Source organism: Aricia agestis, chromosome 21 (genome assembly GCF_905147365.1).
Source record: "Aricia agestis chromosome 21, ilAriAges1.1, whole genome shotgun sequence".
NCBI lineage: Eukaryota > Metazoa > Arthropoda > Insecta > Lepidoptera > Lycaenidae > Aricia > Aricia agestis.
The window spans coordinates 1675452-1736257 of record NC_056426.1 but is presented as its reverse complement, the minus strand read 5'-3'; the positions used below and the strand labels follow the sequence as shown (position 1 = coordinate 1736257).

At 37.6% G+C, this 60806-nt stretch overlaps 2 protein-coding genes across 2 annotated transcripts; one reads left to right on the top strand and one right to left on the bottom strand.

Annotated features, from left to right (window-relative positions):
- Positions 1–7286: 7286 nt before the first annotated feature.
- On the bottom strand, positions 7287–8018 carry LOC121737865. Its single transcript, XM_042129597.1, has one exon. The coding sequence runs from the start codon at positions 8016–8018 to the stop codon at positions 7287–7289; it is 732 nt and encodes a 243-aa protein (XP_041985531.1).
- Positions 8019–28928: 20910 nt separating this feature from the next.
- On the top strand, positions 28929–60466 carry LOC121737545. Its single transcript, XM_042129199.1, has 3 exons — positions 28929–29328; positions 49472–49599; positions 60088–60466. Exons 1-3 carry the CDS (start codon positions 28929–28931, stop codon positions 60256–60258), a joined length of 699 nt encoding a protein of 232 aa, XP_041985133.1. The 3' UTR covers positions 60259–60466.
- Positions 60467–60806: the final 340 nt, after the last annotated feature.

The window sequence follows — 60806 nt, the reverse complement described above, 5'->3', positions numbered from 1 at the left end:
TCTCTCTCCGTAGGGCTGCTGGAAGAGATTTCTATTAGAAATAAGCAGATCCTTTGTGTCGTCTTACTGTGTAAATCATTGTTTTGTTAATATTTCTTGTGCACAATAAATCATTAAATAAAATACAAGTTTTAGAAACATAATTTATAACACTAAGACCAATAAAAATAAAATATTTTACAATAGATGAGCAGCTTGTCGTATTCAAAAAAGGATTCCCGTTTCGACAATACATGCCATCAAAACCAACTAAATAATATGACATCTGTGGTTTAGGTGATTTTGCCACCAGCTGAGATTGGAGATTGGAATATTCAACTGTACACGGGCAAAGAATCAGGTGTTGACTAATACCTAGGCTTGTATGTAGTCCTTGATTTGACTCGCGGCCTGAGAGTTCCATCATACATATGGATAAGATTTTTTTTACATCAAATCGGCATGAACAAAAACCGGCTGAATCAGCTATACGTTAGAATAAATCTGGATTACCTTCAGAAATTGTAACAACAAATATACGACGAGTTAGTTGTAGATCTGACAAAAAACCTGTGATTATTAGTTTGACTAGGTCGAATATAAATATGGCCTAGATGCCCAGGATAAAGCTGCAAAAGAAAAATAAAACTTTGGCCTCAAGTGGCCTCAAGTAACATAGTTGCGGCTGAAGGCACCCTGCCTAGCAAAACGACTACTTGGAAAATTCCATCAACTTTCTCCTAACACCAGCTAAGAAGCTTCCCAAAAGAAGTCGTTGCCAACAATGTGCTGAAACTGTCAATAAAACTTTTGGTGTGAGATTGTAAGACATTCATACGTAAAAAAATCTAATACAGTTAAAGGTAACATATTATGACCTCTATAAGATATACCAAATTTACATATTATTTTCTTTTCTATTACTGCTTTGCCACATTTTATAAAAATATATTTCAAAATTGTCTATTTTTTTTTATATTAGACTAGAAATTTCGCGCGGCTCCGTCCACGTTAATCAGTAATTTCGCAGGAACTGGGAAACGGGAACCGTACATTTTCTAACAAAAAAATAGTTTATATTATCGTTCGACGTAGTCTACTTTATAGCTTTGCTAAATTATATAAAAATCCGTCAAGCGCTTCGTGAGATAACCGTGTCCAAACAAACATACTTTTCAGCTTTATAATATAAAGTCTAGATAATTATAATAAATTATATTTTTTACAAAATTTTAAAGTATTTCTATAGAAATATGTTCAATAATTCCTTTAAGTAATTTATATTTATTTTTGTTAATTTTATATAATAATTTTACTACTTGGGTCAAATCTGACCCAAGGCACGGCAAAGTTTGTAAAATTAAAGACCGTATGAAGGTTAAGAAGAGTTTTAATAATGACTACTATTAATATTCGAATCAAGTAAAAGAAAACAGATTACACATTAATTGGAGTTCTGGCAGAGGTCATAATGAAACAGCAGTATTATAACAAAAAATGTTTTAGTTTATGAGTTAGAGTTTCAGTTGCGTGTTAGTCGAAAAAATCATTATTCTGTCAGTACTGAGTTCCGGCATGGAAAATCGAACATTATTACTTGGTAATGCAATTAAAATCTACATCAATATCAGTATTGGCTGTATTAATACTTATTTGTATAATATTTATTTGTACTTAAATAAAATATGATTGTTTGAACATTTGAACAATGAACATGTTTGAACATTAATAATTGAGCCAAGTTCCAAAAATCTTGGTGGATAAAAACGACCTTGGATTGCAAACGCAATGAAAAATGCACTGAAGGAGTGTGTTCGTAAAAGGACCCAAATCAAAATATTAGAAGTGTGAGAGTTACGATTCCTTAATATTTATTATGAGCTAGATGCCGTGAAGCGATGAAATTTCGCTTACAGTGCAGGAACCTTACATTTTTCCTAATATTCTTTCTAGTTTCAATCTAAATCAATTCAACCGTTTGAGCGTGAAGAGATAACAGACAAACCACACTTAAGAGTCCATATGACCCTAACTTGACTACATACATTAACCTAGATCTCAAAATCTGTAAGGTCTAGAAAACTGATTTTTTGACACAAGTAACTTCAGTTCATAAAGATTAAATGCTCAAGACGAAAACACGATTACTCAAAAAATGCTCGATAGTTTCTTTTTTACAAAAAACCTTGTTTTAGACACATTTTTGCTTGGATCTTCGAAGTTTGCTGTCTTTTCTTTAATATTTTTTAATATCTAAAAAGGTATTGATAAAACCTAAATTTGCTCAAAACACTTTTTTCATAATCATTATAGTTCGTCTTTTATTCAAGTAAAACTAACTCGGCGATGATTCCGCGCCGTCCTTTTTCACCTGGCATATGAAAGACGGGCGTGAGTGTGAAGAGAGAAGGACGATGTTTGATTTTTAGAGTCAGGTGAGCTCTTAAGCATTTACGATTTTAACTAAAAATAAATAATGTGTATCTGCGATAAAAATTATAATATTGACCTTCTAAATTGTTCGAACGACGCAAATTTCTAGAATACATATTTTTTTTATAAAATAAGGGGGCAAACGAGCAAACGGGTCACCTGATGGAAAGCAACGTCGCCCATGGACACTCGCAGCATCAGAAGAGCTTCAGGTGTGTTGCCGGCCTTTTAAGAGGGAATAGGGTAATAGGGGAGGGTAGTGAAGGAAATAGGGGAGGGTAGGGAAGGGAAAAGGGTAGGGTAATTAGCCTCCGGTAAACTCACTCACTCGGCGAAACACAGCGCAAGCGCTGTTTCACGCCGGTTTTCTGTGAGAACGTGGTATTTAAACCTAAGAGTTGATTCAAACCGCAACGTGGCGCGTAGATACCTCGAGCTGCATTTCTAAATAACCCATTGAAATTTGAACTTTATTTACTACACAAAAAAGTTGACATTCAATTGACATACTCTAATGTAACTTCTGTGACTTTCCGATCGTTCACGCCGGTTTTCTGTGAGCCCGTGGTATTTTCCCGGTCGGGCCGGCCCATTCGTGCCGAAGCATGGCTCTCCCACGTCAAATAATATAGAAGTTCATACTATTTTCTCACAGATTTAGAAGACGTTTCCAACCGTTTTACCATAGCAATTATAGCGGGGCTAAAATGATCGCTTTGAAAAATCATGACATGAATCATATTATGATTCATTTTTCTAAAAACGCAAAATGCAACTCTGCTTGCAATTCATTTCTGTACCTTTGTACTGATTTGACATTTGTCAGTTTGACAGTTTCGACAATTAATTTGCTGAATTGATTGAGAGGAATTGCTAAATGTGACCATTTTAGCCCCGCAGATTATGATTACTGCAATCTCTACTGAATATACCAGACCTATATCTCTAGCTTATCCGGCATAACTGTTCTGTTTCTCCACGCACATATATACATATACCACCTCCATACAATTATCAACGCTTCAGCAGCCGCTTTCATCTTTTTTCAAGAAATAACTCGCTGGCATCAGGCATGCCAGCATGCGTGCGAGCTTGCTCCAATTGCTGACCATGAAAATAAAAGTTGAAAAAGATTTTAATGATTAATGGTTTTAGATAAGTTAATAATTGTGATGGGTAATAAAACATAATAATTAAAGTAATAATTAATTATGGTTTCTGATATGGTTAATGATAGCTAAAATGAAAATTAATTAAAATTAAACAAACAGTATAAAAAAATCTGGAGCAAGAAATAAGATTGAATAGAATTGAAATGCGACAAGAATATTGCCAGGAAATGTACCTCGCTATAGGCCCAGCCATCCTTGATAATTATTATGTTTTTTTTTTTTATGAAATAAGGGGACAAACGAGCAAACGGGTCACCTGATGGAAAGCAACTTCCGTCGCCCATGGACACTCGCAGCATCAGAAGAGCTGCAAGTGCGTTGCCGGCCTTTTAAGAGGGAATAGGGTAATAGGGGAGGGTAGGGAAGGGAAGGGAAGGGAATAGTTGAGGGTAGGGAAGGGAATAGGGTAGGGGTTAGGGGATTGGGCCTCCGGTAAACTCACTCACTCGGCGAAACACAGCGCAAGCGCTGTTTCACGCCGGTTTTCTGTGAGAACGTGGTATTTATCCGGTCGAGCCGGCCCATTCGTGCCGAAGCATGGCTCTCCCACGTAAGATGCTTTTATTATGTTTTTATTATTAAAGGAAAATTAATCAGTGGCTTATAAAAAGCCTGTTTTTGGCCATATATTTTTGGCACGCCCTAGACTGTTCATCCTTCCTCTCCCCTCAATAATAAAAGTATTACAGCGAATAAGGGTCAATTCAGACCGCAACGTGACGAGGCGAAGCGAGGCGCGGCGCGGTATATTGTATAGATTTGACAGGTGGACGGACATTTCCGTGGTCTAGTGGTATAGAGCGCGGCTCTTGACTCGGAGGTCGTGGGTTCGATTCCCGCGTTGGAAACATGTTATTTCCAAGTTTGGTTAGGACAATGCAGGCTGATCACCGGATTGTCTGACAAGTAAGATGATCCATGCGTCGGATGGGCATGTAAAAAGTCGGTCCTGCGCCTGATCTCTCGCCAGTCGTGTCGGTCGTCCGTCCCACTGGGTTATGAGAGTAAAGGAATAGAGAGTGCTCTTGTGTACTGCGCACACACTTGGGCACTATAAAGTTACTCCTGCGTAGCTGGCCTGGTTTCAATGAAACCGGCCACCGTCACCGAAACCGGTGTGGGAGCTATTATTATTATAGATTTGACAGATTTAAATTGCGTGAGACGTCTTGCGAATCTGTCAAATCCATACTAATTTAGAAATGCATCTGCGCGTCGCGTTGCGGTCTGAATCAACCCACTCTACAAGATCTAGGCTTGTCTTTTGCACATTTGAAGTATCATAATATTATGACAGTCAAAGAAAACGGACATTGACTTAAGGGGGCGACTTACCCTGAAGTGTCGATTTTATAATTCATTTTTATACTTGAAAATAAGCCCCGAATTGTTTTATTTTCTAAAATTAGACTACATTATATTTCCTAGAATTCGATCTGAGCAAAAACACGATATCTTAAAATTTTGATGATGCATCTAAGTTACACGAATTTTTCATTTATTGCCATAACAGTGAATTGAACTAAGTTAATATTTTAACACATTGTATAAAATTCTATCATTGAGAGATCGACCTAGCGGATTTTTAAAATGTTGTATATTTATCGACTTATTGAGAAAAAACTAATTTGGCGATGATTCCGAGTCGTTCTTTTTCACCTGGCATATGAAAGACGGGCGTGAGTGTGAAGAGAGAAGGACGATATTTGATTTTTGGGGTTAGTCGCCCTCTTAAGTTAATCAAAATACAAAACTTCTCATATAGTTCTTTGACTCCTTATTTTCATGTGTTAAAAGGGTTACATACAATACAATCTACAGTAGACAGCCATCAAAACCGGTTTAATTCTTAAGTGTTGTCTGAATTAAACAAGTTAATTATCATTTAAATTAATTAAGATAGCTTAAGATAAGTAGCAATTAGTAGAACTGAAAGCGAATTAGCATAGAAAGGTTTTTTTAAGAAAGTCGTGAATGTTTGAGATCATGGGAGGTTATATTATAGTCTTAGGGTGAAGCCAAACGAGCATAATTTTGTGAGTCGTGACTCGTGAGTCGCAGTATTTCTGCCGCGTAAATATCTTTTCATGACTCACAAAATTACGCTCGTGCGAATCAAACACCACTTTAGTATGAAACTGAATGCAGCAGAATTTCTGCCAGCCGAAATTCTGCGACTCACGACTCAAAAAATTACGCTCGTTTGGTTTCACCCTTAAACTGAAAGCCAAATATTCTTAAATCAATATTGGTTCAGTTTTCAGTCTATCCCGCTCAAACAGGATTATTAGTGTATAAAACTAGATACACATAAGAGGAAACTCTGAGCAGCTTCAAGTAAGTTAGCAAGAGAAGAAAAAAAGTACATAAGGTTGTTATGTATATACTAGTACGAAAGTATGTTTTTCTGTCTATCTGTCTGTCTGCCTGTTATCTCTTCACGCCCGAACCGTTGAACCGATTTTCGTGAATGGTTTTAACATACACTTTGAGTCCTGGGAAAGAACTTAGGATACTGTTTATCTCGGAAAAATGTACGGTTTCCGCGCGATAAACGAAATTTGGCGCAACGGGGTTGCAGGCGTCACCCAGCTTTCTCTAAAATTAAAATCGCGATTTTGTTAAACTCTCTAGCCTGTAACCTTCTCAAGATATAGTCTATCAAGGGAGAAGCAGATGGCCGGAATTTTGAGTAATAGAGATTATTACCCTCTGGGTACGGAAACCTAAAAAATATATATAAATAAAAGTATAAATATATTAAAAAATATAAATATATAGGTACAAAATAATCAACACGTGAGTGGAAGAATAAGGTAAGTAACATGAAAAAGCTTTCCGTTTTTTTGCTTAAATAGAGGCTTTAGGGCCGGAAAAATTATTTGAAATAGAAAAACTGTAGATTATAATATTATGTGTAGCCAGATATAATATTAGCTAGGTTATGGAGTAAGTAAGAAAAAATGAGTTATTATCAGTATGTTACGAAATGTTACTTGTTCGATTCTTCCACTCACGTCTTCAATTATTATTGTGATGTATTTTAATTTCTTTATTCGTCTAGAATGTATAGTACCTACATAAATTAAGAAAAAATAAAAAGGAGATATGAAGTGTTATATTTTATTTAGTTTTCATCTATACTATGATCCAAACCACGTCTAAATAAATCAATTTATTAATATAAAATTAAATATTGTGTCTCATGATTTTGAGGTTTGGATCATACTTTAAAAGTGTGTAAATAAAAATCTTTATCAAAATCCGAAAATTTTTAATTTATCTTTTCACGCTTACGAAAAAGTAAGCGGTATACCAATCCACATTTTGTCAACCAATTTCACAATGAAACGCCTTACAAACTTCAAATATTTATCGTTCCTTGTGTACCTTAATATCTAACACATACACACATAAACACATAAGCGATACATAAATATGTACTCTCATAACCTTAAAATATAGGAATCAATAAATAAATTAAAACTAAAGCACCGTAAGCTACTTATAATACAAAATTGGACCCTTGGAAAATGCTCCCGTCGACTAGCCTACCTAACCTAAACTATAAATATGGTGCACACATGTCATACATGTAATTCCGATCACTAAAATGAACCATAACACCGCAAATTTGTTAAATATGTGTCGTCAAGTCTGATCCTCTCGTTGTATTTTGTAAGAGTCGTCATCCACCAGGTTTTACTGTTTGTATGCGCTGTACGCTCGCTCCTGGGCTGCCGCTTCGTCCTCCACGCTTCTCCTGTAGTGACCACCCGGGCCGGTCGCGTCGAAATCGCTGCCGTAGTGCGACGATGAATACGTGTGGCTCTGTGAAACCTGAGGATGCTTGACAATCTCGTACGTCGTTTTCTCGTGGGCTTCCCCGTTGGACACCAGCTTCTTCAGTCCAATGATTGCGGATAGCAGCAGCGCAATCTTGCCGATGAGGAGAGCCTTGCCGGCGATTAACGCGATCGCCTGGAACGCCATCATGAGGAAGCCTCCTTTGAGGGCTACTCCGGCGAGAATCGGACCCATCATCTTCTTCATCTTCCCTCGTGATTCCTCAAACGACCTGCCCATTTCAGCGCTGACTCGCGCGGGGGATATCACCACGCGATGGTTGCTCAGCAGCTTTGAAGTCGACGCCGCGAGGAGTTTGTCGACCTCGTCCGACGACAGGGAGTTTAGGTCACCGTCCGGAAGCGTCGACGGGAAATTCCTCGCCTCATCCCGGACGAGGGTCACGCCGTCCAGGATCTGGAGGTTGGACATCCTGGCCGCCCGGTCCATGAGCTTCGCGGCCTGGATCTTGAAGCATTTCGTGATCTCCTGCGAGTGCGCGCAGCTGTCGTAGATCTTGCCCACCAGCTTCCCAGGGTCCGCGGAGGCCGAAGCCAGGATGAGGCATATCACGGTGGCCCGATGCATGTCGCCGATGCGCGTGCGCCGATCGCAATGTGCAGCGCGGCCACGTGTGGTGGAATTTATCTATTTTCACCGGGAACTGCATTTATCTATAAATCTTTTAGAGCGTGCAATCGCTGCATCGTTCTGCTCGCTGAGGCGTGCAGCGGCGCTGCTGTCGCGTGGTCACTTGATCTCACGGCCGATGTCGCAGCCCGATGTCGATGTCGACTTTTCATGGAACGTCTACCTTTAGTGCACATAAAGGTACAGTTCAAACCTTATCCTTACTAATATTATAAAAAAGCATCTATATGTCTGTTATCTCTTGACGCACGCACGCACGCACGCAGCTGAACTGATTTAGATGTTTGGTATGAATATGCTATTAGAGGATATGATATGCTATAAAGGACATAATATAATGGTTTTTGTTATTGAAAAATGTACTGTTCCTGCGTGACGTATCGCATGGCAAGCACCACTTAGCAGTGCGTTTTGTCAAGTCCCATACATTTTTATCATATCTCACTTCGCTAATTACTAGCGAATGTATTTCGACTAACGATGCAGTTCAGTTGCGATGCGATCCATTGCATATCGTGTGGCCTCTAGTTTCCGGACGATCAAAGTCGTTATGTTTTGGGTGATTAACCTTTTCTGTTGTCTTCGCGTGAATGACTCCATGTTTATATAATAATAGTGGCAGAACGTTAAACAATAAATACAGTTCAATAAATCATACATAGTCACGACGCCGGAACCGAAACCCAAATGCATGTTGAATTTCTTGTAATCTTCTTTTAAACTACGACGCATGCAAAACCGCTGCGGCAAAATTTGTTAATCGCGCGTGAATCGCACTTTTTCTGGGACAAAAAGTATCCTATGTCCTTTTCCGGGACTCAAAATATCTCCATACAAAATTTCAGCAAAATTGATTCAGTGGTTTGGGCGTGAAGAGGTAACAGACAGACAGACACACTCCCGCATTTTTAACCCGCAAACACTCGCGCTATTAGCATTTTACTAACAGTAAATTTAAAACACGTGCCATTTTGTCAGAATTATGTTTATGGCCATCGTTTCTTCAGTAGCTGAGTTTTGTTTCGTCCCCCACCCCTGGATACAGATAACTTCTCGCCAGGGTGAACTATTCGCTCGTACGAGGAGATTTGTTGCGCCGTATACCATCATGCGCCATTTTGCTCATCGCGGGGGTATCGATGTAAGTATTTTTTTCCTTATTAACAAATTATTTCTTAACATATCGACAGTTTTATTGCTACTTTTATGTAATTTAATGGTTATAAATTACTGTTAACGAAAACTGTAACGTATTTCTATTATGGGTCGGGATCGATAAGATGAATGCATTTTGGTGTGGTCATATCCAAAGTTGCACCTTGCAAACCTTGAATATACTCTACAGAAACATCTTATTTTAACGTGATTAAGTGTTTATTACCAGAATCTGAGTTACCGGGACAAGAAAAACCAAATAGAATATGAGTGGTTTGCCCAAGACGCAAAAACCGGAAGACCAAAAAAGGCCTGCATTCACTGCCAAGCATTTTTATGTACCAAATAAATCTTGTGATATGTGTAAAGCTCAGAAATATAATATTAATACTTCCCACATATTTAAATTTTCTTTTTGAAAACATCTTTATTTGTGATTTTTTTCCTTCATACCGCCTTAGGAGACTGAAAAAATTCTTGTCATGAATGTTAATGAAAATTTAAAAGATAAATGTTGATAAAGTTTTAAATATACTTACTTTTTATAGTAAACAAAGTGTACTTTATTTAATAGAATGAAAAAAGTAAAAATATTACTTTGTAAAACCTGCATTTAATGACATTTATAAACGTGAGCAAAATACTCTACGCGCGAGAGTTCGTGTGATTTTTAGGGGCGCGGGTGCTGGCGGGGTAATAATAGTAAGTGTGGACGAGTATAGGCCATTTTAATTATGTATAACTAGACACTTTGAGCTATGTCTAGTTGCCCAGTTTGCTAGTAACATTAACAATGTCTTCTGTTGACTATTTTTTATTCTCACAGCACATATAATATGTACATTGAAGTAATTGAGATACTAACATATGAGTTTTATGGCTGAAGAGCTCAGATATTGTGGTTATAAAGTGGCTGAGTTTTGGAATATTTTCTTAAAACATTGTGTAGTATTATGAAAATGTTTTATCTATGTGTCTAAATTCCGTGTATCTAGGTAGACACAGGTAAGTTATTATATTAACTACTTCTGTATAAAATTCTCGTGTCACAATGTTAGTTACCGTATTCCTCCGAAACGTCTTTACTGATTTTTACCAAATTTTACAATTTACATGCATTACATCCAGTAGGTCTGAGAATCGGCTACTGGCTACTTTTTAAATTGATAGGTGCATTTTTTGAATAAATGATAATAAATTATTACAACTCGAGACTGACGGCGACCATCGTTTGTACGACGGGATAGCGATGGACGTTGCCATGGTGCCATACTTATTTAGTCACTTCAATAAAATAATATGGGCGAAATACTTTATATGGCAAAACAACATTTGCCGGGTCAGCTAGTATTATCCATACTTCCATACTAATATTATAAATGCGAAAGTCTATCTGTCTGTCTGTCTGTCTGTTACTTCTTCACGCCCAAACCACTGGACCGGTTTTGCTGAAATTTGGCATGGAGATATTTTGAGTCCCGGGAAAGGACATAGGATACATTTTATCCCGAAAAAATGTACGGTTCCCACGCGATAAATTAGTTTTGGCGCAACGGAGTTGCGGGCGTCTTCTAGTATAAAATAACGCTCAATTTATATATACGTCCACCAAAACGCGCGGTTTGGACAAAAGTAGATGAACGCGCCTTCATCCAATAGTACCATCGAATAAATTGTTTCATAGACCGGTGGTGGACCTCTGTCATTTGATCGGGTTATATCAATTCAATGTAAAGCCCCCAGTACACAATGGCCCATGATGGCCCCACTACAGGCCATCGTGAACCGTGACCACGATCACTTGGTGTTAAGGCCAGTGCACAATGGCCCATGTTGGCCCACTATAGGCCATCGCCATTGTGGTAGCAAAGCGTGGCCTATCAAAGGTCATAATTGTGTACTGGGGTCTTTAAATATGGCGCATGGTACTACTGCCTGGCAATCCACTGGCCATCGTCCGCCATCATACACCATTACCCCGTCTACACGATGGTGATGGCTAGTAGTGGACCAGCATGGACCATTGTGAAGAGGCCTTTAGTCGTGATCTCTTGGATGAGTTTGAAATAATGTGACCAAATTACATAGGCCCATAATCTGCCTGTCAATCAACTTCTCTTTTATTACATTTGTATATCGCACAAGATTATAAAAAAAAAAAAAAATTATTAACTTTAATTGCGTGATACGTCATGCAAGTCTGACAATTCAATACAGCGTCAATTCAATGCAACTACGCGTCGCGGTCTGAATTGACCCTTTCATGATTGTTTGTGGAGGTTTGTCAAGTCGTACGTGTAAATGTACCATAAAGGTGGTCCCTCACCGGGAGCATTCGCTTGTAATGTAACGTTACAAAGTCGAGCATGACATCAATGAGGCAGGAGAACCGAGCATTACAATGCGCACCTTGTAATGAAACAATGTGTAATATCTCGATACAACTTGTAATGTCGGCACTACATATAGGCGAACGCGTTGGCCGACGCGTTGGCCGGTGCGCTGGCCCAATGTGTAGAACGGGGGTTCACGCGTTGGCGGTAGGTATTTCGCCCGTTCTACACATTGGGCCAGCACGCCGGCCATTGCGTCGGCCAACGCGTTCGCCTATATTATGTAGTGCTGACTTAACATCAATGCTACGTGACACTGAAGTCAGCTTGCTATGGAATGCTCAAAGTCAAATTTATAATGTTACATTACACGTGAATGCTGGTCAGTCAGCGAGGTAGAATAGAGGTAGTATTGTAATCTATACTAATATTATAAATGCGAAAGTATCTCTGTCTGTCTGTCTGTCTGTCTGTCTCGCTTTCACGCCAAAACTACCGAACCGATTGTAATGAAATTTTGTATACAAATAGTCTAAAGCCTGAGAAAGGACATAGGCTACTTTTTTACTGGAAAAAGGGTTGTAAGGGGGTGAAAATACGAAAATTTGTTCAAATTAAGTTAGTTCCAAAAATTCATACTAGATGGCGCCGTGCGTCTCTTACATCGCGCTAACGCTTGCCCAACATATTTCTATAAGAGGTGGTATCATCATGGTTTTCGTTTTTTTTTTGATTGTTATTTCTTTTTTACGTCATTTAATAAGTCAGTACTTTATATTATATACAGTGACGTAACCTTAAACCTATCAATGATAAATAGTTTATGGGTAAAGTTGTGTAAATGGGGGGCTAAATAAGCTTTAAAATTTGACATAATATATAAAGTTTAATTTTAAAAAATGAAATATTATGTGCAAACTGCACAACTGTTTTGATTTAAGGGGTACCAGGGTTTTTTTTATAAAAGCTTTTGACACCAATTTTGTTGACATCGCGCGCTATAAACTGAAGTCCACGCGAACGAAGTCGCGGGCAACAGCTAGTGTAATGCATAAAGTCGAATCTAAAATGTTACATTACAAGTGAATGCTCGCGGTGAGGGAGCTATAAAATATGACACTTCGTACATGATACAGTTATACCATTAAAAGGACAAAGGTTGGGAAAGTGAATATAAGAAGCCCTTTGATAAATATTCCTGGTATAAGCGAAAGTCCAGGCATGTAGTTGTAAGAGAACAATCCTAAATTATATGTTTATGTACTTTGATAACTAATAATAAAACGAAAATACAATAAATACTTAAGAGGGCGACTAACCCAAAAAATTAAACATAGTCCTTCTCTTTTCACACTCACCCTCGTCTTTCATATTATGCCAGGTGAAAAAGGACGACACGGATTCGTCGCCAAACAAGTTTTTTCTCAATAACTCGATATATATACAATATTTAAAAAATCCGCTAGGTCAATTTCTCAATGATAGAATTTTATACAATGTGTTAAAAAATTAACTTATGCACGGTTATGGAAATAAATGAAAAATTCATGAAAATTAGATGCATCTTTGTAATTTTTTTCTATCGAGAAAATTTTAAGACACTTATCGTGTTTTTGCTCAGATCGAATTCTTGGAAATATTATAATGTAGTATATAATTTTAGAAAATGAAACAATTCGGGGCTTATTTTAAGGTATAAAAATTATGTAAAATCGGAAATTTTGGGTTAGTCGCCCCCTTAAAGGGGACATAGATCATGATCTATGTCTGTGGAAACTCCCATAAAAAAACCACAAATTTTGGCTTATTTTTGCTCTATAACGGTACGGAACCCTTCGTGCGCACAACTCGCAACTTGGACATTTTTTTTTAATTTTAATTTAACACTGAAATAGTATCGTCTCTTAAAAAATAACATTATTTCTTAATAATAAAAACTAAGGAATCGTAACTCCCATACTATTACCGTTTTAAAGAAGAAGGGGCATTTTTGTACGGGACCCGTGTACCCAAGCTGTAGCACGTTGAGACATATATATCAAATGAAAGGGCTTGAAAAGCTGTACATTTTCTTGTATGACGATGAAACTTTAAACCATGGGAGAAAAAAGTTAATGGGGTAGAAGGTAAGAAAAAAATCACAAAAAAACATTCTGTATTATTGCATCAATTTATAGTGTTGCTGGTAAGGAATCATTTCTGGAAAGTAATCGTATATGACAAACTTAAGGAAATTGTTATATTTTAGTATAATCTTTCATATTTTAAAGAAATGTATGAGGAAACAACAAAACCTTAAAAATCTAACCTTTTCTGGATTTTATCGTATATAATCACTTTGGAGCAAGTTTTTATGATTAGCAATACTAGCGAATGGCGCAATAATACAGAATGTTTTATTTTTTCCGAAAATGAAAAAAATAACCTCCTGTATTATTGAATTAATGTGTACTGTTGCTAGTAAGGAATAATTTCTCAAAAGTAATCATATATGGCAAACTCAAGGAAAGTGTTGTATTTCAATATATTCTGCCGTGCAGACACTAAAGCGTAGTATGGCGTATTTTTGTGATTTTCTGTTTTTGATATATTCTAAATCTATTTTTTTTTCTCTTTATTTCTGCCTTACTCACATTATCCTACGTTAAATGGAAGTATTTTATTTTTAACCATAAAGTTTTTTGAAAATGCAGTATCTACCCCATTTTACCGCCAAAAAGACATTATTGCTAAATAAATCGCAGTAAAATCACTTGCTGCAAGCATTTTTTGTGATTTCAGATTAAAACGCAGTAAATACAAATAAAATACTGTTTTTTAAATAGTTCCGTATACACACACAGTCACGTGAAAACCTAATTAAAACGCAGTATATGTTAACTCCATACAAACAGTTTTTACTGCATTTAATCAGTACTAGTGATTACTAATTAAAATGCAGTAAATTCAGGTATAATACTGCATTTTAAAAAGTTAATTGCTATATTGATATAATCTATACTACTTACTAAAATGCAGTATTTGTATAGTATTCTTTGAAGGAGTTGTATGTATGCAATTCGTACAACTATCTTTTTTCAAAAAGATGTAAGTACTTGCAGGCTATTATAAATCGTATTTTGATTTCCAATAACTGCATGTTGAGGTCAATATTAGATTTTACTATATTAACAATGGTTAAAATGACGCCATATTAATTAACGATTCAGATTTTTTAATAAATTTTTAGCTTAGAAACGAAGATCAAATGAAAAACGCATCCTATTTGATTATTAAAAATAAATTTTTCATAATTAAATTATTATGCTGTTTAATTTGTATGCACTACTTCTTTTATATTCCAGAACACAAAACTAACTAAAGTGCAGTAATGCACCTTTTTTACTGCGTTTTAATGTGTAATTCTCAGTTTTTTTTCTGTGCAGTAAAGGGGCTCAAAAAATATTAATGCCTGTAATAAATTATTCATGGGGTTTTCAGGGCATTCTTTACGTCTAGGATTAAGTTTACGTTATTCCCTTTGAGATAAAATTGATAAAGAATAAAATAAATACATTTTAATATATTTTATTACGTTTTTAAACTTTAAATGCGTTTTTCTCCGAATCATGATTTTGCACTTACTGCGCTTTAGTGTCTGCACGGCAGTATTGAAAGAAGAAAGAAGAAAGAAAGAAACTTTATTTGGTAAAACAGTAAAATATGTAATAAAATTTCAAAGAAATGTATGAGAAAACAATAAAATACTGAATGTCGAACCTTTGCCAGATTTTTTCGTTAATTATCACTTTGGAGAAATTGTTTATAATTAGCAATACTATCGCATGGTGCAATAATAAAGGATGTTTTTTTTTTTTCTTAGGAAAAAATAAAACAGCCTGTATTATTGCACTATTCACTAGTATTGCTTATTATAAACAATTTTTCCAAAGTAACAATGTACGGTAAAATCCAGGAAAGGTTAGATTTTTAAGGTTTTATTGTTTTCCCATACATTTCTTCAAAATATGAAACAATATACTAAAATATAACACTTTCCTTAAGTTTGTCATATGCGATTAGGTACTTTCCAGAAATGATTCCTTACCAGCAACACTATAAATTGATGCAATAATACAGAATGTTTTTTTGTGATTTTTTTTTTACCTTCTACCCTCATTAACTTTTTTCTCCCATGATTTTCAGATTTTTCGTCATACAATAAAATGTTCAACTTTTCAAGCCCTTTTATTTGGTATGTGCCTCAATGTGCTACATTGGTGGGTACGAAATGCATCTCCTTCTTTGGTTCCTTTTGATCTGTCATGTAAAGTCAGCCTAGTACCGCTCAAGGTCACCTAAATATTGCAAATGTATTGAAATGTGTTTTTTTTTTATGAAATAAGAGGGCAAACGAGCAAACGGGTCACCTGATGGAAAGCAACTTCCGTCGCCCATGGACACTCACAGCATCAAAAGAGCTGCAGGTGCGTTGCCGGCCTTTTAAGAGGGAAAAGGGTAATAGGGGAGGGTAGGGATGGAAAGGGAAGGGAATAGGGGAGAGTAGGGAAGGGAATAGGGTAGGGGATTGGGCCTCCGGTAAACTCACTCACTCGGCGAAACACAGCGCAAGCGCTGTTTCACGCCGGGTTTCTGTGAGAACGTGGTATTTCTCCGGTCGAGCCGGCCCATTCGTACCGAAGCATGGCTCTCCCACGTATAAACCTAAGGTACACTTTTTTGACAAGTATTGCGGAGCACGTTTTTTGACGGAGTGACTTTTCCTTATCCTTACCGTGATGACAACAAAGGTTTAACCACGGTTTAACATCACTACGCACATTACTCGCTCTAGTTATAAATCTAATTATCATATGCTTTTCCCATTTCCCACTATTATGTGGGGTCATGGGAATAATGGGAAATTACACACTTTCTTATTGATGCTAGATAATTTGGGAGCATAATGTTTATAGCTTTTGCTATATCATCATGGTAAATAAAAATGTACGGTGGCAAAGTATGGAATAAAAATAATAGCTCCCACACCGGTTTCGGTGACGGTGGCCGGTTTCATTGAAACCAGGCCAGCTACGCAGGAGTAATTTCTGTAGTGCCCAAGTGTGTGCGCAGTACACAAGAGCACTCTCTATTCCTTTTACTCTCATAACCCAGTGGGACGGAAGACCGACACGACCGGCGAGAGATCAAGCGCAGGACCGACTGTACATGCCCATCCGACGCTTGGATCATCTTACTTGTCAGACAATCAGGTGATCAGCCTGCATTGTCCTAACCAAACTTGGAAATAGCATGTTTCCAACGCGGGAATCGAACCCACGACCTCCGAGTCAAGAGCCGCGCTCTATACCACTAGACCACGGAGGCGTTAATTAAAGGAATTAAAATATTCGTATATTGTCAGTCATTTTGTGGGAACAGTAAATTTATTCGGGCAAAAAAATAACGATATCCTTTCCTGTGGTCTATTCTATTTCTGTATTAAGTTTCATCAAAATCAGTCTTCTAGTTTTGACGCTTTTAGCTGTCTAAGTTTGATCATACATTTATCTAAGTATCAATATCTATATACCTATATATGAAAATGGATTTTCAATTGTGTTAGTTACGCTTAAACTCGAAAACGGCTGAACGGGTTGGGTTAATTTTAGTCTTAAAATATTTTGTAGAAGTCCAGGCAAGGTTTTAAGTGACACAACGTTCACCGGGACAGCTGGTTCATGTATAATCTTCTTATATTATATAAAATTCTCGTGTCACAATGTTCGTTCCTGTACTCCTCCGAAACGGCTTAACCGATTCTCATGAAAGTTTGTGAGCATATTGGGTAGGTCTGAGAATCGGCCAACATCTATTTTTCATACCAAAAATTATTTATATGACAAAACAACGTTTGCTGGGACAGCTAGTATTTTGTATATTTTGTCTATTTTACCTGAAATAAAAATATCTTATACAAGTTTAAGGTAACTTCTTATTAAAACAATAGAGAATTTTATGCAAAGAGGACGCTACCAGCACATACAGTGAACAACCCGACCGAAATCCGACATGTTGCACACGTCATATCAGAATATTGACAGAAACATTGTCAAACGTCAAACAAAACCTTTTACTGTCTGGGCTGGTGCTCGCATCGTTTTTCTGCGTGGTTATAATCTTTATGTCAGTTTTTTTTAAATATTTTAATAGTTATCAAACATCGACTAACCTATGATATAAACTACATAATTATAATCAATACACATCTACATATAAATAAAAATTATTGTGTTAATGCACAAATCAATAGACGTGATTGTTTTTTCGTAAAGTGTACCACAAAAGTGCTCAGGTGGTGGGGTATAAGAACCTATATATGTAACTTTGGAGTTTGACTGTCAATGCCGACTGTCATTGACAGCGTTACGCACATGACACTAATGACAGCAATCTCGGTGTGAAAGTGCAATTTCGGGTAAACGCCCGAGACAATGGCACGTCATGTCAAAATTAGGGTCATAATGTTATCATTAACGACAAGGTCATTGGCATGAAAGTGAAGTGTCATCTAAAACGTGGTTCCCCAATCATGAAAGAATGTACTAATATCTTGCAAGTATCAATATATGAGCCAAATTTGACGCGTCTGGGGTCAAAAGTGGCTCCAAATGGTTCCTGTAATATTATAACAGCTCCCACACCGGTTTCGGTGACGGTGGCCGGTTTCATTGAAATCAGGCCAGTTACGCAGGAGTCATTTTATAGTGCTCAAGTGTGTGCCAGGACAAAAGAGCACTCTCTATGCCTTTATTATCCCCAGTTGGACGGAGGACCGACACGACTGGCGAGAGAACAGGCGCAGGATCGACTGTCATCATCTTACTTGTCAGACAATCAGGTGATCAGCCTGCATTGTCCTAGCCAAACTTGTTATCAACATATTTGCAATGCAGGAATCGAACACACGACCGACTCAAGAGCCACGCTCTAAACCACTGGACCACGGAGGCGTGTGATATTACAATTTACACCCAATGTGGATCGCCAATTCTGTTATTGAATTTGGCTTGATATGCTACCGCGTGTCTTAAGATTATATTATTAGGAAATTCAGGGACCATTTGGACGCTGTTAAGCATTTAAATGTAGGTACTATCCCACAAAAAATACGTATAGAGTTATAAATGCAGTCATGTTCTGTAGATCATTTAGAACAAGATTGCATTCATAACTTAAAAAAAAATGTGGGTTAATACACATGCTTAGACCAATAATAAAAAAAAATCTGGTTTGGTACATATGATTTCATATCGAGGTTGACTACTAATAAATAAATGTAGGCATTTTATTTTGATATCACATCTCGAAACTGAGAAATATAAATTGAAACTTTCTGTAACGTGGACGTAAGTTTGATGTTTATGTAGCTCTGGTATTTCGAAAATAAGATTATTTTACCAACAAAACTTACTTTATACGTTAGTTTAATTAATGAACTTTTATTTGACATGCGTGAATGTTAGCAGTCCTAACTTATTTTGTTACATTTTTGGCGAATTTATGCCAAAATCTGGCCATCATGAGAGTCACTCGTACTGGGACACAAAATTGTTAAATTTGGTTCACTGGTTGAGCCCGATTAAATTATTTTGCTGCCGTAACACATAAAATTAGGCTTTTTAAATGTTTTCCTAAAACACTTGAACAAAGATAGTGCTGCATTACAATTTCCCTAGCAAGTTTCCAAATCTTAGTTAGGCAAAGCTGATCGAAGATTCTCTGTCATTGATGTAAACATCAACTTACTCTTAATCATTCTGAAAAACAAGCAGGGGAAGCTTTTATTGATGTGACAATGAATTTTCTCGGTCACAACAAATCCGCTGACTTTCACCAAAAATAAAATTGATGTTGGACTGTGTCCTTAAAAATGAATGTTATATGTAATTTACTTAATCCGCACTTGGACTTTTTGCCCGAAAATATGGGATCAGTTAGCTATAAACATGGGAACCGCTTTCATGAAGATACGGCTGAAATTTTTTCCAAGATGGGGGCCTGTTATGCTAGCAGATTACTGTTGGAGCCTTATTAGTGAATCTCTAGGATCTTAATACAAGCGTAAAGCCAGCTGCACCAAGAAATCTACCCCTTTTTATATAAAAAAATAAAAAAAAACTAATGGATGAGCTTGATTTTGCTTGAAAATCATATGTTTGAATAATTTCATTTATCTCGGAAATGAGATGTGATCCAAAAATTTTATTTACACATTTATATTAAGCCAATAACAAGTAATTATAATTACATAGTAGGAACTCAGATAAAAAAAAAAGTTGAAAATTTGTTGAGTAGTGTAATTAAAAGTCAACACTTTGACAAAATTAAGACTAAGTTTTTACAACATTGTTTTATGCGCGTTAAAAGTTCCAAATTACATTATTAAGATAAAATTACAAATTGTTTATGAGTAATGTAATTAACTTTTTGTAAAGCAAACTTTTACTTTCAGTTTTTACTGACCTTTCATTTTGTGGTCTACTTGTGTGAGGTATAGTCACGAATAATCCGAGTATTAGTTAGTCTAATGTTCATTCAGGTTGCTCGTTACTAATTTACTCAGAAATGTATGTAAGGCGCGAAAATCGTACATTTTTCCAGCTAAAAACTGTCCCACGTGATTTCCAGGGAATAAAAGTACGATTACGAACACAAAAGTAATTATATCCCTTCAGCTGTGGCGGCCATTTTGAAAAAAAAGCGCATCTGTGGGGCTACTTCTGGATGTTCACGCGTGACGCGTTAAAATGACGATAACTCTAAAATTCCTTATGGGGGATGCATATTATAACTATGTCATTGGAATCTGTATGAATTAAGCTCAGATAATAAAAATAAATTAATCCTATTTTGCTATGTTAAGTTTCATTAATAAACATTATTTAAATCGGTGTAACTTTATGAGATAAATAGATACACTTTTACATTAATCTATTTTAATATATTATAAACTCAAAGGTGACTGACTGACATGGTGATCTATCAACGCACAGCCCAAACCACTGGACCGATCGGGCTGAAATTTGGCATGTAGGTAGATATTATGACGAAGGCATCCGCTAAGAAAGGATTTTGATCAATTCCACCTCCAAGGGGTTAAAATACGGGAGGAAATTTTGTATATAATAATACTTCTTAACGCGAACGAAGCCGCGGGAAAAAGCTCGTTTTAATAATATAATTAGCATGGATGACGTGTTATATCATAAGCACGTTTTGAAAGCATTAAGTTTTTCAAATTAAAAGCCGGCTTGTACTTCGTTCTAATAACATCTAGAAACGCTTCACACCACGTCAGTCTGGCCCCGTGCTAAGTACCTGAGGACTTGTATTACGATTACCAGACAACGGAAATATATTTATTACTTTTTATTACAATACATTTATTTAAGACGAGCTTTTGCCCGCGGCTTCGCTCGCGTTAAGAAGTATTATTATATACAAACTTTCATCCCCTATTTGAACCCCTTGGGGTTGGAATTTATCAAAATCCTTTCTTAGCGGATGCCTGCGTCATAACATCTACCTGCATGCCAAATTTCAGCCCGATCCGTCCAGTGGTTTGGGCTGTGCGTTGATAGATCACTATGTCAATCAGTCAGTCGGTCACCTTTGAGTTTTTTTTATATATATAGATTTTTATTATACACTTAAACACATCCATTACTCGGGAACATTGAAAACTTTTTGTTCCGTCAGCGTGATTCGAACCCTCGACCCCCTTTCGGTCCAACCCAATTACTGAGCCACAAAGGTAATTTATAATATTACTAACTCCGTTGCGCCAAAACTCGTTTATCGCGCGGGAACCGTACATTTTTCCGGGATACAAAGTATCCTTTGTCCTTTCCCGGGACTCAAACTATCTCCATGCCAAATTTCAGCAAAATTGGTTCAGCAGTTTAGGCGTGAAGAGGTAACAGACAGACAGACAGACACACTTTCGCATTTATAATATTAGTAGGTAAGTAGATATGGATAATAAAGTCATCTTTTTTTGCACAGATAATTATTTCAACATACGTGACAAAATTTTCAACTACGCTGTAAGATAGTTATCACACTTTTTTGTGGGAAGCTAATATAAGAACTAATTTTAGTTTTGATATAATCTTACTTTCTTTTGTGAGAAAACTTTCTTTCGCAGACTTTTAATGAATTAATTTTATGGTGAAATATTGTTTGTGATTGAAAATTAGTTTTTGATTTTCTACTGACATGATCTACTGTCAGCGACCCATGCCGCCGCATCTCTGTCACAATAGACATAACGACCAGTAGTTCGACTGCAAAGAGACGGACAGGTTTCAATATCTGTCAAATTCGTCGGGTTTCACTAGGATTATGAACGGAATGTGCTTCGCGCTGGCTGATATAATTTATTTTTAAATATTTAAAATAAAGATTTCAAAATTGGATTCTGACAATTTTAATCACATGTGCCAAAACACAAACAACAATACGACCAAAGAGGAACACGTCCAGCGAATATGTCATAGTTTTAAATTCGTAGGTAACAAGTTAACAACCCTAGCGACGATTTTCGCCATAATACGTCAAATTAAAAAATTTCAACATCAGTTCTAAGTCGGTATACTCTATCATTCTGTCTACTCTGTCTCTGTAGTTAGAGCCAAGCCTTTTTTTTAACGCAGTGAAATGCTGTGTCGCATTCGACGCAGGGAATGGGGACTCCCGCTGCGGATATGAGGGGCTCGCCGCGGCGAAGATGGTGAGTGCCGCGGCCCTACCCACTAAAACACTGCGATGTTCCTGTCTCCTACAGCTGGCGCATGGCGGAGGCACGGGTCCCGACGAGCATTACTATGTAGCAGTTAGAGCCAAGCCTAGGTCAGGGATGGTGAACCAACAGCACTAAAAGGAGCTCGTTACTGGTCACAAAACTATAAGTATCTAAATAATTATTCTACCAACAATAAAGGTTATAGATGCACCTCTGCATAGTGAGCATTAAATGGCATTGAAGCACCGAATCACAAAAAAAATCGGCCAAGTGCAAGTCGTACTCGCGCACGAAGGGTTCCGTACCGCTATAGAGCTAAATTGGGCAAAAAATGTGTTTTTGTATGGGAGCCCCCCATAAATATTTTATTTTTATTTTTAGTTTAATATTGATTATTAAAGTAGAAATAAAATTAAGGATTAAATGAAAATTTCAAGTGCCTAGCTGCGACCATTATTGATAACGAGCAAAAAAACCTAAAAAAAAACACGTTTGTTACATGGGAGACCCCTTAAATATTAATTTTATTGCACTTTTAGTATATTTTGTTGTTATAGCGGCAACAGGAATACACAATCTGTGAAAATTTCAGAAGCCTGGCTATAGCTGTTCTTGAGTTACAGCCTAGAGATAGACAGACAGACTGACAGACATTGAAGTCTCAGTAACCCTTTGGGTACGGAACCCTAAAAATAATATTCGTTCGGCTCGTATGCGACTTCTTGAGAAAGGTTTCTTCAGAAAAAGACACGTTGATACGAAAAGGTTCGCTATGCCGTCCTAGGTCATGAGGTGGCTTTTTCTTTGTCGGTAAGGCCACAGTGACGGCGGTGTAGCGGTCAAACCGCTCGTTGGTGCGGACGTATATTAGGGTCAATATAGACCGCAACGCGACGCGCAGATGCATTTCTAAATTTGCATGGATTTGACAGATTTGCAAGACGTCTCACCCAATTGAAATTTGTCAATTCAGTAAAAATTTAGAAATGCATCTACGTGTCGCGTTGCGATCTGACTTAGACCCTAAATCCAGCCTAAGCGTTCATAGGCTAATTCTTTCTAGTCTACATTAAAACTGTGACTACCGGACATACAATATAGTCTAGTAACGCACTAATGGTCATCAGTCATCACTCAGATATGCATTATGTGCAAGTAGGCAAATGTGCTAACTGTTCTCACCTGGGTCAGTGGAGATCCAAGTGAAATATAATAATTATTAGCACATAAATGCACAGACACAAGGATGATACGTTTTCGATCCTTGAAGGTGTGTATGAAGGTATTAAGAGCGTAGGCAAATGTGCTAACTGTTCTCACGTGGGTCAGTGGAGATCCAAGTAAAACATAATTATTAGCACATAAATGCACAGATACAAGGATGATTCGTTTTCGATCCTTGAAGGTACGTATGAAGGTATACAGGTGTGGCAAATGTGGTAACTGTTCTCACCTGAGTCAGTGGAGATCCCAGTAAATCATAATCATTAGCACATAAATGCACAGCTGCAAGGATGATTCGTCGTCGTATACAGGTTGTAACACAAAGTACGTGGTGTAACAAAACAAATTGACAATACTTTAGGCTGTGTATGTATGCTCCCTATAATATATATAGTGTGTGTATGCTCCCTATAATACCTACAAAATAATATAACAATGTACTTTGAAATAATTACAAAAACCAGCCAAGTGCGAGTTGGACTCGCCGATGAGGGGTTCCGCAGCAGCAATTAGGTTTATTGTTATGAAATTAAAAGGTTTTTGATTTATTAAGAGGAGTCCACACCGCCCTTTTTTCCATACAAACGTTGTCCCCTGTTTTCTCCCTGGATAATGCTAGTAGAGTTATAATTTTTTTTCCTGAATATCTACGGCCACTAATACGATGTATGTTTTCTTTTTTTTCATAATTTAATTATTAAATAAGATATGAACGTTCAAAAACCCAAAAAAATGGCCAGATTTTCCGCTGTGTTCAAACGTCTAGAAAACAGATTTGGCTAGATTACACAAAAAAAGCAAAACATAGGAACACAGCTCAAGCCTTTTTTTAATCTTTAATGAAAAAAGTACTTAAATCGGTTAAGTTTTGGAGAAGGAATTAGGGGACAACGAATCGTTGATTTTCTGGATTTTCTGCAGTTGTCTCTATCGCATTCTGCGGTATAGGCTTGAGGTAAGAGAGACAGCTATAGATATTACACGTACTTTTTTTTCATTTCTCTAGCCCCTGGTGTATCCTCTTAATAGAGTTCACAGTAAAATTAGCAGCGCTGAAAAAGCATTTTTTTGTGATTTGTATAAGCAAGCGCCCTAACGTCATTAATTTGCCCATAAAAATCATTGAGGTCCCTTGCATAGAGTTAGCTTTTAACAATAATAAAAGCCTATATTTTTTTAATAATAATAAGTACTAACCCGTCGATCTTGGAAAAACGAGACACAATAGAATTTCTATTGTGTCTCGGTGACCGTATGGGGCTTGATGAATTAAATAACTTAATCTTTAAGCCCGTCAATAATGAGCTTAAAATAACTACCTTTAGAACACAGCCCAACACACAATATAATATTATTGACATATTTTAAAAGTGCACTGAACCGAAAAGATAAAGTTTTGCATTATAAGTTGTCATATGAAAGTAGCAGCTATTGATATCACGTAAAATATGTTTATTGAAAGTTCACTGTCACAACTTTTTTTTTTATGAAATAACGGGGCAAACGAGCAAACGGGTCATCTGATGGAAAGCAACTTCCGTCGCCCATGGACACTCGCAGCATCAGAAGAGCCGCAAGTGCGTTGCCGGCCTTTTAAGAGGGAATAGGGTAATAGGGGAGGGTAGGGAAGGGAAGGGAATAGTTGAGGGTAGGGAAGGGAATAGGGTAGGGGTTAAGGGATTGGGCCTCCGGTAAAGCGAAACACAGCGCAAGCGCTGTTTCACGCCGGTTTTCTGTGAGAACGTGGTATTTATCCGGTCGAGCCTGCCCATTCGTGCCGAAGCATGGCTCTCCCACGTATAAATATTTACACAACATTGGAATACAAATACTTAACACTAATATAATAAATTAAAAAATAACTAAGCTAGCCATAAAAGTAAAACAGAAACAGAAAAAAGAACAGTTTGAATATAAAATACGTAGATTCTCGTAGATTTTCATCTAGGCTGCTGCCCTTAGGGAGAGTGCCTAAAATGCTGGCGACATTGCCCCGCTGTAAAGCCAGACTTAACCGCTGGCCAAAATATGCTCCAGCCTATCTGTCTGACATGACATGACTGACGAGTTTTTCCCACGCGGGAATTGGGGATCGGGAAGGCGCGGGAATCTACAGTTTTCTGTAAATGAAAATACCTAATGCACCTTAATATCTCTGATATCAATGCAATATCTATACCTGCGCAGCAGGTACAGATATTGCATTGACGTGACTTATGAATTCTAACAATTATCAGGTGATTGCTCGCAAACCCGTGAGAAATAGCTAATATTTGAAATAATATGCTAATAAAGAAAAATATTTTTTTTGTTCTTTACTTTAAGTCCCCTAGATGGCGCTACAGTCAATTTAACGTGTTGACATGTAGCCTATAACCAGCGGACAACCAAGAGACTTCTAAAGATACCTCATTTGTCCAAATAATATAAGTATTTTTAAAGTTACGAGGGACCAGATGAACATCCCACCCACATACCCACATACATACATACAGGCCAAAATCATAACCCTCCTTTTTGCTTCGCCGTAGTCGGGTAAAAATTGATTGGTGTTTGTTGTTCGACTAAACTAGACTGATTTTGACGAAAATTTTTGCGGTTATCAGCTCAATTTTTCACCATCTATACCCAAAATAATTCATTTGCCGCTTCAGCTAGTGCAAAAATAACTTTCAGGATATTTTAAATACTATGATTACAATCGTACATGTTCTTGCATATGCATAATACAGGAAGCATGTTATTAATAATAATATATTACTAATTATTAATTGAATTCCGTATAGTTTGCATGCGAAGATCTAGGAGCTACTCATTACATCTAGGATGTGCCATAGCATAGAACTTGGTATATTAAAATATACATACTACATTTATATTAAAATATACATACTACATTTATACGAGGGAGAGCCATGCTTTGGTACGAATGGGCCGGCTCGACCGGAGAAATACCACGTTCTCACAGAAAACCGGCGTGAAACAACAGGCGTGTTTCGCCGAGTGAGTGAGTTTACCGGAGGCCCAACCCCCTACCCTATTCCCTTCCCTCCCCTTCCCATCCCTACCCTCCCCTATTACCCTATTTCCTCTTAAAAGGCCGGCAACGCACCTGCAGCTCTTCTGATGCTGCGAGTGTCTAGTAATTATTATTTAAACAGTGTCTTGTGTGCAATAAATGCTTAAATAAAAATAAACAAATAAAAAATAGGTACACTTTAATAGTTGTAACTAAGCGACATTGCAAATCCGTTGCACCAAAATTAGATTATCGCGCGGGAACCATATTTTTTCCTATTTCCTTTCTCGGGACTAAAAAAAAAAATTGTTATGGATACACCTTTTAAGCAAAATAGGTTCAGCGGTTTGGGCGTGAAGAGGTAACTGACAGACAGACACACTTTCACATATTAGGTATATTTTATTTATTTATTGAAATTCACCAACAGAACCACATTTAACAAAATACAAAATAATACAGCACAGTTTTTTATTGATAAAATGTGTTCCAATGAAAGGTAAAAATATACAACATGGTTTGCGACAATGGGATGAAATGAAATGAAATATTGTGAATGAAATGAGTATATATGTCGTAGGATGATTTGATAAATCCGTGTTTTCGCGAAATCCCTAGAATTTTCGCGAAAATTCGATTTATCAAATCATCCTACGACATCGTAGGATGATTTGATAAATCGAATTTTCGCGAAAATTCTAGGGATTTCGCGAAAACACGGATTTATCAAATCATCCTACGACATATATAATATTAGTAAATAAAAAATAGTCCAGTGGCTATAAGAGCGTGGCTCTTGACTCGGAGGTCGTGGGTTCAATTCCCGCATTGGAAACGTTGTTTCCAAGTTTGATTAGGACAATGCAGGCTGATCACCTGATTGTCTGACAAGTAAGATAATCCATGCGTGGGATGGGCATGTAAAAAGTCGGTCCTGCGCTTGATCTCTCGCCAGTCGTGTCGGTCTTCCGTCCCACGGGGTTATGAGAGTAAAGGAATAGAGAGGCAGTACAAAATTACTCCTGCAGGTATGCAATGGTTTCAATGAAGGTTTCATTGAAACCATTGCATACCACTTTTTTTCACATTTCCACCGTAACCGGATCCGGTGTGGGGGATATTATTAAGGATAACCAAACCAACTCAAAACTTGACTATACTAGTAAAGGTAACTTATCTACCACTATCATTACCTACCAAGTAACCTACATTTATGAAGATCCTCTATAATTAATTTCGCTCTCTCAAAAATTGTAGTTTAGCTCATGAATTTTAAACTGAACTTGTCTATCAAAATCATTGTTGTTACGCTGACTGGTTTTTATAACCCGTCGATTTTGTAGAAATTGGCATGAGAATATAATGGGCCATTTATTTGGACACAATACAGTATTATCAGCAAAAAGTACGGTTCCAAATTGGAGTACCTACACTCATCTTAATTTGTTGACCATCCCAAAAAGGTGTCTTAATAATAATATTTTTGACCGACTTCCAAAAAACAGGAGGTAATACGTTCGGCTGTATGTATTTTTTTTTATGTATGTTCAACGATTACTCAGCCGTTTATGATCCGACATTGATTTTTTTTGTTTTGTATAGGGTTTAGCTCGAATTTTGTGCTATAATTATCTTTACAAAAAAAAAACATAATGTTTAAATAGTAACATTATAGTTATACAATTCAAATTCAAATTCAAATTCATTTATTTTTGCGTATATACAATTATATACAATTTTTGTCTAATACGTCATACGTAAGAAAAATGGCTTGACGGACCCACAATATTTCGTTAACATTTTTTGTACAGAAGTGGAACTTTTGATAGTGTGTCTGTCACAACGGAGTTGTGGACGTCGCTAACGACCTTACCACAAAAGATTAAACATCTGTTGAACAGCTGTTTTGAATTTTTGATACCATATTTTGGTACTGAATTTTTGAAAAAGCATGATTAACCTTAGTAGACTGTACTAGTAGAAAATTGTCGAGCTCTTAACACGACACTTTAAAATCATAATATATTATTAATTCATACATTTGTTTACTATATAAACAAAACTGCCGCATCCATAACAAATGAACAGCAATTTTCCGACTCGCTTAACTCACACAGACCAGCGGGCGTATACACAACGCCCGTCTCTATACCCTCACTGGTACACCGCCAACGTAAATCCCACGTAGTTTACACAGCCGCGAACATTGTGAATACACCAGAGAGCGTACCCTCGATCTTGGTGTAAGCATTCTTACTATGTACTTGAGTATAAATACTGTAAGCATCTGTGCAACGTCTTAGTCATTTTTCTCTTACCACACAACAAACATGTACAAAATCGTGGTTTCCTTGGTGGTGTTGGTAGCTCTGGTGGAAGGAAAGGAGGATGGGATCCGGTACATCATGAGGCTTTACGAAGACTGTTCAAGAGCTGATGGGATCATGCCGTGTTTGAAGAAGAAGGCTATACTGTTCTTTGATAGAGCTGCAAGGATGGAATCTATACCGCTCGTGGATGGGATAGACATAGTCAAATCTGCTGGATTTGAAGCTCAGGCGGTTAGTGAGAATGACATAGATGCGACCCTGCCGAGGTCAGCTGATGCTAAGGACGAAACCTTGACTTCCATGCTGTGGGACCGAGTGGCTTCGTTCGCGAACTCCAGAACAGTTCAGCTGTCTCTTCCCAAGATCACTGGACAGGAGATCAATCAGGGAGTTGAAGAAGGTAAGCTTACCTTTTTACCTCTATCTACCTTTTAACACCTTCATCGTGGGTGTCGCAGATACAATAGATTTTCAATTGCTATGCGGCAGCCGGCTTCCGCTTGGGGATTGATGGGATAAGTTTTGGTCAAAATACCCCTATCGTTTCACTTTTGGTCAAAATACTTCACCTTACCTTTAACCTTTGTTACCTTTTTGGTAAAAATACAAAACTATAAGTTGACCTATACGCAAATTTTTGAACCCATACAGCAATACACATCTTAGCGAAACTTTAAGATGTTACTTGTATACATAATAGTCAATACTGTAAAGCAGTGGTTCTTAAACTTTTTCGGTGATGGAACCCTTTTAAGATGTGACATTATTGACCCCCAAAAAAGAATGTTTTGTCTTTGAATGAATTGTCTCCACTCTCCATGCTGGTGTCTGATTACATTTCTAATAAAAACAATTTATGTGTCGCTTGCGGCCCTACGGGGGCAAACGAGCAAACGGTTCACCTGATGGAAAGCATCTTCCGCCGCCTATGGACACTAGCAGCATCAGAATAGGTGCAAGTGCGTTGCCGGCCTTTTACAAGCGCTGTGTCACGACGGTTTTCTGTGAGCCCGTGGTATTTCTCCGGTCGAGCCGGCCCATTCGTGCCGAAGCATGGCTCTCCCACGTCAAATATATTTATGGTGAGCGATATTCTAAAATATGCTCTAAGCCCTAAGGACTAAGGTAATAATAATATGTATTTTATATTACCTTCACCGTCTGTGACGCCCTTAAGGGCTTCGCGGAGCATACAGCTTTGAAAATGCATGCTATAAAGAAATTTATTTTTTTTTATTTTTTATTTTACCATTGTTCGTAGCCTCGTAGGCAGTTGACGGACCTACGTTGGATGTACGACGTAGGACCTACGGACGTACGTCATTTGGTCGGCTTATGTCAATTTAATGTTAGCTGTTATCGGTCGGATAGGTTTGACTTAACGCAAACAAATTAAGGTCCGTCATATGCCTAGGAATCAACTTATCTGATAGTACACAAAATATTTTAAGTCTAGTTAGCTCCCTTATTAAAAAACTCACTCTCTCAAATCTCTTTCCTCGAAATAAAAATGTTTCTCCGATTTCCTTTCATTTAACCAGAAAACAATTTTCTGGCATTACAATAAAAGTTAATTAGCTATAAAGTTAATAGGCTTAATTTCAATTATAGTTAGTCACGTTATAAGCGTTTTTAATTAATTTGATCTAGATTCATAATAAAGACTCAGTTTTAAGTCGGTTAGTTAGTTAGTTACGTAATACTTTCAAAACTAACTAAAATAGGCTTATATTTGTTAAAAGAAAAGAGGTCAAATGTCAAAGACAAGAGGTCAAAGGTCAAGCAGACGTACAAAGCGAATGGTTAAAAAGATCCCTTGTAGTTCCTAAGGAACCCTTATCAGAAATAGGTACTGGAGAATCTACACATATTATTACGGCATAAAACAAAGTCGCTTTTTCCCTTATGTCCCTTTGTTCCCTTAATCTTTAAAACTATGCAACGGATTTTGATGATTCTTTCAGTGTTAGATAGCCCATTTATCGAGGAAGGCTATAGGCTATATTTTATCATGCTAAGACTAATAAGAGTGAAGAAATAGAGGAAAATGTAGAAAAAACGAGGAACATTTTTTTAAGGGCTAACTTGAACGCGCTAATCTCAGGAACTACTGGTCCGATTTGAAAAATTCTTTCAGTGTTAGATAGCCCATTTATTGAGGAAGGCTATATTTGATCATTCTAAAACTAATAGGAGAATGTGGAAAAAACGGGGGCTTATCTCGCGAACTACTGGAGCAATTTATAATATGTTATTATTTTTTTGGCACAGATAAGAAGTAGACCACGTGAAGGATCATAGACTATCGATTTTAATCATTTTTTCAGTGGCTATATATTTTATACCCGTGCGACGCCGGGGCAGGTCGCTAGTATAATTTATAATTTCAATATGTACATAATAATATTACGTAAAATTATATGCATTAATTATGTTGCTCGCAGCGTGGCTGGATTGAAAACTAGTATTCCGTGATAAGTCTATCCTATGTCCTTTTCCGGGACTCAAAGTATCGACAAAGACAAATTAATCTAAATTTGAACCGCAATAGTTTAGGCAGGAAAAAGTAACATTACATACAACTAAATAAGTAAATCTAAAAATCAAAGAGGCTGCGAAACTACTGAACCGATTTTTATGAATGACCTCAGATAATACTGCCTAGGAATCAATTTCCTCTGGTATACATTACCTGTCAAACTCTTCATTACATAACTAGCTAGCTGTCCCGGCAAACGTTTCTTTGCCATATAAAGTATTCCGTCCGTATTATTTTATTGAAGTGACTAAATAAGTATGTCACCGTGGCAACGTCCATCGCTATCCCGTCGCACAAACAATAGTCGCCGTCAGTCTCGAGTTGAAATAATTTACAATTATTTATTCAACAAATGCACTTATCAATATAAAAAGTACCCAGTAGCCGATTCTCAGACCCACTGAATATGCATATAAAATTTGGTTAAAATCAGTAAAGCCGTTTCGGAGGAGTACGCTATCTAACATTGTGACACGAGAATTTTATATATTAGATTAAATGTCTTTGAGTACGGCGGTTATAATTATACTATTTAATGCATCATATTTAATGCAGATTAGTTTCTTACTCGATCCAGTCTGTTTCTTATTGGATAACAAAATGGAAATGTTATCATAGAATGTCAATTTCAATAGTTGGAATCTGTAAGTGTAAATCATTGTTATTTATTACAAAACGAGAGATCGCCCAATGGTCGAAATTCGTCCTTAGTTTCAACGACATTAGGATTACTACCTATATTTTGTAAAAATTTACAAAATATAGGTAGTAATCCTAATTAATAATTAAACATTAGGACTTTATCATATTATTTATATTATTATATTATTTAACTCTTGTCTCTGGGACTCAGCTGATCTCAGACTGGCCGTGTAAGCATTGTCTAACAGTATCTAAAGTACCCCGTACACGGTAATTCAGCATGACCATTCATTTACGTGAATTACATGCTGCATGATGAACGCTCATTTTTCATCATGCAGCATGATAATTCAGGAGGATAATTCAAGAGTATAATAATGTTATTTACTAAACTAAAAAATACGTGGGAGAGCCATGCTTCGGCACGAATGGGCCGGCTCGACCGGAGAAATACCACGTTCTCACAGAAAACCGGCATGAAACAGCGCTTGCGCTGTGTTTCGCCGAGTGAGTGAGTTTACCGGAGGCCCAATCCCTTACCCTATTCCCTTCCCTTCCCATCCCTACCCTCCCCTCAGGGGCGTCTTTCCCATAGGTGCAACGTGTGCGGTGCACACGGGCGCCGCGGTCCTAGGGGCACCGAGCGCCGCTCGCACTTGGCGCGCGCCCGCGCTGGCCGGCCGCCACGGCCCACGCTTCATTGACCAACGTAAAAAGAACTCCAGTTTGCAAACATTTTTGGGTAATTTTTTTTTTAAGGACGCAGGTCTCTGCAGTCCTGACGTCACTGCGACCCATGAGGATCTATTGTGACTCCTTCGCACTAGAGTATCATCCCCAACCCAATCCTGCTCATAAATTGAACGATATGTTGGGGTTGGTGCCACGAATTTCCTCTGTGGACGAGTATTCGTGGCGACCAAGGTGCCTGTTCCTGCTCTGTAGTAGAGCAGGGCAGTCGAGGAGAAGGTGAATAGGTGTTTCATCCTCCTCTTCACAGAATCTGCAAGTCCTAAACAGAATGGGTATTTGTAGCATAATTTTTGTGTAATATCCGAAGCTCTTCTTATATTTGTAGAATTACAGCAAAGCAAGGCGCGCTATTAGCGGCTCGGCTTTTGCAATATAAATATTATAATCTTTATTTTTCAACGTGAAATGAACCTTAAATGTGAAAAGCACAGTGTTCTAATTTAGAAAACAAACTGTGCCATGCTGGCTCTTCGGATGTAGAGAAGTTAGAGCTCTTCAATGAAATCGAATAATGAAATCGAATTAATACCGATGTTGTGATGATGTGATGTTTAATAAGTATATAACATGAAATTTAAAGTAAAATTGAAGTACTTAAGCGATATAAAATTTATGTTTTGGGGTTAAGCTTGTTAGGGTTAGTCAAGACATCATGGTCAAAACCGAAAAAAACTTCAATCTACAAACAAATAACAATAGAGTTTGTTATCTATTTATATTGGAGAAATTTGACAGTACCTATACTAACTTGATGTGCTGTTATAGTTCGTCTGGTGGAACGAAGGAAGCCACCGCTTAGAGTCCTCACCCTCAAACGGCCGGACAAACTGTACTTTTACTTTGTACCCATTTAATTTTGACCGCGCGCGCGCTTCTTAGGGGGCGCTAGGGTAATGTTTGCACACGGGCGCCACATGGGCTAGAGACGGCCCTGCGGCTCCCCTATTACCCTATTCGCTCTTAAAAGGCCAGCAACGCACCTGCAGCTCTTCTGATGCTGCGAGTGTCCATGGGCGACGGAAGTTTTTTTTCCATCAGGTGACCCGTTTGCTCGTTTGCCCCCTTATTTCATTAAAAAAATATACAAAATTTTAATTGTTCTCAATAGTTTATAATTTATATTATAAACTATTAAAAACTAATTATTATAATTTATGTTATAAACTATTAAAAATAATAATTAAAATTTAGTGCTTGTGTCTGTACACGGGTGGCGCGGCTTTTGTCATAAAAAACACACTCGTGTTAATAACAAGTTAATTAAAACTAGCGACCCGCCCCGGCGTCGCACGGGTAGGTATAAAATATATAGCCACTAAAAAACTGATTATAATCGATAGCCTATGATCCTTCACGTGGGCTACTTCTTATCTGTGCCAAATAACATAAAAATTGCCGCAGTAGTTCGCGAGATAAGCCCTTTCAAATTATTTCCTCCGTTTTTTCCGCATTCTTCTATTAGTCTTAGCGTGATAAAATATAGCTTATAGACTTCCTCAATAAATGGACTATCTAACATTGAAATAATTTTTCAAATCGGACCAGTAGTTCCTGAGATTAGCGCGTTCAAGTTAGCCCTTTCAAATAATTTTCCACATTTTCATCTATTTCTTCGCTCCTATTAGTCTTAGCGTGATAAAATATAGCCTTCCTCGATAAATGGGCTATCTAACACTGAGAAAATCATCAAAATCCGTTGCGTAGTTTTAAAGATTAAAGGGAACAAAGGGACATGAGGGAAAAAAAGCGACTTTGTTTTATAATAAGTACTAGCTGTCCCGGCAAATGTTGTTTTGCCTGTTTACCCAGTTTTTCCTGCTTTTCTCTTGAGGTTTTTCTGATTTTTTTTTTGTTTTATAAACCTCACGGAGCCCGAGACCTTTCCAACGAATGCAAAATCGTGGAAATCGGTTCGTGCGTTCTAGAGTTATAGCGTCAGGAAGGAAACCCCGACTTATTTTTATATATTAGCTGTGATATTAGATAGATACAGATATGTATTGAAAGAAGTTACATATTAAAACACTATATTGAACAATAAAACTAAAACGTAAATTAATAAACTAATAAAATGAAATAAAAGAAATGCGAAAACAAGTTACCGCGTGGAGCTCGGAAAATTATCTCCTTCTCTATTCTATTATTAAATTTCGAAATTCAGAACAGAAGAAAAAAAAACACATACCTATTATATCCGATAAGTATATATTTTTTAAATTTATGTTTAGGCACAGAATATATATTAGTAGTACCAAGTTTAGGTTAAACATTTTAAGAAACATTTCAGTCTAAACTCTAAACTGCCAAAAATAAAAATAAAAAATTAGCTCGAATAAATGTATAATTTCACTAAAATATTTCACACACCATAATAACGGAAAATATTAAATAAACAAAAAAAAACTTGAGAGGTGTCAAAGGACCCCGGGCTTAGATAGGTATTATTTCTTATGTAAGTAATAAAAACCTGTATAGGGGAACTGAAGGCAAAATTGTATATTTAAGGCAAAACTCGTCTTACATCAACAAATATAGCTTTACTATTAATTTTTTTATAGAATATCTTTATTATTAATCACTACAATTCCTATTAATCACACAGGCCATTTTGCCTGCGTGTGAAGGTAAAATGGACCACGGTAAAGGGCAAAATGGTCCCAATGCATATGTCATTTGGGGAATACCTTTTACAAATAAATGTTGTGTACGACTAAACTACAATGTGCCTAGAGGAGACAAATCATGCACTGCACCCGTCTTTTTTGTTTTTAGGTTCTCATGAATAAATGTCACATTTTGAAGTTAACCGTTTTACCCCTTTCATTCTTTACATACTATATTAAAGTTAAAATCATGCAGAACACTGTGTCATATCATTAAATAGAAAATATTAATTACAACAAAAGTGCGGACTGGTCACAAATTGTGTTTTTTACATCAAAATGTGAAAAAAATATTTAACCGCAATAAAAATCCGCTGCTCCGTATGACAGTTTCGCCGGCAATGACCGAGAACGGGAAGGGCCCGAGTAATTAGTATCGTTACCTAACAAATAGATGGCCCTAGTAGGTTTCAAGTAATTTGACCGTTCCGTTTTGCCTGCATGGTCCGTTTTGCGTGCAGTTCCCCTACACTCAAAAATAGACGTCGCTTCACCGCACTGTTCAATGCCAGAGAGGGGGAGAGAAACAAGCACTACCGCACAGTATAGGGTTGCTGAGGATTCCTCTTCCGCTTCCTCATAATGAGGAAGTTCCGCAATATTTTGGGTTCCTCAACCGTTACCGCATCCTCATAAATAAAAATAAAAAAATCCTCTTCCGCTATCGCTTCCTCAAAATTTAAGAGGAATTTATGAGGAATTTCACTGCGCATGTTCGTCGCGTATCTAATCATGGCAACGCACACGCTAGAGCGCGAGAATTGTATCATTCACTCATCTTTTTAGGGTTCCGTACCCAAAGGGTAAAAACGGGACCCAATTATTGAGAATTCAATGTCTGTCCGTCTGTCTGTCTGTCTGTCTGTCTGAAATTTTCTGAAATTTTCACAGATGGTGTATTTTTGTTGCGGCTATAACAATAAATACTAAAAACAAAATTAAATTAATATTTAAGGGGGGTTCCCATACAACAAACTTGATTTTTTTGGCCTGTTTTGCTCGTAATCAATAATGGCAACAGGTACGCACTTGACATTTTCACAAAGTCCTTAATTGTATGTGTACTTTAATGTTTAATAATAATATGAAAATAAAATAAAAAATTAATTCCATACAAAAAACACAATTTTTGGCCTATTTTTTCTCTATAACGGTACGGAACCCTTCGTGCACGAGTACGACTCGCACTTGGCCGATTATTTTTGCGTGCGTGTGTTGTGTATGTTACTGAGCTCCTCCTTAACTGCTGGACCGATTTTGATGATTCTTTATTGTGTGTGTTTTGAGAATGGTTTAGATTCATAGTTTGGTCCACTGGAAAATGCCCTTTTAATTATTTTTTTGTGTAATGTATGTACCTATTTATGTACAGACTGGACAAAGGCTTTTGGTTTGGATCCACTAGTATTTATAATTTCCTATTATCCCATTCCTCATCCGCTTCCTCATCCGCTTCCTCTTCCTCAAAAAATATCCTCTTCCTCATCCGCATCCTCTAAATTTGCGCGTGACAATTCCTCTTCCTCCTCCTCTTCCTCATAATCACTTCCTCAACAACCCTACCGCACGGCTTACAACTATTTAGCATTTTTGCTATAGTTGTTAAAGTAACTAGTATAATATGTAAACTGGACCTTCGTTCCATCTGGGTGTCCCTTGACACCTCTCAAGTTTTTTATGATGATAATCTTATTCATTGCACCTTGAATAAATTATTGTACAAATATTTCCGGTTTCCCACACCGGTTTCGGTGACGGTGGCCGGTTTCATTGAGACCATCCCACAGGAGTAATTTTATAGTGCTCAAATGTGTGCACAGTACACAAGAGTAGGTATACTCTCTATTCCTTTTACTCTCCTAGCCCAGTGGGCCGAAAGAACGACACGACTGGCGAAAGATCAGGCGCAAGGCCGACTTTTTACATGCCCATCCGACGCATGGATCATTACTTGTCAGACGATTAGGTGATCAGCCTGCATTGTCCTAACCAATCTTGGAAATAAAATATTGTTTCCAACGCGAGAATCAAAACCACGACCACGCTAAACCACTGGACCACGGAGATCACGATACGTTCTTGTAAATACTTAAATTAAATTGAAAAAGTTATTTCATCATCATCATCATCATAACAGCCTATATTCGTCCAAAAGTTATTTATTAGCAATAAAATATTATATTATGGCAAAATATATTATTTGATTTATTAATTTTGCGCACATTAACAGTTTGTATGCCCTGTTCAAAGAAACGCATAATTTTTTTAAGTGTTCGGGAGCACCACCCTGGAACTGAGTTGTCCCATGGGCATGCCGATGACATGCCGATCGCGCGATCCGCTGCATTATTGCATGACGAAAAATTAAACCACTTGTAAATCAATGTACAGCACGTAGTTTGCATGTCATTCGCGTCATTCACTACAATAAACGATCATGCGTGAATTACAGCACGTAACTCATGTCGTGCTGAAAAATTAAAGAAGTTGTCATTCAATGTACAGCACGTTGTACAGCACGTAGTTTGCATGTAATTCGCATCATTCACTGCAATACACGATAATTCGTGCATTACAGCACGTACATAATGCATGTAATGCAGAATTACCGTTTAGCGAGCGCAAGATTCAATAAAAAAAACTATAATCCATTTTCAATTTGTCACCTTGTTGTCAACAGACTCCAACCATAAATAAAAAGAGTATATATATATATATATATATATATATATATATATATATATATATATATATATATATATATATATATATATATATATATATATATATATATATATATATATATATATATATATATATATATATATATATATATATATATATATATATATAATAAATTCGTATATAATATAGGCTTGTCACTCAAAAATCTGTCATTTTTCCTAGTGTGTGTGTTGTAGTATGTGTAATGTTTTATTAGTTAAAGAAAATGTATGATAAAAGCATAATTTCAAAATAATATTAGCTCGATACACTCCTTCGCCATATAAACTATAGCTGTGCAAAATTTTAATCACCTACGTTTCCACATTTTTCGTCAAAAGGGATACAAAGTTTTTGGCTCACGTATTAATATTATATATATAGATTTCATGTATTCTTTTATTTTTTCCGAGTAACAATACCTTAATACTGTCATGCTAGGCGTTCGTCAGTACGGAATTTCGTATTCCTACCCATAATTTTTCGTATAAATATGGTGATGATACCTTTTTTATGAAATAAGGGGGCAAACGAGCAAACGGGACACCTGATAGAAAGCAACTTCCGTCGCCCATGGACACTCGCAGCATCAGAATTGCTGCAGGTACGTTGCCGGCCTTTTAAGAGGACATAAGGTAATAGGGGAGAGTAGGGAAGGGAATAGGGGAGGGTAGGGAAGGGAAAAGGATAGGGGATTGGGCCTCCGGTAAACTCACTCACTCCGGTTTCACACCGGTTTTTTGTGAGCCCGTGGTATTTCTCCGGTCGAGCCGGCCCATTCGTGCCGAAGCATGGGTCTCCCACGTCTAAACCTTTCATACTAATGCCCTAAAGCTTGAGAATAGCTTACGACAAAGCTTTCCTTCCAGGTACCACGTAGCTTTAACCCGTACTTTCTCTAGAGAGGACTCACGACTCTACAGTCATTACGTGGATTGATAATAATATTTCCCATGACTTTGTACTTAGAATACAATTGTTCAACCTGACAACGTGTTGCGAATAATTTTTAACTAAATTAAAAACAGAAAGAGGTTTCTTAAGAGCGGGCTGCCAAATTTTGCTGTGTTTCTTTAATATTACGATCCCTGAAGACGATTGACTCAAATGAAATTGAGATTTATTTAATCATTGTATATTTATCTGATATTTGCCTAACGGAAAACACGATTTACCTATTTTGACTCGATAGTTATATTTTTCGAAATTATTAATCTTTCTGGGCTTTTCAACAAGTATATGTTACACTTATTGAGTTACTATCATTCAATAGCTTGCGCTACTACAATCATACACTTTATAAAATAATAGCTAAAGGAAATATTAGTATTGTATTTAGTTTTTAAGTAATCATCAAAGAACAGTTTTGTACATACGACCTTTACTTTCGTGCTATAATGCGGTAACCATTGCTACGCGATATTGTTCACTATTAGCTGCAGCGCAAAACACAAAGCTCGGAGGCACGATTCATGAAATCATTATATTATTTAACGATTGGAGGATAGCGGTGTGTAGGCGGGGCTAGCGTTTTGGTAGTAGGCTCTTAATTCGACCGTACATATAATTTATATACTTTTAGTATGTTCGCGGATAACTTCGACTTTTATGAACCGATTTCGATAACTCTTTTTTGTTGGAAAGACTACATTTCAATGGTGGTCCCATGATAGGGCTCTGTGCAGTGAGTTTTATTCGCTAAAATTATTAAATGAGAAAAATTAGAAAAGACAGCCCAATACTGCGAGTTAGACTGTCAATTCAACGTGTATCTTCTTGTGTAGTAAATAAAGTTTTGAATGGCTCATTTAAAAATGCATCACATCGCGTCGTAGCTAAATCGTCGTTCTTCATCGTTATGTTGCAAACTGACGCTGAGGCTAGGCTGAACAAAAATAAGTGATAATACTTTAGGGGGTGTACGTGTTTCTTGTAGAGAGTTCACTGTGGAAGTAGCAGCGCTGAAAGACCAAAATTTTTTTTTACTTTTGTATGGGCAAGAGTCCGAGCGTCACGAGTTTCCCCATACAAAAATGAAAAAAAATTTGGTCTTTCAGCGCTGCTGCTTTCACAGTGAACTCTCTACAAGGAATACGTACATACCCTAAAGTATTATAACTTATTTTTGTTACAGCCTGTATATAAAATTCTCGTGTCACAATGTTAGGTCGCGTACTCCTCCGAAACGGCTTTACTGATTTTAACCAAATTTTATATGCATATACAGTGGGTCTGAGAATCGGCTACTGGGTACTTATTATATTGATAAGTGCATTTGTTGAATAAATAATTGTAAATTATTACAACTCGAGACTGACCGCGACCAATGTTTGTGCGACGGGATAGCGATGGACGTTGCCATGGTGACATACTTTTTTAGTCACTTCAATAAAATAATACGAGCGAAATACTAAAAATGGCAAAGAAACGTTTGCCGGGATAGCTAGTCCTATCCTACTAATATTATAAAGGCGAAAGTTTGTTTGGATGTATGGATGTGCGGATTATAGTTGCAAAACTTCTGAAAAATTCCGAATAATTCCGGAATACTTCTGGGAAAGTTTCTTTAAATTTGAATTATTCAAAATGAATTTAATAAAAAAAATATGAATTTTTATTTATGCTGAAAAATCGTATATTGCATCAATCATCGATCGCCGCCGCGCATAGAGCGTCGCCCGCCGGCCGCTATCACCGCTTCGCGCGCGCCGACTGCCACGGCGAAATATTCGACGGAAACATTCGAATGCGGGGTACGAATCTTTCCGCGGGGTGAGGGAAAACTTCTCCGGGGAGCAGGAGGCGCGGAAGGGAGATGCTCACCGGAGAAGTTTTCCCTCACCCCGCGGAAAGATTCGTACCCCGCATTCGAATGTTTCCGTCGAATATTTCGCCGGAATAATTCAATGGAAATATACGTGTTTGTTTGTGGTTTGTGGTGGTTGAGTGAATTATTTGTTCAGTGGCACATTACGTACTTAAGTAAAATATAAATTGTTTATCTATACCTACTTCTAGGTTTAATATTATAAATGCGAAAGTGCGTCTGTTTGCCTGTCTGTCTGTTACCTCTTCACACTCGAACCGCTGAACCGATTTGGCTGAAAATTGACATGGAAATACTTTGAGTTCCGAGAAAGGACATAGGATAGTTTTTATCCCGGAAAAATGTACGGTTCCGGCGCGATAAACGAATTTTGGCGCAACGGAGTTGCGGGCGTCATCTAGTTTTATCATAAATTAGTAATGGCGAATGGGATAGATTAATCTCTACTTACCTACTTATTACTTATATCCTATGTATATCCTATTGTAAGTAAATCAGAATAAAAACCATAAAAAATAAACGAACTTATATGATTAGGTATTATCAAAGAAAAGTAACCAGCCGCTATTTATCGCTAGTAATGACAATAAGCCAAAAAAGCCGTTTCTCGCCGCTTGGCTAATAATGTTAGTAACCGGCATCACATATTCTTAGATACACAACTAAAGATAAATAGTTTACAACTTCCAAGCGCAATTTTCCTCGTTATTTTTGACAGTTGAAATATTCCTAAAGTTTCGGAATATTTCGGAATACTTCCGAAGTATTCGACGGGAATAATTCGGAATCTTTCCCGCCAGCATCTATAGTGCGGATATATGGATGTTTGTTACTGTTTCACGCAAAAACTACTGAATATATCTTAATGAAACTTTACAATAATATAGCTTATACATCAGAATAACACATAGGCTACAATTTTAACCGTCTTTCAAAATGGGGGAGGAGTTATGTTCGTTTTTTTATATGAATCAACGATTTTTCTTTTTCTTTTGGCGTACGACGAGTATCATCCCAATTTGGTACTATACTCACAAAAGTGGTGATCTGATGCTGGGATCCATGGGTAATAGTGGGAACTCCTCAAAATTTATATGGAAACATATGGTGACTTCGGTTTCGTGAGAAGTAGTCGAAGCATATGCTACCAACAAGTAAGATTTTGCACCAAGGTAGGTATACCATGATTGGGTTGGGAAGTTGCTGAGGGAACTCCGGATTCCTTATACATACAAGTTTGGGAGTTTCGGCACTGTTTTAAGAACGGAAAGCATATGCTACTATGCAAATTACATTCATCATCATCATCACTACCATATTATACCTTATATTGCATCCCATGATTATGAGCCTATTATGACCCTATTATTGGTAGTTTTGTATCTACTTTTCATAATAATTTAGATCAAGATTCGATTTTGTCAAGCGATTTAAAAAATGTTTGTTTGATTGAACACGCTAATCTCAGAAACTATTGGTCCGATAAAAAAAATATTTCAGTGTTAGATAGCTCATTTATCAAAGAAGGCTATTTTATCACGCTAAAACTAATAGGACCGAAGAAACAGAGGAAATGTGGTTAAAACTGTAAATTATTAGAAAGGGTTTATCTCACGAACTACTGAAGCAATTTTGTATGTTATTTGGCACAGCTATAGAGTAGACTACGTGAAGAGACATCAGCTATTTTGTTGCGAAAAAATGTTCGATTTCCGTAAAATTCCTAATTTACGCGGGCGAAGCCGCGCGGGACATCCAGTTATACTATAAAATTGCTATGAAGGTATTATCGGGTTTTACCAAACAAAGTGATAATGAAATACTTTAGGGTGTGTCCTGTATGTAGAGCTTGCACTGTTAAAGTAGGAGCGCTGAAAGAGTAATTTTTAACTTCTATATTTGAAATACGTGGGAGAGCCATGCTTCGGCACGAATGGGCCGGCTCGACCGGAGAAATACCACGTTCTCACAGAAAACCGGCGTGAAACAGCGCTTGCGCTGTGTTTCGCCGAGTGAGTGAGTTTACCGGAGGCCCAATTCCCTTCCCTATCATCCCCAATTCCCTTCCCTTCCCATCCCTACCCTCCCCTATTACCCTATTCGCTCTTAAAAGGCCGGCAACGCACCTGCAGCTCTTCTGTTGCTGCGAGTGTCCATGGGCGATGGATGTTGCTTTCCATCATGTGACCCGTTTGCTCGTTTGCCCTCCTTATTTCATAAAAAAAAATGTTCTCATCCAAACATATCTATGTCATAATAATTAAAAAAAAGTAATCTTTCAGAGCTGCTACTATCACAATGAACTCTATACAGGGGACTCATACACCAAAGTATTATCATCTTTTGTTACACCCTGTATAAAGTTAATATCAACATGTCACGGTACAGCACTTCTATCAGATCTCCGGCAGTCACAGAAAGCGTGTACAATTGTAAATGACAATTATGTTTTCTCCTAACGAGACACAATAATGATGAAACTTTGCGTTCGCGTTGGCATGCGATATGATACTTTCAGCTTTCAAGTTCAGAGGTTAAGGGCAAGGTAGTGTACCATCGAGGAAATTGATTCCTATGCAGTTGACGGACCTACGTCACTTGGTCGGCTTATGTCAATTCAATGTAAAGAAGCGCTTACACGGGCCATAATTACGGCAATAATTGCTCGGCGACACGAATGGAGCGATCTGGAACAATTAGTGGAGCAATATGGAGCAATTTATATCATATCGCTCAATGTCATGTCGCTCAAATATTCGATGGCCACATCACTCAATATTGTATTGCGCAATATTGCTGCCTGTTGCCGCAAATTGCTTGATGTAGTCGTGACGTCAAAGTTGACGAGAATTGACTCGATTTGAGCAATTTTAGTTGCCCGTATGAGCGCACCATTATCTCATAGCTGCGATCGGTCGGATGGGTTTGACGTAACGCGACCAAATTACTTAGGTCCGCCATCTGCCTAGGAATCAACTTCCCTGATCGTACAATCAATCAAAATCCGCGTTTATAAGACAATAAAATATGACAGTAAATTACTGATTTTAATGAAAACTTTTACCAATTACATTAAGCTATGGTTAGATTACATTTGCCATTTGAACTTTAATAGTTTACGACATACTATAAGGCCGGATTTATATGCGACCGCTCGAATGCGCGGTTAGGCTAAACTGCGAGATTACTAGCAAATGTACATATTATATATAACGATTTATTTAAGGCCATCCCCGGAGCAAACGACCTTGACCACACATTTGACGCGTTGTCGAGCTCGACACAAAAATCCTATTTTTTTTTAACTTATCTTACTTCAAAATTGATCTAAAAAATTTAAAACGGGGAATATTTGTAGTTGATGAAATTATCTATCTATTGTCGTGTGTTTCAAATAAACGTAATTTGTAAATACTAGGAAGATGCTGAAAGTATGCTTCAATTTGAATAAATTGGTATTATTTTGGAAGCTAATATCATGAGTATAATAAACAGAAATGGAAAATTTTATACAGGGAAAGGAATGTTGATATACTGAAGATTAGTTCTGTATTTTTATTATAACTTTGTAGCTTTAAAATTATGAGTTTGTAAGGCTCTAAATACGGTAAATTACGCAATCTCCGTAGGGGAAGGGCCTTAAGAGGAGTCCACACCGCCATTTTTCCATACAAACGCTGTTACCTGTTTCCTCCCCGGATAATGCCGGTAGAGTTATGATTTTTTTCCTGAATATCCATGGCTACTATTAGCATGTCCCTATGTTTTCTTTTTTTTTTCATAATTTTATTATTAAAAAAGATAAGAACGTCCAAAAACCAAAAAATGGCAAGATTTTCCTCTGTGTTCAAGCTCCCAGAAAACAAAACTGGCTAAAATATACAAAAAAAAAAACATAGGCACACAGCTCAAGCCTTGCTTTAATTCTTAATGAAAAAAGTAATTAAATCGGTTAAGTTTTGGAGAAGGAATCAGTGGACAACGAATCGAAGATTTTCTGTTCTTTTATTAGAACTTTTGTCGTGTTGTCTCTATCGCGCTCTGCGATGGGAGACTTGAGATTGGTGAGACAGCAATACATTTTCAAATACCTATTTTCAAATACCTATTTTCAATTTCTCTCGCCCCTGGTGTATCCTTTTAAATAGCGGCTTAGTCGCACTTACATACAATAATTTCTATTAATCTCGCGTTGCATTAGCCGCTTAAGCGGGGAATTCACTAACAGGCTGCCTGCGGGCCGCCCGGTCTGGCACAAATCTGGCGCTTGCCCCTATTGAACACACACAGAACAGGCAAGTCAGTCGAATAGATAGAGGGCTGCAGCTCGGTTGTGGACTCATGGACTCAATCTTCTTTGTAACAAATGATAGATCAGCATCGGCATTGATTTCTTTGTTCATGTAATCCTTGCTTTTAACTTTCTACAAACAAGGATACGACCGGTAAATGGGAATAAACGAATGTCAAAATTGTTTTGTGCCTTCATTCCTAAGTTTAGTGTTTGTATTGTTTACAATAATATGTTTTAAAATAATATTTTAAGTGCACTCCAATCGCTCTCCAAGGCGCGAATGACGACGGGCCGCCCGTCGCGATCATTCATGTACAGACTTGCCCGTGCCCGCGCGGGAAAAATGCGATCTCGCGGGCACGCTGCGGGCACGGGCCAACGGGCATGTCTGTGCCCGTACCTAGGAATCGACGAGCAGACATGCGACAGACCTGCCCGTGACGGGCGGCCCGTAGCGGGCGGCCCGGTAGTCAATTCCCCGCTTTAACAGCGCGTTTGGACGAACGCATATATCCAGCCCAAAAGATGTGAAAATTATTATACTCGTACTTAAGTCAGGTTTTATCTTTGTTCTTATAAAAGCATTAAAAATAGCCAAAATTTAAATTATGAAAGTACCTTATCCACTCTACAGTGATTGTTTCAGCTTTATCTGATGATGATGAATGTGTTTGTATGAGCGTGGGAAATGCACTGATTGAAATCTCACGTGTAGTTCATGATCAGTAGGTCACATAGTAGAAATATGTTCTGTATTTTTTTTGTTTCTTTTCTTACTTTTTATGGGGAGGAAAAATTGAATAGTTCCTACTCCTCCTGTCTTCTTCTGGAACGCCCCCGTGGTCTAGTGGTATAGAGCGCGGCTCTTGACTCGGAGGTCGTGGGTTCGATTCCCGCGTTGGAAACATGCTATTTCCAAGTTTGGTTAGGAGAATGCAGGCTGATCACCTGATTGTCTGACAAGTAAGATGATCCATGCGTCGGATAGGCATGTACAGTCGATCCTGTGCCTGATCTCTCGCCGGTCGTGTCGGTCTTCCGTCCCACTGGGTTATGAGAGTAAAAGGAATAGAGAGTGCTCTTGTGTACTGCGCACACACTTGGGCACTATAAAATTACTCCTGCGTAGCTGGTCTGGTTTCAATGAAACCGGCCACCTACACCGAAACCGGTGTGGGAGCTATTATTGTCTTCTTCTTGATTAAGTTCGTTGCGGGTCCCACACAGCTTTAGCATATCCCTCAGGCTGGGTGGTTGGATACCGCTGTCGCTCCTGGCGACACAGGAGATACAGCGGTGGGAACTGGGAATGTGTGGGGGTCGCAAGCACAGTAACAACGTGCAGTGCCGAGTGTGTGTGGGGGGGGGGGGGGGGGGGGGTGTTTGTTTTTTCTTTCTTACATAATTTCTTGATTCAATCGCCGCTCGCAAAGCCCGCGATAAATGCTATGCAATTGCTTATAAATATACTTTTCTTACTTCTTCTGATTAATTTCGTTGTGGGTCTCTTCTGTATGGTTTGCTAGCTATGTTAGTATATATTTTGTAGGCTACACTTGACCTGACCAAATTACGCAGGTCCGTCTGGCTATGAAGCAATTTCTCTGATGGTAGTGCATTACTTATAGCAGCGATTCTCAAAGTGTGCTGTGTGGAACCCTTGGGCTACTCAAAGGCCTTGTAGGGGCTCCGCGAGCAATAATAAATGTCATCAGATTATGAAACCTAAACTCAGTCTTTCCCGAAGTGGGCGATAACGTCACCTTGTGGGCGCTGAAGGACTAAAGGGTGTGGGACCCAGAAAAAAATTGGTGCATTGTGTAGAGGCTTCTGCGGTGATTTATTTCATCTGGATGATTGTAAAACATAATATTTTGTTCTCAAAGTGGGCGCTAGACAGAATATTATGTTTGGGAACCCCTGTGCTAGATGGAGACAAGTTACATGGTCAATCTGGCATCAGTGCAGTCATCAGTTTGGTTAGAATGACGGGAGAACGATCATGTAACCCGTTGACTAACGGACTGTTCATTTCTTTATTTATGTACTTTTCAGCCATCATTCTGGTGTCAGTTTCAGATTGATGGACTGAACTGATGCGAAACTAAACATGTAACCGTTGTGTATGGCAACGAGGGTTTACATTATTTCAATCCAGTGATACTGAAATACAGTAAACAAGCACTGGAATGCACTGTATTGGGTCACTGGATCGTGGTAACTGGTAACGTAAACCGGCCATAACATAATTTTTTGGGAGTCCTAAAAAATGACGACACTTTTCAAAATGGATCCGCCTCCAAAAAAGTTTGAAAAACGCTGACTTACAGTAATCTTTGCCGTGGTCTTCGAAGACGAATGGATAATGGCCAGTAATTTTACAGACCATAGATTTACTATGGACCATAGAGTTGCGGTTTCTCTGGTTTTAATCATAGTTTATTTCGACGATTTTGTTTTGATATAAAGGCGTGTTCACGTGTGACTTTGTCTGAAATTATTATACAATATGTTAGTACTTGTAATTTGAGTCTCGAAGAACTTTTGTTACGTCATAATAATTGTACTTAAGATTTTTACATAATATAGTATCCACAAAAATTGAATGTTTTTTAAAGCCGACTTCTTTATTAACTGTAACAGTTTTTAAAAGTTAATAATGGTTAAATAAAGCAACCGGTTTCAGTGTCAAATATGATTGGACGCTGTTAACCATTCGTGTACTAACCCACAAAAAATTACGAATTGAGTTATGAATGCAGTTATGTTCTATAGATGATTTAGAACAAGGCTGCATTCAAAGTGTCACAACAAAAAATTGTGGGTTAGGAAACTAACATAATATTATTATGTGATTCACAATAATTAAATACGTTCCAATTTCACATTTAAACAATTGAATAGAATTTTGTCCCAATTATGAGTACAATAAATCATCAAAATAATAAAATCAGTAAGCCTTGAATATTTACTTTTATTTTAAAACAAGAAAAAGAATATTTACTGTGTACACGCCTTTATCTAACTTGACCACAAAATTTTAAAGTTGTGCCTAATATTAAATGGAGCAAAAATAATGATTCCTTACATTTTTTAAACTACTACATGCGGTACAAAATAATGCAAAAAATTAAATGTACGATCTATATTTTACATGATTACATGAGTAAAAGCCTACTAGAAGCTTTTTTTGCATAATAAACTAACCATTAATAAACTGCTTTTTTTATGAAATAAGGGGGCAAACGAGCAAACGGGTCACCTGATGGAAAGCAACTTCCGTCGCCCATGGACACTGGCACTAATATTGTATAATGTATATGCAAAAGTGTGTATTACCGCCATGTTTCTTCTGCAGTAGTAACACTGACCTGCTATAACCCGACTAAATAACTGCTGTATCAATTTCTCTGCAGTATAATGCTACTAATGACATCTTACAAGTGGGCTAAGTGTTGAAAGCTCTATTACTCGATGCATGCATCGAGTAATAGATTGTTTTTATATCACTTGACCAGCTTAAGGTGTATTGACCAGATGACATCTTTAGCAGGACTATTAGTAGCTTAAGTCCCAATTTTATCACGCTGCCTCTCTGGTTTTTAGGGTTCCGTACCCAAAGGGTGAAAACGGGACCCTATTCATGAGACTTCGATGTCTGTCTGTTTGTCTGCCTGTCTCCAGGCTGTATCTCAAGAACCGCTATAGCTAGAGTTCTGAAATGTTCACAGATTGTGTATATCTATTGCCGCTATAACAACACATACTAAAAACAAAATAAAATTAATATTTAAAGGAGGCTCCCATACAACAAATGTTATTTTTTTGGCCTTTTTTGCTCGATATCAATAATGGCACTTACTATTTTCACAAAGGCCTTAATTATAATGTCTACTTCAATATTTAAGAATAATATTAAAATAAAATAAAAAAATAAAGGGGGCTCCCATACAAAAACACAATTTTTGGTCTATGTTTGCTCTATAACAGTACGGAACTCTTCGTGCGCGAGTCCGACTCGCACTTGGCTTTTGGCCGAGCATTTTTCATAATTCTCACCCTTGTTTTCATAATTCTCACCCCTTTTTCATCACGTTCCAGGTCGAGGCAAGATGAAGAAGATGATGTCGATGATGATGATGGGTGGAGCGATGAAGATGGCGGCCATGATACCGCTGGCGATAGCTGGGCTGTTCGTGCTGGCGGGGAAAGCGCTCATCGTGTCCAAGGTAAAAATAAAGTTGATGATGAAATAAACACTGATGACCACATTTAAATAACAAAAAAATGTTACTTAACTTTTTAATCCCTATTAAAAAGTTAAGTAACATTTTTCAATAAAAACATAACATGAGCTACACAATAACACGATCATCTTCTCTTGGTGCTGCAGCAGTCTACAGAGCCTTTACGCAGACGACGTCGCGGTCAGCAGCTAGTATTTAATATTACGACTGCACAATTGTTTTTGTCCTTCAAAATAAAACATTTCTCGGACTTGACATTAAAAAATCTTGCATTGTTCTTAAATTAGATTTTATATTACACCAATAACTGTATCACGGGGAGTGCTCTGGGGAATTGTTCGAAATCATACCTCCTGCAACAATTCGCTATCGCCCCACGCAAAAAATATACCATCCTCATCACCTTGATGAGATGGCAGTCTTCCACCGTGCGTTTCTCGCGTAACTTTTTGCCACGCACTGTAAAAACCTGGAACGAACTGTCACCAGCAGTATTTCCGGACCAATGCGACCAGTAAATGTCCAGTCATGAAGAGAGTGTATTCCCTCTTAAAAGGCCGATAACGCACCTGCAGCTCTTCCGATGTTTCGAGTGTCCATGGGCGACAGTAATTGTGATTGCTCGTTTGCACCCTTATTTTATATAAAAAAAAACTAAAACACTTTTAACTGAACCGATGGTAGGCACCGTAGTCTTATATATATCTATATATATAATTGGAATCTCGGAATCTGCTCCAATGATTGATTTGCTAGCTAGGAATCATTTTCAGAAAATGTCTTCTTATTCGTGTTTTATATTAATTAATCGATAAACTGAAAAATATGACTCTTCCTGACATCTATTGGCGAATAATAATACCATTTTGTGAGCAACTAATTATTTTAACGACCAGCAGATGGCGTTATTAAGTAACACGAAGTCAACGAGTGTTTGCTATACCGAGCAAAGCTCGGTCATCCAGGTACTACTCGTATCAACATTATGAAAGCATTTTCTTAAAATATACTCAGAAATAAAAAAAAATATTTATACGCATCTACCCATCTCAATTCGCAGTCGTTTAATTAAGAGGGGTTCACAGACCCACTTTTCCTCTAATTGTGTGTGTGTTGTGTAGTTTCTCCGACTATGGGAAGTATTGTGTTGTGGGAATGACAGAACTAGTTAATTACCGTTTATAAGGTCAGTAGAAATAGAAAAAAATATAGGCCTACTAATTGTTGAGCATAATACGGGAGGAGTTTTAAGTGTGTAGTTTAGGGCCTGTATTCACTGAGATTAGTGCGAGTGCAGACGATTAGTGCAGGTGATTAGTGATTAAGAGAAACTAAAGGACTTGCACTAATCAGTCGCTATTCGGACGTACTTTCTCCTGATTACAAATAACCTGCAATAATCACCTGCACTTATCACTAATCAAAGAGAATACAGGGCTTTTCAGTATCTTAGTCAACCATAGCAGTTGTGTCAACAATGTATGGCAAAGAAACAAAAATACTTATATATCAACTTATGTAATTATAATTCGCATACGGTTAGTCGCACGCACGCAAGCACAGTGCTGAAATTAACACCGTACCGCTTTGCTGGTTAGAGTTGTGTTAGGTTTTTTCGTTACGTATGTTCTTGATTAGGTCCCCGCGCACAAAGCCCGCGATAAAAGCTATGTAATAGCTTCAAACTCCGACAGTGAACTTAAACAAAAATTTAAAATCAGTAAGCCGTTTCCGAGGAGTACGGTGACTAACATTGTGACACGAGAATTTTATATATTATAAGATAAATTTTTCGTGTCACAATGTTAGTAACCGCACTCCTCCGAAACGGCTTTACTGATTTTAACCAAATTTTATATGCAGATTCAGTAGGTCTGAGAATCGGCTACTGCAGGCTATGTTTGTGCGACGGGTCACGGGATAGCGATGGATGTTGCCATGGTGACATAAGTACTTATTTAGTCACTTCAATAAAATAATATGGGCAATGGGTGAAATACTTCATAATATGGCAAAAAAATCGACCCACCTCTCTCCTTATGATTCAAACGGTAATAACTCAAGAAGTCTAGCCACAACTCGTTGGCTAAATTCAGCTCACAGCAAAGCCCCTACTTGAGAGGCTTTATTTGGAGTAATGTCCATTTTGCTACAAAGAAATTACGTCCAAAGTCAAGTTAAATCTATATATATATATATATACAAAACTCAAAGGTGACTGACTGACTGATTGACATAGTGATCTATCAACTCACAGCCCAAACCACTGATGTTATGACGTAGGCATCCGCTAAGAAAGGATTTTGATAAATTCCAACCCCAAGGGGTTCAAATAGGGGATGAAAGTTTGTATATAATAAATACACTTCTTAACGCGAGCGAAGCCGTGGACAAAAGCTCGTGTACAATAAATCAATAAAATCAAGACAAAACAGAAATAAATAGATTTGACCCATTTTTCCCACAGAACAAAACCGTTCAATTAACGATTAAAAAACTGAGTGATGGGGGTGCTTAGTGATTTGTGTCGTTTGTAGTTAAGCATGTTGGTTTTAGAAAATGTTATAGAGTAATATGTAATAGAATAACACTTAACTCACATTATTAGTAAAAGGAAATAATAAATTACAATATTTTTTAAGTTAAAGCGACTTCAACAGAAATGCGCGGGGTGGATCTATTTTTTTTGCACGCAAGTGTAATATGGGCGAAATATACTTTATATGGCAAAACAACATTTGCCGGGACAGGTAGTAAAATATATAACACAAAATTCTTCATAATAGTTGCCAAGTTTTAATAATATAGAGGGTGTAACAAAAATAAGTGACAATACTTTAGGGTGTGTATGTGTTCCTTGGTAGAGAGTTCACTGTGAAAGTAGCAGTGTTGAAAGACCAAATTTTTTTTTTAATTTTGTATGGGGAAACTCGTGACGCTCGGGCCCTTGCCCATACAAAAGTGAAAAAATTTTTTCGTCTTTCAGCGCTGCTACTTTCACAGTGAAATCTCTACAAGGAACACGTACACACCCTAAAGAATTATCACTTATTTTTGTTACACACTATAAGAGCCCGTAGTTTTTTCCACATTTTTCCTTCTTGTAAAGACATCATAGCTCGAAGGAATGAAAATGTGTCTGTCTAGATTCTAAAAGCTGTAGAAGGGGCATCTACAAAGTTTATGATTATAAACAATCTGTAAATAAATTAGGCATATCTACAAAGTTTATGGTTATAAACAAAACAAACTAGGCCTTTACATCCGTTATGGATGATTTATACAGTATTTTTCAGAGCGAAGTAACCACTCCTCAAATACTGCCTGTAATCGTACCTGGGACAAGATTTTTAAATGTCCGTATGGTTGCCCAAGCGCATACGGCATTCTCGCATCATAGTCGGCCTAGTCCAGAGGAAAGAACTAGTCAATACGTCTGGGACCTAGACATGGGCCTATGTGCGGGTTTCCTCACGATGTTTTTCTTCACCGTACGAGCGTCCGATGTACTTGAGATCAGAAAATGTCTCATAGGTACACGCCTCCCCACCCAGGTTCGAACCTGCATCCTCTAAGGGTGCGAACCAAAGGTCTACCCATTAGGCCACGGAGGCTCTTGATTATAAACAATCTGTAAATAAATTAATAATATTATAGGCGGCGCTAATAAGAAGAAGCTACCGCGTAGCGGATGTGGTTTACAGCTCAGGTAGCGTTAACAAAATTAATAATATTCTTGTAATAAATTAACTGAATGACTAATTGATATTAACGTAGCCTAAACTCCTAATGCTGCAGCCGCTTCTAACCTGAAATAAGTTGATGAGAAAACTTAGAAGATTATTAAAGATTTTAATGATTTTCCACTTTTTTGGTAAAAAGAAGCAAAAAGTGGCCCCGTGCAAGTTTCTTACGCGGGATTAGTTCCCGACCGGTGATCTGTCAACATTTACCATTAACGCCTCCGTGGTCTAGTGGTTAGAGCGTCGCTCTCGACTCCGGAGGTCGTGGCTTCGAATCCCGCGTTGGAAACATGTTATTTCCAAGTCTGGTTAGGACAATGCAGGCTGATCACCTGATTGTCTGACAAGTAAGATGATCCATGCGTCGGATGGGCATGTAAAAAGTCGGTCCTGCGCCTGATCTCTCGCCAGTCGTGTCGGTCTTCCGTCCCACTGGGTTATGAGAGTAAAAGGAATAGAGAGTGCTCTTGTGTACTGCGCACACACTTGGGCACTATAAAATTACTCCTGCGTACCTGGCCTGGTTTCAATGAAACCGGCCACCGTCACCGAAACCGGTGTGGGGAGTATTATTATAACATTTACCAGCTTCATTCTAAATCATGCAAAGCATTACGTTCTAAATCATGCAAAGCCCAAAAACACATCAAAATATATAAGTTATAATCCATCTTGATGCAGCTAGGTAATAAAAACCATTATAACATTTTTGCAAACCCTTCTTTCTAGAGACAATGCAAAAACCAGAGTCACGATTTTAATTTACTGTAATATTTTATTTTGTTTCAATTTTACGAGTATGTCCTACTAGAATTAGCGTGCCGCTCAGCCCACGTGTAAACAGCATCTCTTGGTAATCGTACATTTTTCCGCGATATAAAGTATTCCAGGTCTTTCGCCGTGGTCTACTTTATATTTAAGATGAATTTCGTCAAAATCGGCCCTGTAGTTTCACGGCCTATTCAATGCAAACAAACTAACAAATTTTTCCTCTTTAAATTTAGTAAAATTAGTGCTAAGTACTCACATACGGTTTTACTCGATCGTAGACGAGAGTAAAACCCACGGCTTGGGCTTTCATCCACATATTCAGCATTTCTCTTAAAATTATCGTGTGGACCGCAAAACTCACACGCTTGACAAGCTCGACGGCCCGCGTCGAGTAAGTTCGAAGGAAATTAGATTTATTTAATTCCATCGAGCCGGCTCGATGCGAGCCTTCGAGCTGTGAGTTTTGCGGTTCACATGATAATTTTTACTCGATTTGGAGTAAAACTATCGAGTATCGAGTAATACCTTAGCGTGATTACTTTTTTGTGCTCTATGAAAGAATATATTTTTCACTATAATACGAAAGAAAATTTATCAAGAATCGAGAAACTCAACATTAATCTACATAGATCTACAAAACATCTTAGCAATAATCATAACCCATATACGAAAATAATTACCTCGTACGAATGAGCGCACAAAACACCTGATGGCAGACCGCTTTCCACCATTACAATGATGGGTAAATAATCGATATGAATGTCACTGGCACGTGAGAAATGATCAATGTTTCCTGGATCATCTATCATTTGGCACGAATGGGCCAACCGGATCTATAGATCAGAGAAAACAATCGACAAAAACGTTTTCTAGGAACTTAAGGACTAAAAATACATTTAAATTGGACTGTCCATATGCAGTGGCCAGTGGCTATTGATTACTATTAGATGATCGGTTTGCTCATTAATTCAGGATGTTTGTTGACGATGTTGCAACTTTTTAATTTCTTCACTTTATTGACAGACTGAGTCGCTTATTAAATTAACCATTTGTTTTTTTTTTCTTCTAGAAAGACACATAGACAGACAGACAAAAAGGCACACAAGTCAAGATTTTTTTCGTTAGGGTTAAAATATTATTATATACACTATTATAATTATAGACACTATAATAATATTATAAAGTTGAAAAAACGCGATATTCTCAGGAATAAGTGATACGAATTATAGATTTCTTCTTCTTTTCAATAGTCGATTTATTGAGAAAGGTTAAAGGCTATACTAAAATATTACACTGCATCCAATAGGAGCGAAGAATTAGTGGAAAATGGAAAAAACGGGGAAAAATTCTCACGAACTGCTAGACTGATTTTTATGATATTTGGTCCACAAAAAGACGATCACAGATCACATTTTCGCGGGAAAATGTATTATTTCCGCAGATTTTCATAATATTCAAGAGGAGCCGCATGTAACTCTCTAGTCTTCATAATATAACGAAATTAATATTACCTTGTACTATTTATTATCTATTCTGTGATATTACTTGCTTATTGACTTTTATGGCTATGAGACTATCTATATCTATATATTATATAAAAGTCAAAGGTGACTGACTGACATGGTGATCTATCAACGCACAGCCCAAACCACTGGACGGATTGGGCTGAAATTTTGCATGCAGGTAGATGTTATGACGAAGACATCCGCTAAGGAAGGATTTTGATAAATTCCAACCCCAAAGGGTTAAAATAGGGGATGAAAGTTTGTATATAATAATACTTCTTAACGCGAGCGAAGCCGCGGGCAAAAGCTCGTGTAATATAATAGGGGTATTAACACCGATTACTATTCATATAGAGCAGACGCCACCATGGCGGTGTGTGGGTGTTCTCTGAACTCTGAAGGGCGGGTAATTGTTTAGCGTGAGCTGTTATTATTAACTTACTTGACTTAAGGGATTTTTTTTTATGTAATAAGGGGGCAAACGAGCAAGCGGTTCACCTGATGGAAAGCAACTTCCGTCGCCCATGTACACTCGCAGCATCAGAAGAGCTGCGGGTGCATTGCCGGCCTTTTAAGAGAGAATAGGGTAATAGGGGAGGGTAGGGAAGGGTAGGGAAGGGAATAGGGTAGGGGATTGGGCCTCCGGTAAACTCCGTCACTCGGCGAAACATAGCGCAAGTGCTTTTTCACGCCGGCTGCAGGTGCATTGCTGGCCTTTTAAGAGGGAATAGGGTAATGGGGGAGGGTAGGGAAGGGAAAAGGATAGGGGATTGGGAATGAAACTAAAAACCATTTTAATTTACTAGACTTCCCGTAAATATACATGGGAGAGCCATGCTTCGGCACGAATGGGCCGGCTCAACCGGAGAAATACCACGTTCTCACAGAAAACCGGCGTGAAACAGAGCTTGCGCTGTGTTTCGCCGAGTGAGTGAGTTTACCGGAGGCCCAATCCCCTACCCTGTTCCCTTCCCTACTGTCCACTATTCCCTTCCCTTCCCATCCCTACCCTCCCCTATTACCCTATACCCTCTTAAAAGGCCGGCAACGCACCTGCAGCTCTTCTGATGCTGCGAGTGTCCATGGGCGACGGAAGTTGCTTTCCATCAGGTGACCCGTTTGCTCCCTTATTTCATAAAAAAAACCTACATACCCAATTTCATTTCAGCTTAAATGTAATAACAGACCGATAAACACTTTTTCATTTACAATAATTGTACGTATTATAGTTTCATTTTGGATGTTGCAAAGTCAAAAAGTATTTTCAATTCCGTTTTAGCCATTCATAAAGCTCTAATTAAAAATGTTGCGTACTTACAAAATATGCCTGAAATTCCTGTGGATGTAGAAGGAATCTTATCTTAACGACCGTAGGGTGGAATTTGGAATCTCCGCGGTATTTGTTAAGAATCAGCGAACACGCTGCATTCTCCACGTTTAGTGATAAACATAGGGTTGCTGTAGGCAAATTTTCCACATTTTTGGGGTAATTCTGTTGTTCAATTGTCATTTTTAAATTTTTAAACACAAAATGTATATTATATTTAAATCATAATGAATCATTACTCTAAGCAAAAAATAGAAATTAAACATACCTAATAAGTAATAAGTAACCATTTTTTGTAGTCTTATATCCTAAAAGCGATATGACGTTCCTGAAAATCATAATTATGTATAACAAATACAATTTTTTATCGTAAGATTTTTTAAATAATATTTTCTCTATAATCTCTGTTACACCTATAATTTAAGTAGAATTATTAAAAACTTACGTTTTTACGTTCAAATGCACAAATAATATACTACTATCATCTAAATATTTGATGATAGTCTATGATAAATTAACCACATTATACAAACCCAACAAGTTTTTAAAACTAGAGAACTAAAATAATAATAACAAAAATGCTACCAAATTCAACATAATGTGGTAAGCAAAATTCCGTACCCTGGTATCACAGTACAATCGCTCAGTAGCCCCGCTAACGTGGCGCTCGCTGGACTACTGAACTCGTAACTCAACGCAACTCAACTCAACTCAACTCAACTCAACGCGACTCAACTCAACTCAACTGTCATCGGCGATCAAAGTAAATCTCGTGCGGCCTGTGTCACCACGCCGTTCGAGATTCGCTTAGACCGACTTTGACGTGACATCGCATTTGAATACTGAGTAATATTGCAGATTCTAGAGGTATATTTTTTTATTTTTAGTGTCAAAACACACCATGCCGAAGTTCCGCGGCGGAAGTTCGGCATGATTCCGCCTGCAATGTATTTTAAATTACCGATGAGTGATGACACACCATGCCGAAATTCCGTCGCGTTGTATTATTTGCGTTTGCCATTTCTGACTGCATGATTACATGCCGAATTTCCGCTGCGGAACTTCGGCATGGTGGGTTTAGACACTTACCCCCCAAAAAAGGAGTGATGTTATACCTTTGTCTGTCTCTATGTATATCAGCTCTCTATCTGTCTGTCAGTGTGTGTATCTGTCTGTGGCATCGTAACATCCAAACGGGAAGACCTATTTTTGATCTAGTTTTTAGGGTTTCGTACCCAAAGGGTAAAAACGGAGGCTTCGTCGTCTATCCGTCTGTCTGTCTGTCTGTCCGTCCGTCTGTGTGTCTGTCTGTCTGTCTCCAGGCTGTATCTCAAGAACCGCTATAGCTAGTCTTCGGAAATGTTCACAGATTTTGTATATCCGTTGCCGCTATAACAACAAATACTAAAAATAAAATAAAATTTATATTCCCACACAACAAACGTGTTTTTTTGGCCTTTTTCGCTCTATGCCGATAATGGCAACAGATAAGCACTTGGAAATTTTACGAAATCCTCAGATCTACATGTGCAATTTAATATCTATTAAAAAATTAAATTTAAGTGAGGCTCCCATATAAAAAACTAAAATGTTTTTTTATTTGAGGTTTTGCTTTGCACTTCGATTATGGCTGAGCATATTTAGATGCGATTCAATTCATGTCTGACAGGCAAAATAATAAGGGAAAAGTGGCATTTAAGGAGTGAGCCCATTGAGACGGGCCGTGCAAGCGGAAATCCGCTGCGCCCCGACACAGTGTGCGATACGCGCATTCGCTTCCATACAAATTGTATGGAGGCGGATTATTGCGATGAGCCCCGGCACGTTGAGCCCCGGCACGGCCCGTCTCGATGGGCTCACTCCTTATAATCGTTCATGATCAACGTTTGCGTTTTAAACCAACATCAAAAGATTGGTTATGTTGTAATGTCACGTAAAACCAATTAAAGTATTTCATGTCAAATAAATGTAAATAACTTAGATTATATCACTTCATAAGTTCGCGTGCTTAGCCAACAATTGTGTGTTATTTAAAAATAAACATGATTATAATCAAAATGGCCGTATATTTAAATTTTATTTTGTGTTCCTTCCGCTCATTTCATTCGTATGTGTCACTCCAATATATTTTGTCTGTTACCCAACAATAGAATAATTAAATCGTTAATTTAAAATTCTAATCGTAGGTAAATATATTTTAATAAATTAATAATGTAACGATTGCTGACGTCTTTGTCTGAAATTTGAATTAAGTAAATAGATATTATTTGATACATTCTTTAACGATTTTAGAAGGCCGTACGGCGTACTACGCTCGCGAATTTTCTAGTATTGCAGGTGGTGTAGATGGTTGCAATCAGGCAATTCGTTTGCTCGTTTGCAGTTACAACCTGGCAGTTTATATACTTTACACATATAATATTACTCATAGTACACCTTATCCGCTTACCGTGCATAATACTATTATATGCCTACCTCATCTAGTTATCGTATGGCTTCATGCAGTCATTTTTACATACAACAATAATTATATTCCTGCATACTATTATATTTATTTATAGCGACTATAGCTATATTGTTTGTAATTTTCGTAGCAAAATTAATACAGACAGTCCTAGGACAAGTCTGGCACTTGTTATGAATACTAATGATTTTGTCTGAAGCTTCACATCGTACTAAACATACCAGATTATTCTAGATTTTGTAATTAGATTTAGTCTAGACTTTAAACATTTGATATTCAAATATTTTCTTCATCATAATACGTTAAATTACTAATGATTTTTTAAAGAATTTAGCCATTAAATTATAATATTATGACCAGTTTAAAAGGTGTATCTAAGGGTCCTCTTACTAGACCTATCTTTTATTATTTGTGTCATGACAATCACTTGTGTTGGTAAAGTACATCTTTACTACGCAAAAATAAAAACCTGTAAATGCACATTTTATTGCAACAAACGTATATACAATTTTTCTCATAGTCTATTTATCTGTGAATAAAAAATACCAAAACGAATGCAGTAGCAGAAGCCTACTGCAAATGCAAACAAAGAACTTAACCTATCTATTCACAATAACAGTGAAGATAACTGGTACTAATCAACCTCTATCTTCTTTCCAGATCGCGCTCCTTCTAGCAGGCATCATCGCGCTCAAGAAGATCATAGCACAGAAGAACAGCGGAGGAGGTGGCCACGAGAGCCACGGTTGGTCATCCGGCGGTGGCAGCGGCGGTTGGGACAGAAGGTCGTATGCCTCAGAGCTGGCTTACGCTGGACAGAAGAAGGCTTAGAGTAGAAGACAGGTTGTAGGACAAATTTGACAAGTAAGTGTTGGATAGTTCATGTAGTAGTACTATCTGACATTTCAGTAACGAAGAAATTGGTGATTGGGCGGGAACCGTACATAATAATTATAATTGTGGGATAGAACAACACTGTCCTTTGTCAAGGCTCAAAAGTATTTTTGTGGCAAATTTTATCAAACCTAGTTTAGCAGCTTAAGACCCAATTTCACCAACCTCTGTTTGTTAAATCCTAACAAGGCATTACTTAACGGGCCTTGGAAAATTAAACAGACTGTTAAAATACTTATGTCCCACAGTAAAAATTTAACAGCGGATTAGTAAATGCAATGTTAAGTGAACAACGAGTGAACAACTATCAATTCGTTCATTCTTGTTATAAGGCGACGAAATTGCAATGTACAAGATTAATACGACATGCTGCAATGTGTCACTTTCTTCCATAGTAGTATAATACTAGATAATGCGGCCAAATTAAAATATCACTAATCGCATACATTTGTTACGCTATAATAGTTCTTCTTAATTTACCAGGT

Excerpts from the sequence above, each read along its gene's own strand:
- LOC121737865 (XM_042129597.1), bottom strand. The coding sequence starts at position 8,018 with ATGCATCGGGCCACCGTGATATGCCTCATCCTGGCTTCGGCCTCCGCG.
- LOC121737545 (XM_042129199.1), top strand. The coding sequence starts at position 28,929 with ATGTACAAAATCGTGGTTTCCTTGGTGGTGTTGGTAGCTCTGGTGGAA. Across the intron at positions 29,329-49,471 it reads CAATCAGGGAGTTGAAGAAG|GTCGAGGCAAGATGAAGAAG; the intron begins GTAAGCTTACCT and ends ATCACGTTCCAG. Across the intron at positions 49,600-60,087 it reads AAGCGCTCATCGTGTCCAAG|ATCGCGCTCCTTCTAGCAGG; the intron begins GTAAAAATAAAG and ends TCTTCTTTCCAG.